At 41.8% G+C, this 72,089-nt stretch overlaps 3 protein-coding genes and 1 long non-coding RNA gene across 7 annotated transcripts in view; 3 read left to right on the plus strand and 1 right to left on the minus strand.

The window, feature by feature from the left end:
- The window catches only part of LOC138753521 (STEAP1 protein-like), a 14,286-nt gene extending 9,336 nt beyond the window's left edge, over positions 1 to 4,950 (plus strand). Inside the window, exons 4-5 of the mRNA XM_069916643.1 lie at positions 2,805 to 2,963; positions 4,373 to 4,950. Of these exons, the coding sequence (XP_069772744.1) occupies positions 2,805 to 2,963; positions 4,373 to 4,687 (474 nt within the window). The 3' untranslated portion in view covers positions 4,688 to 4,950. The remainder of the gene's footprint in view (positions 1 to 2,804; positions 2,964 to 4,372) is intronic.
- Positions 4,951 to 19,735: 14,785 nt separating this feature from the next.
- steap2 (STEAP family member 2, metalloreductase) lies at positions 19,736 to 45,172 on the plus strand. Of its 4 annotated transcripts, none has more exons than XM_069914274.1 (6): positions 19,736 to 19,923; positions 26,104 to 26,164; positions 36,839 to 37,332; positions 39,069 to 39,596; positions 41,427 to 41,465; positions 43,232 to 45,172. In XM_069914274.1, the coding sequence occupies exons 3-6, from the start codon at positions 36,841 to 36,843 to the stop codon at positions 43,514 to 43,516; spliced, it is 1,344 nt and encodes a 447-aa protein (XP_069770375.1). In that variant the 5' UTR covers positions 19,736 to 19,923; positions 26,104 to 26,164; positions 36,839 to 36,840; the 3' UTR covers positions 43,517 to 45,172. The 4 variants fall into 4 exon arrangements, with proteins under 4 accessions (XP_069770375.1, XP_069770372.1, XP_069770374.1 ...); XM_069914271.1 differs by having other exon boundaries at positions 19,737 to 19,923; positions 41,427 to 41,591; XM_069914272.1 differs by lacking the exon at positions 19,736 to 19,923 and adding an exon at positions 20,725 to 20,750 and having other exon boundaries at positions 41,427 to 41,591.
- Positions 20,089 to 26,700, minus strand: LOC138751682 (uncharacterized). Its single transcript, XR_011350121.1, has 2 exons — positions 26,424 to 26,700; positions 20,089 to 20,401 (listed from the first exon to the last, which is right to left on the minus strand). It is a non-coding gene; the product is annotated as an uncharacterized lncRNA (long non-coding RNA).
- Positions 45,173 to 68,194: 23,022 nt separating the features above from the next.
- The window catches only part of LOC138760621 (cilia- and flagella-associated protein 69-like), a 147,947-nt gene continuing 144,052 nt past the window's right edge, over positions 68,195 to 72,089 (plus strand). Inside the window, exons 1-2 of the mRNA XM_069931451.1 lie at positions 68,195 to 68,446; positions 71,918 to 71,980. Of these exons, the coding sequence (XP_069787552.1) occupies positions 68,378 to 68,446; positions 71,918 to 71,980 (132 nt within the window). The 5' untranslated portion in view covers positions 68,195 to 68,377. The remainder of the gene's footprint in view (positions 68,447 to 71,917; positions 71,981 to 72,089) is intronic.

Genomic DNA, 72,089 nt, shown 5'->3' on the forward strand with positions numbered 1-72,089 from the left:
CTAGGCATTATTTGCAGTCAAAATCTTCGCTAGGATTCTCCTAAATAGAATAATACCTAGTGTCGCCGAAAATGTTATCCCAGAAGATGAGTGGTAGGATTGAGGGAATTAACAGGAATGTGGGGAGAATAAAAGTGTTGGATTAGTGTAAAGCAAATATGTAGTGAAGAGAGCTGAAGGGCTTATTTCAGTGATATATGTCATAGATCTGTCTCTGTGGACTAATCTCTAGCACTTGGGCAGTGCATCAACAGTCACCACCACTATATTTCTTTCCTTCTGCAACGTCCATTCATATATGAAGAATGTATGGCTATCAATTTCTTGTTTAAGATTATTGCATTAAAATTCTGGCTTGCATTAAAATTTAGCTCTTGGATGGTGACATTTCTTTATGAACAGGAGTTTTCCTCTTGAACTGTTCTGCTACTGAGTGAGGGCATTTCCATCAATATCCCATCCAAGTAAACATGTTTAAAAAACTCCACCTTTTTAGGAGTTTGCCAATGTGTTAACTTGGATGAGAACATATATTGAAGTATGCAGTGTCCCCTAAGTATCAATGCTAAGGGAATACTGCATCCCACATTCTTATAATCTATGTAACCATTTAAAATCCTTTTCTTCTCTCATTTATAATTTATTATTTTTTTCCTATTAAGCTACTGATTCTTGATACATTTTTGAAAATTGACATATAAGATAAAGGAACAGAATTAAGCCATTTGGCCCATCAAGTCTGTTCCATCATAATAAATAGGGTGGCATGGTTAGTTTGGTGGTTAGTGGTAACGATGTTACAGCACCCATGATCTGGACCCGGGTTTGAATCCTGCGCTGTCTGTAAGGAGTTTGTATGTTCTTCCTGTGGGTTTTTCCCCGCATGCTGAGAAATATACTGGGGGTTCTAGGTTAATTTGACGACATGGGTTCGTGGGCCAAAAAGGCCTGTTACCATGCTGTACATCTAAATGTCTTAAATTTAGAATCATGGCTGCAGTAATGTTTCCTCTCAACACCATTCTACTGCCTTCACCCCATACCCACCCACAACATCCTTGACAAAATATGATCATGGATCACTGTCCTTCTGGAGGGGAAAAAATCTGGAGGAAACCAATGAGTGGAGCAACATCAATGAGGGTAAAAGAATCGTCAAATACTCAGATAGGATCCCTTCATCAAGACTTGAAGGGTTCTGAACCAAAATAATGACCATTCTTTTTCTCCCACAGATGCAGATTGTCCCTGCTGCACACTGTATTTTATGTCAGATTCCAGCATCGACACTCTAATATTCTGAAATCAATGAGATAGAGAGAAGAACCCCTTTTTCCAAAGGGAGCATAAAGTCCTCAATAGTCCACTGTAATGCAAGAAGGCTGCAAATAAGATGAATACTAAGAAACATAGCCCCAGCACATGGGCTTGCTACCACTTCATGTGCAATGTTTAATCCCACGGCATGCAGTTCATCCCATTTTCAAACATCATTGATCTTTATCAATCATCAATAATATATTCAAATTCCCCTCCTCACCATTAATTCATGCCTCATGCCCACACTTCATAGATTCTACACTGCTAGCTTTCCAATTAAGGCAGATGCATCAACTGAGATCACTCATGAGCACCTTCCCTCCCACTCAAGAGAGAATAGCACACAACTGGCACTAGAGAGTGACAAGTTGGCACATCTAGTCGACCTACTGCCTCACAGGTTCAATCCTGAACTCTGGTGCTATCAGAGTGTGCGATTGCACATTCTCCCTGCATCCTCTGGATGCGCTGGTTTCCTCACAACCCAAAGATAAACAGATTAGTACCTTCAATGACCACTGTGCATTGCTCTAGCGTGTAAGGTAAGTGTTAGATTCTGGGGGCTGTGGATGAGTATGTGGGCAGAACAAAAATGGTATTAACATATTGCTAATAGATGGCTGATGGTTGGCTTGCATTCAATGACTGTAAGGCCTGTTTCCATGCTGAATCTTCATCCCTATGCACTATAGCTCCAAGAGGCTAAATCAGCGAGAATGAATGTAATCCTGAAGGCTCCATGATCTGGAGAGCAGATTGCTGCCCTTTTATTGGTGTAGCTGCCACAAAATCCGCGAATAATGGTGGAGCTGAGACCGCCGATCATGGCAATACTGTCATCCCTCATTCCTCTTCCCTGACCTGAAAGCTGCTTAATGTGCAAGCAATGAGTCTTTCCTCACTACAGCCTTACTTTTGTGCCTTCTTTCCAGGATCCCTACATTGTCATGTTGCTGAGTAATAAAACAATGCACACCATCAACCAAGGAGGTGCTAGTCAGATGCTGGCACATCAACTACCAAAAGATAGATTAGAGAAGCATCTGTGGCTGCTGAGTAACTGGCTCCAAGTACCTACAGCTATGTAGGGAAATGTCTCATCCAACTGTCTAGATTCTAGAGGAAAAAAAATTCAGATATATTGTGCTCTAAAGAAGACTGACGAAGCTTACAAAGTATCCAGCTGTAGTCTTCTAGACTTAATGTCTTTGTTGTCATTTCAGATTTGAGCATTTGTCAATTTTTTTTCATTCCTTGATTGTTTACAAGTTTAGTTACCTCCAGTCATGCAATGTTAGTACCTGATTCTGTGGCGAAGAATTTAAGATGAGAGTCTTTAAAAAAAAACATGAATTTATTAACAGTACTCTTCGTAAGGTTTTGCAATGCAATGTTTTTGGAAGAACAGGGGGGAAAAAAGTCTGCTAACATTATATCTAGATGAGGCATTATTAGTATGTGATTTATAATTGTTTGCACAATAGGTGAAAGAAAACAAAGAAAATGCCTGGGTTGAAGATGATGTCTGGAGAATGGAAATTTATGTTTCCTTAGGAATTTTGGGTCTCGCAATTCTTGCTATATTGGCTGTGACTTCAGTTCCTTCCATCACTTTAAATTGGAGAGAATTCAAATGTATACAGGTACCTCTAACAAATATAAAATGTCTTTACATTTTTGTAAAGTACGTTAGTCATTCAGAGAACCCATATTTTGGATGATATATCACCCTATCAAATCTCTCATTACAAAGAGAGTTCTAGGGAAGTGGGAAAACTAATGTTCCTCAGAAGTCAGAAGGAGATTTTTGTTTGCAAACTTTGTGAATCTCTAGTGACTGATGGAGAAAAATTATAATGCAGAGGATAAAATTATATCCATGGGCAAACATCGTTTGATAATTGAACATAGAGATTTTATGCTGGTAACATAAAAACAAATCATTGTACAGTGGAATCCTGTTATAAAAAAATCATTGTGTGAAAAAGCGGGGTCGTGCTAAATCGGGGTTTCACTGTACAATATATACACACATCGATCGTGGCAGAAACCCAACCCACACTGTTCGCAGCAGGACTCAACCCCCATCGCCCAACCCCCTCCCCCATTCATAGCAACACTCACCACCAACCATCAATGTGATGAATTCCCCATCAAGATAAACATAACTGCACTCAATCATTTAGACACACTACTACTAAACATCCGCTGCACCACAGGGTAGCCGTATCTGGTACTGTATCTTTTAAAATGGGCTCACTTAATGTCGCATCTCAAAGAATGGAACGTGGTCATTAAGTGGTCCAATGAATCATCACATTATTTCCGAATTTGCGTTAAATCGGGGTTCCACTTTACATATTTGTTTATCTACCCATCAAATCAACTAATGGTCATAAATTTCCAGCAGATCAAATAAATGCACAGTTTTAGATCCAAATTTATTTGACAACTTATAGGTTTAATTATGCAGAATATATGTATGTGTGTGATGTGCTTATATACTATATGTGTGTATGTATAGATATATATATATATGTGTGTGTGTGTGTGTGTGTATATATATAAACACACACACACACACACACACACACACACACACACACACACACACATAATATATATACATGGAACCCTTGGGGGACAGTGTGTTCTGAATTTCGGAAAGCTAGATTTAAGCCCACCTGAATTGTGCTGCGTATCCACCCCCACCCCCTTCCAGTTGTGCTGCCATCTCTCCCGCCCCCCCCCCAGGTCTCTCCCCCTCTCACGCTCAACTCGCGCTGCTGGTTTCTCCCCTTCGCCGCCCACCCAACTTGCACTGCCATCTCTCTCCCCACTTGATGGATTTTGGAGCTTTCCGGATTTTAGATGTGTGTGTATATATAAATATATATATTTGGAGAAGGTGCTCATTTTATTCCTGATATAATTGTCCTTGTAAAATTATTTACTTGTGACTTAGTGTAGAATATGGATAAAACTCACTCTTGATTATAGCAAATTGTGTTTAAGCAAACATTAACATTTTTACACCATGTCTGTGTTACAGTCAAAGATGGGATATTGTGCATTATTCCTATGTACCCTTCATGCGCTGGTGTATGCTTGGAGAAAATGGGTGGAGCTCAAGTACTTCGTCTGGTATACACCACCAACATTTATAATTGCAGTTTTTTTGCCTGTTGTTGTTTTGCTATGCAAAACAATATTTCTGTTCCCATGTCTCGCAAAAAGATTGGGTAGTATCCGAAGAGGATGGGAGTGGAAGTCGAAATATAAAATGGATACCTTTCTTACTGATGATGCCATGAAAGATAAGCTGACAGTTAAAGGCTCAATCTGTGCAGTGGAAGAGAAACTATGATCCTAGTTGGAACTTGCGAATTGATGGAAAGTTATGTATGTGGAAACTACATTTGCTGCATCCTTTAGTCTGGATATCTTTCCTTTTATTAAATCTTTCTTGTTGAAATGTTTAAATATGCAAATAATATACAAATACATTATTTAGTATAATAAACATACTAATATACTGTGACAAAATATCACTCTAAAGTAAAGTAAGATCATATTCCATACAACTTGTGCAGTGTTCTTTTTTAAAAAATGTAGTATTCAGCATGCAAGCTGCTTACTGAAACCTTAAAATAAAAATAAAGCTTTTTAACTATTCAATATTGAAGTTTAACATGTTGTTAATGATTATATTTGATCATGAAATGGTTCATTTATTCTCAAAATAAATAAGTAAAATTAAATAGTTAACATAAATATCAGGACGCTGGGTGACTCTGGAATTGATATTTCAAATGTTTCCTTTGTTTTACTGCTCTTCTTAAAATTATTAATAAGTGTGAGGAATTTCACATAGTTCAACCAAATCCATCTATTATTTCACTATTTGATACAACAATTTAATAATTTTGCTGTTAGTTGCATTTACTTGTGATATCAGTTTGGATATGTTACATATGTTTGGATATGTTACATATGTTTGGATATATGTTACATATGTTTGGATATATTTTGTACAATATATGCTTTATAGGTTATCCATTGATAATATTAGCTCATTTTTTCCCTCTCCACCAATACTGCCCAATCTGCTCGGATTTTTACACAGTGCTGACCTGCATTTCACAGTTTTTACATTCCTACTTGTTTTTATTTTCCTCTAACCACCCTCATTAATCTATCAACCAAATAATTTCAGTAGCAGCTTATCATATGGGAACTCAGAGATCATCTTTTTGTACAGTATTCATTTCCCCATTACCCCCATTTCTCACGCCATTATAGTCCTGTATTTTAGTTTTATTTTGAAAGCAAAACACTTCATGTAATATTAAAACAAAGTATTTATTAAAGAGAGTGCCTTTCATAAACTGAAGATGTACTAGGGCACTTCACAGCCATCAGTGTAGTATTATATGAAGTGTGCAACAGATTTATATACTGGACATCAGCAAGATTAACCAGGTAATGTGATTTTTGGAGAAGACATGGGGAAGAGTTCCAATTGTCTTAAAAATAGTGAACAGGATCTTTATCTGTTGGCTGAAAGAGGGCAGTGTCTCAAAGGGCAGCATCCCCATAATTTCATATTTTTATATTTACCTCTGATGTAGAAGGAAGTAATTTAGCCATCAAGTCCATGGCAGTTCTCAAAACAATCTCATCAATCCCATTCCAGTTTATCTCCCTCTGACCTGCTGTCTCTCATACATCTGTCAACTCCACCCTCATTCTCTATGCCCTTCCTACATGAGGGATAATTTATAGTACCAGTAACCAGTTCGCCCACTAACCAGCACATCTGTAATGTGAATAGAAGCAAGCTCATTTTGGGGAAACCCTTGTGGGCATGGGGAGAACATATGAATCCATATAGACGGCATCATAAGGTGAGACAGTATAACGACATGCTGCATCACGCGATCTGTCCTGCTGTTCCCTCAGGTGTGCACTTAATTTTGTTCACAAATCTCTGGAGTGGTACTTGAACCCACTATTTCTGACCCAGAATCAAAAGTACCACTAAATGAAGCCATGTTAATTATGTTTATACCAGAGATACATGCTGTAAAAACTTTCTGCAATCGGAGTTAAATAATTTTTTTACACAGAAATTCAGTGATATTTTCATAAGGAAGACCTGCTATTAAGCCTGGTTTAGTAGTTGACACTGAAAAGAAAAAAGCTGGCATTTTTCCGGGTCACTGTCTTTTTAAACAGCAAGCATGAGCAAAAGGAATGGGACATGGAACTCAACAGAATCAGTGTCTAGAGTCACATATAACATAGAGTATTTGATGGCATTTTAGTTTCACTGTGTTTTCCTAAAAAATGGCCCAAAAATATTCCCCCAGTCTTGTATGGAAGGTTGAAATGAGGGTTATAATTAATAATTATTTCATTTGTTTCATTAAAATCATTATTAAAAGTATTTCGTTTATCAATATCTTTTTTATCTAAAGAAGATTTCCATTTTCTCTCCTCTTCAAGAAGTAATCGTATTAAAATACAAATAAAAATTGTTTTTGTTTTATCGAAGCTGTTAATGTGGGATGGTATTAAACAGTGCCGTCACTAGGCTTGTTGTCACCCAGTGCGGTAACTCATTGCATCACCACCAACCCACCCCATGGACTCCTCCCATACCAGACCATACAGAATCCTTAGAAATATTTTTTGTACTAGTTAAATCATAATTCCCATATATCGCTGAATATAATGGCAATAGTAGTGAGATAAACAACTAGCAAAATTAAAATTACACCTTTAAATTAAACCTTTAAACACTTTTAACTGAAGTATCATACTACTTCATTCTCAAAAAGTTATTGATATAGGTTCACAATTACTAATTACCATAATATTGTAAATAAAGCACCAGAAAATGTGACAAAAGCAACGACTATAAAAAAATACCAGCAGCAACACATACAGACAAAACCATGTGATTCGAAGAATCACTGTAGCACATGCAGACAAAACCATGTGATTCGAAGAATCACTGTAGCACATGCAGACAAAACCATGTGATTCGAAGAATCATTGTAGCACATGCAGAAAAAACCATGTGATTCGAAGAATCATTGTAGCACATGCAGACAAAACCATGTGATTCGAAGAATCATTGTAGCACATGCAGACAAAACCATGTGATTCGAAGAATCATTGTAGCACATGCAGAAAAAACCATGTGATTCGAAGAATCATTGTAGCACATGCAGACAAAACCATGTGATTCGAAGAATCATTGTAGCACATGCAGACAAAACCATGTGATTCGAAGGATCATTGTAGCATTTGCAGACAAAACCATGTGATTCGAAGAATCATTGTAGCACATGCAGAAAAAACCATGTGATTCGAAGGATCATTGTAGCACTTGCAGACAAAACCATGTGATTCGAAGAATCATTGTAGCACATGCAGACAAAACCATGTGATTCGAAGAATCATTGTAGCACATTCAGACAAAACCATGTGATTCGAAGAATCACTGTAGCACATGCAGAAAAAACCATGTGATTTGAAGGATCATTGTAGCACATGCAGACAAAACCATGTGATTCGAAGGATCATTGTAGCACATGCAGAAAAAACCATGTGATTCAAAGAATCATTGTAGCACATACAGACAAAACCATGTGATTCGAAGAATAATTGTAGCACATGCAGACAAAACCATGTTATTCGAAGGATCATTGTAGCACATGCAGACAAAACCGTGTGATTCGAAGGATCATTGTAGCACATGCAGACAAAACCATGTGATTCGAAGAATCATTGTAGCACATGCAGAAAAAACCATGTGATTCGAAGGATCATTGTAGCATTTGCAGACAAAACCATGTGATTCGAAGGATCATTGTAGCACATGCAGGCAAAACCATGTGATTCAAAGAATCATTGTAGCACATACAGACAAAACCATGTGATTCGAAGAATAATTGTTGCACATGCAGAAAAAACCATGTGATTCGAAGGATCATTGTAGCATTTGCAGACAAACCATGTGATTCGAAGGATCATTGTAGCACATGCAGAAAAAACCATGTGATTCGAAGGATCATTGTAGCACATGCAGACAAAACCATGTGATTCGAAGAATCATTGTAGCACATGCAGAAAAAACCATGTGATTCGAAGGATCATTTTAGCATTTGCAGACAAAACCATGTGATTCGAAGAATCATTGTAGCACATGCAGAAAAAACCATGTGATTCAAAGAATCATTGTAGCACATGCAGACAAAACCATGTGATTCGAAGAAACATTGTAGCACATGCAGACAAAACCATGTGATTCGAAGGATCATTGTAGCACATGCAGACAAAACCATGTGATTCAAAGAATCATTGTAGCACATGCAGACAAAACCATGTGATTCGAAGAAACATTGTAGCACATGCAGACAAAACCATGTGATTCGAAGAATCATTGTAGCACATGCAGACAAAACCGTGTGATTCGAAGAAACATTGTAGCACATGCAGACAAAACCATGTGATTCGAAGAATAATTGTAGCACATGCAGACAAAACCATGTGATTCGAAGAAACATTGTAGCACATGCAGACAAAACCATGTGATTCGAAGGATCATTGTAGCACATGCAGACAAAACCGTGTGATTCGAAGAAACATTGTAGCACATGCAGACAAAACCATGTGATTCGAAGAATAATTGTAGCACATGCAGACAAAACCATGTGATTCGAAGAAACATTGTAGCACATGCAGACAAAACCATGTGATTCGAAAGATCATTGTAGCACATGCAGACAAAACCGTGTGATTCGAAGCGTCATTGTAATTGGGTAAATATTGACAGCTCTGACAATTGAATGTTCAAAAAGTAAATTAGCATAGAGTTTTAGCCTTGTTGGTATATTGATATGTGTCAACTGGGTTTATGAAAAATGTTTCTGTTGTTATAACAAACTACAGGAATATTTTTATTAAAAAAATAATAAATTTCTGCTGAAAAACTGCCCAAAAGTTTTATAGACAGTCATTTTGGTGTCACGCTCTCTGATGGCGTTAGCCGGAGCGGTCTGCACCTCCCTAGTGATGCTAGTACTGTTAAAAACAGTGAATACGGATCAAGCAAGTAAAAATTGATTCAGTACTGAAACAGAGAAAGTTCTTCACAGAGAGTTGGCAAAACTTGAAATGTAGAGAGGTAGAGATGAAAATCCTTGGATTATTTTAAAATTACCTATGTAGGAGTATTGGTTTAATCAGAAAGAAAAAAAAAATGACTTTTTTGTCCATCCTATAAAGAAGAACTTCTTACTTTGTCTATGGCCCTTAATATAAATAGCACATGAACTCTGTCAATTATATGCTAGGAGCTCACAAAAACTGGCAAAATAAAATGTTATTATTTTTTTGGGGTAAATGATCCATTATCTGATTTATTAATGCCCTGTTTTAGGTATGATACAAAGTGGTATTACCGCTACCTTTCCCTCTCTGTGGAAAAGTTGTCTCTTGCATTATAATGTCTTACCTTTTGTCTTTCTAACTCCTTGACAAGCCTCCTTTGGACGATTTTGTGAACTTTTCACTGAACAAAAAGCCCTGCATTTTTCTGCATGATCCCACTTAGAGCATTAGGATTTTGCACCAGACGTCTCAGAGTCATAATTTATTCCACCATAAGCAGGGCAACATTTTTATGGGAATTTAATTGAACTCCCAAGTCAGAAATTAGAAAAAAAAAGGCTTTAAAGCATGTTCCTGCTCTACTTTTGTTCATGTGGCATTCTTATACTGTGACTAACAGAGCTAATGCACTATGTATGGTTTTCATACAGTAAATAAATGTGGATGGAGCTGGCACAATAACCCAGAGAGAATGCCATAAAGAGAGAGCCTTCCTTAAATCTGATTTATCTATCTGTAGAAAATTGAACAGTTCAACACAGGAACAGGCCTAATTTGTCTGTGCTGAACGCGATGCCAAATTAAATTAAATCTCTTCTGCCTGCACGCAATCAATATCCCTCCATATTCATGTGTTTATTGAGTGATCTCTCAAGTGCCATTTTGTGCCTGCTTTTATCACTACTACAGGGAGTTTTTAAACATGATTTTAAAAAAAACATGCCCCACACATCTCCTTTCAAAACTCCACCCACCATCTTAAATACATGTCCTCTAGTATTTGACTTTCTAAATTGGGAAGACAATTTTATAAACTTATTTGGGGTCTCTCCTCAGCCTCCAACTTGTCCACCTCTCCCCACAGCTCACACCATCTAATCCAGGCAACATCCTGATAAGTCTGTATCCTTTCCAAAGTCTCCACATCCTTTCTATAATGAGATGACCAAAAGTGAACATAATAGTCCAAATGCAGCCTAATCACTGTTTTATTTAGCTGCCATATGTTGTCCTTTCTCTTGTACTTAATGCCCTGAGCAATGAAGGCAAGGATGTCATACACCCACGTTTATCAACCTATCTATTTTTATAGCCACTTTCATGGAGTTATTGTCCTGGATTCCCCTTAACCCCCCTCCCTCCCAACCCCAGCCTCTCTGCACATCAATGCTACTATCTACTTTCCCCTTACATATAACCTCCACAAAGTGCAACACCTCACCCTTGCCATTTCTTAACCCATACAGTTCCTGCTTTTCATTCATTACAGCTCAGCTTTCAACACAGTACTGGGCAGCAAGCTTCAAATCCTGGGCCCCTACAACTGGATCCTGGACTTCCTCATTGGAAGACCACAGTCAGGATAAATTGGAAACAACGTCACAACCACATGCCTCAAGGATGTGTGCTTAGCCCACTGTTCTATTCACTCTACACTGATGAGTGTGTGGCTAGGCACAATTCAAATGCCATCTACAAATTTGCCAATGACACCATGGATGTTGACAGAATCAGCACTTTTGTGTATTCTCCAGCATCTGCAGACTTATTGTTTAACCTCCATATTAATTCACCCATCTATTTTGTCATCCAATTTGATTATATGTATCACAAACAACAGGGGTCACAGTGCAGAAGTCCTACAGAAATCCACTGATCATGGATTTCCAACTAACCCAATTCATTGATTATTTATAACTTAACCTGGGCATCCTTTTCATATTTATAGTGGCCCATCTCACATTATCAATGAACCCTTTGTGGCGGCTCACCTACGCAGCAAGTAAACCGGTTCATGGAGTTGCGGGCAGCAGATCTGACTGTGAGAGCTCCAGATAAGGGGCAAGCCCACAGGCTAGCGGCTGACATCATTTCCGCCCCATAGGTTGCAGGGGCTGCTGGGAGAGGGATCCTAAGCACGTGGTTTATGAATCAGTAAAGCAGTTGGTTCAACTCACTTTCGACTCTCTGTGGTTTTTTTCGATCACTGCATGGCTAGCGAGACCATATTGGTGACCCCGATGGTCCAAATGGCATTTGGAACCAACTTTGACCGAGCCAAGGATGCAGAATGCAGATTCACTGAAACTGCTGACTTACTGGACCTCAGCCGCAGGTCTGGTTTGAATAGGCCGAAGCCCAATTACACGTCAGGCAAGTAATCTTGGACACCACAAAGTAATTTTATGTGGCCAGTTCACTTGAACAGGAAACAGCAGGCCGCATCATTGCCTTCCTATACCAGCCACTGGTTGTGGACAAGTATGAAACAATCAAGGCCCACCTGATCCGTACTTTTGGCTCTCCTGCTGTGAGTGCACAGCACAGTTACTCCACATGGATGGACCATGCACCATTGGCCTTAATGAATGAAATGCTAGCCCTGGCAGGTGGCCATAAGCCATGTTTACTATTCGAACAAGACTTTCTTGAGCAGATGCCAGAAGATATCTGCCTCCTTATCGGTGACAACGATTTTAGTGACCCACACAAAATAGTGGCCTGCATAAATATGCTGTGGTACACAAAGCAGCATGGCAGGGCCTCCATAAACAAAGGCCTGGGCTTTTCCCCATACCACTAATGAAGCTGGTGATGCCCACAGCAGGGAGTGACCCCAGTTCAAACCATTGGTGCTTTTACCATCAAAGGTGGGTTTCAGGAGCCCATCATTGCTGCCCACCCTGTTCTTTTCCAGAAAATGCTGTGGCCAGCCATTGCTAATGGTTGCAGCAGTTGGCCACCGTGATAGCCTCCTTTATTTATGGGACCAACACTCTGAGCAAAAGTTCCTCATAGACATAGGGGCACAGATTAGCGTCTTTCCACCTCTCAAGCCACGACACCCAAGCTGGGAAGTCAGGACCAACAGTCACCACTACCAACAACAGCAGTATTCACACATACGGCACTTGAACCATCCCACTACAGTTTGGTTCCAGCCATTTCACCTGGTTGTTTACACTGGGAGCAGTGTTGCAGCCTTTATTGGGTGCAGATTTCCTCTCTGGGCACACTGCCTCTTAGTGGACCTCAAGGGACAGCACCTAGTGAATACCAAGACCTTCCAGGGCTTCTTGCTCGGCAAAGCCAAGTTACCAACTTCACACCTGGATGCTGTGACTTTGTCAGGCAACGAATTTGCCAGAGTACTAGTGGAGTTCCTGACTATTATTACACCACTGTTCTCCACTGACGCCCCTAAGCATGGTGTATAGCACCACATTCCCACTCAAGGACCACTGCTGTGTGTCTGGCCACATGAGGTCCCGCCTGACAAACTCCACCTAGACAAGGAGGAGTTCAAGAAAATGGAGCAGATGGGGATTGTTCGGCGCTCAGACAGCGTGTGGACCTCTCTGCTGTATGTGGTGCTCAAGTTAGCTGGAGGATGGAGGCCATGCGGCAACCTCAGAAGGCTCAATTATGCCACCATGGCTGACCACTACCCAATGCCCCACATTCTGGACTTTACAGCCAATTTGCATGGGGCATGCATCTTCTCCAAGGTCAATCTGGTCTGCGGAATCACCAGATTTCTGTCTACCTCAGCAATGTCCCTAAGATGGCCCTCATCACCTTGTTCGGCCTATTCAAGTTTATGCGGGAGCCTTTTGGACTCAAGAACCAAGCACAGATGTTCCATCGTCTCATGGACTCAGTGGGGCATGGTTTGGATTTCATCTTCATCGACTTAGAAGATATCCTGATTGCCATCCACTCACACCAAAAGCATTTGATGCACCAGCACCAACTCTGCCACCACCTGAGTGAACATGGCCTGTCCATTCATCCCGGAGTATACCACCACCATCAAACACATCTCTGGAAAAAACAACACCGTGGCCAATGCACTGTCTCACACCTCCATCCACTCAGTACACTTCCTGTCCCCAGGTTTGAACTATGTGGAACTCACCGAGGCACAGCAATTGGACGAATAAATGCAGACCTACCACACCGCTGCCTCGGGCCTGTAACTTGAGGACATCCCCATCGGCCCAAAAGGCAGCAAACTCTTCTGTGACGTATCCACCGGCCAACTTGGCCCATCGTTCCAGCCATTTGGACACGTTGCATTTTCAATGCACTACATGGTTTTGCCCATCTGTCGATTTGGCCAACCATCAAACTCTTGGCTAATAGATTTGCTTGGCATGGCTTATGCAAGCAGGTCGGGCACTGAACCAGGGCATGTATACACTGCCAGACTTCTAACGTCCAAAGGCTGACACGTCCACGGAGTCCTGCGCCAGAGCCCTCATTGTAAGCTGGGTTGCACATTTCAGCCTGCCTGCCATCGTCACCTCAGATGGGATTGGGGGGGGAGGGGGTCACAGTTCACATCCAGCCTGTGGTTGGTCCTGGCACAACTACTTGGGACCCAGCTGTTTCACACCATGGCTGCTTCTTGGCACCTGCATGACTCCCAAAGAAGGCTTGATAGAGTTGGTATACAGTGCCCCACTGACAGTTCCAGGCGAGTTTGTGCCAGCGGCCCAAGGCACTGAGGAGACACCCGCAGCAGTGCTCACAAGACTCCGAGAGATGTCCCAGTCTCATGCCAATGCCCAACACCTTCCTTTGTCCCCAAGGACCTCCGGAACTGCGACTAAGTCTTCATCTGCAGGGGCATGCACTGGACTCCATTCCAGTGGCTGTACAAGGGCCCGTAAAAGGTGGTGGGTCAAAACAGAACCACGTGCGTCCTCAACATGTGCAGCCATGAGGAGACCTTCAACATTTATTGCCTCAAGCTGGCGCACCTTGACCTGGAACACGCTGTGACTGTGCCACCCCCACAACAACGAAGTTGGCCACCAAATAGACTAAAGAGGTGTTGGGCATGGAATCCACACCTCCTAGCACTGGTTCCAAGGGTGGGGAGGGGGGAAGTCCATGTGGTGGCTTGTCCACACAACCGGCAAACTGGCTAACAGAGTCATGGGCAAGTCCGCAGCAAAAATGACTATGAGATCTCCAGATGTGGGGCAAGCTCACAAACTAGCAGCTGACATCATTTCCACCCCACAGGTATCAGGGGATGCTGGGAGAGGGATCATAAGCTTGTGGTTTTTGAATCAGTAAAGCAGTTGCTACAACTAACTTTCGACTCCGTGTTGTTTTTTAGCTCGCTGCATGGCTAGCGTGACTACACCCTGTTAATTAAGCTGTTTCTCCAATATCTAAACTTGGTTCTATGTTAGGCACAGGATTTCACACAAAAATAACAATGAAGCCACTGAAGAAGATTTGACAGCATATATTGGGATGTACCCAAATTAGCCCTTTGTAGCAACAGATGGATGCCATCTCACTGGCTCTTCACAAAGGTCTGGAACACCTGGACCTCAAAGATTCATTCATCAGGATGCTCTTTATCAACTACCATTCAACATTTAACACCATCACTCCCTCAAAACTGATCAGCAAACTCCAAGACCTGGGACTCAACTCCCCACTGTGTAATTGAATCATGGATTTCCTTACAATCAGTGAGGATTGGTAAGAACATATTCTCCACAATCTCCATAAGTAATGGAACACCACAGCCCATGCTATGCTTGCCTTATACCTATGAATGTGTGGCTCAGTGAGACATCAACAGCATCTACAAATTCACTGATGATGGTAGTGGATTGTATAAAAGAAGGGGATGAGCCAGCATTGAGGAGGAGATTGAAAACTTAGCCGAATAGTACACCAACAACATCCTCACACTCAATGACTCTAAAACCAAGGAGCTGATTGTTGACTTCAGGAAAGGAAAACTAGATGTGTATGATCCAGTGATCATTGGAGATCAGAGGTGGAGAGGGATCTTGGGAGTCACCATCTCAGAAGATCTTTCCTGGAGCCAACACACTAATGGCATCATGAAGAAAGCACATCAGTGCCTCTATTTCCTCAGGAGTTTGCAGAGGTTTGGTATGACATTTGAAATCCTGGCAAATTTCTACAGATGTGTGGTGGAAAGTGTGCTAATCAGCTGTCATGTATGGGACACCAATAGCTCTGATCGTAAAGCCCTGCAAAAGATATTGGGCACAGCCCAGGACATCACATGCAAACCCATTCCCACCATCGAGAACATCTACAAGGAGCAGCAGCAATCATCAACAAACATCAGTTGTAGGGAATAAAGGACAGACCTGTTGATATATGCACCACCCATCACACACTATGTTCTCGCTTCTACCATCAGGAAAGAGGTATAGGTCCCACAAGACTCATACCACCAGGTTCAGGAACAGCTACCACCCCTGCACTATCAGACTCCTCAACAACAAACTCAACAAAATCAATTTAAGGACTCTTCCTTTTGCACTTTATTGTTTTTTTTCCCTCTGTATTGCAGTCAGTTGTTAACATTTGTTGATTTGTTTACATATGTACATTGTGTACAGTTTTTTTTGCACCACCACTAAGTGATCATTGTGCCTGGCCCACAGGATAAAGAATCTCAGGGTTGCATGTGATGTCATGTATGTACTCTGAGAATAAATCTGAAATCTGAATTCGTAACGGCAATGATGCTGTTGGAGATGTGCCTCCTAGGGCTGCAGAATTGCAGTCTCAGAGCCTCAGAATAAAGGTATTAGTCATTAACATGCATACTTGCCTATCATATGAATCTAAGAAAAAGGATCTGGAGTGCGCCATCCACCTTTCATTAAGATCATGGATGATCTACTTCAGTGACATTTTCTAGCTCTGTCCCCATTTCCTTTGTTTCTCAATGTCCAGAAATGCATTATTTTCTATTTTGAATGAAACAAGTACTGAACTTTCACAGGGGTACAGAATTATAAAGCTTCAGCTCTCAATGAGTCAACAGCATCTCAAACTTAAATTCCCCACCCTCATTCTCAAATTGTGCCCTTGGCTCTAAATTCCTCAGCCAGAACACTCTCCCTGCACCCAGCTTGTCAAGCCACTCAATAATCTTGTAAATTTTGATGAAATGTTCTCAAATGCTGGAAAATTAATTACCAGGCATTCATCTCCATTCATATGGTAAGCTATCATCCCTGGAAGCAATCTAGTGAAGACTTGCTGAAATCCCTTAATAGTGTTGCATGTTTTCTGAGGGAAAGAGACTAAAATCGAACACAAGACTCCAGGTGGACATCACAATGGTGCAGGTAGTAGAGCTCTTATCTCACAGCACCAGAGACCCAAGTTCATTTCTGACCCTGGGTGCTGTCTCCATGGAAGTTCCATGATTGTTCTGGATTCTTCCATTGTGCTGGTTCCCTCCCACGTTCTAAAGGCATGCTGTGGTTGATAGATTAATAGGCGTCTGTGAATGGTACCTAATACGTAGATGATATGTACAATCTGGAAATGAATAAAAATGCATTTCATATGGTTGTTGGTAGAGATGAACTCGCTGTGCAGATGGGACATGTTTCCATGCTGTATGTTATGATTTTATGAGCTCTGCTGTTTCGTCTTTTATTATAGATGACACCATTTGTCTGTGCTAATGATAAATGGTAATAGTAAATGGCAATTCAGCTAAAAGCTGGAGTGCGTAGATTTATTTTCTATAAATATATATTAGTGATAAAAGTGAAAATGCATTTTACAGAATATTCTTGTAGATGCTTTATCAGATGCTCCGCCGTTTCATTTTACAGTACATTTACAATAATCTGATTTTCCCTTTACACATTCACCTCCAGCATATAGCCCATAGGATTTTTATATAGTTTCCATTCATTTAGCGTGGAATGATGGTTAGGCCTTAATCTGTGGCACTTTCCAGTAGAGTCTTTGGAGCAATTGCACCGATAGGTTTAACATTGTTTTTCTCATAATGAACCTACCTCTCAATGCACATCATCACCATTCATTAAAGAATTGAGGGTGCGGGTGTGCGCTTCCCATTGCACCACTCTTTGTTATTGGCATTTGCAACTAACATAAGGGAGCTGGATTTTGTAATGTCTTTAAACTTCCAGATAGTTGTCTTTTGAAAGAGATTGTTACATGCGACTTAAACAGGAACTTCTTCCCATAGGCAGTGAAAATGCTGAATGGTCAAAGGAACTGCTCACACTAACCATCCTAAACCCCTTTTGCACTGGCACCCTGTCCCAGGGATTATCTGGGAATTTACTGGGACAGGGTCCAATGGAAAAGGAACACCTTCTGAACACTGGCATCAAATGATATCATTTCACACGGGTGATTAACTGCCTCTACCTCTATTCATATCCCGGGTGTTTACTGACACTGGTGGGCTGATAAAACCAGTGGAAAAGGGACAGCAGAAAGTCACCCATTTCCATGTGAAGGTAGAACACTCCGATCCCTGGGATGAGTGGGTTCAGTGGAAAAGCAATAAGTGTCCCAGTTAAGGGTGGCCCAGTGGAAACAGCACAAAGGGCTTCTTATCCCAGGACACTGCACAGCCAATTAACTGGGATGCCAGTGAAAAAGAGCCTCTAGGCTCTCATATTCATGAAACAATATTATTTGTTGACTTGTATATATGAATACCTGTCCTGCCTATGTATTGTTTGTCTGTACGTGTTTTATGTCTGGTTGTGTATCTGCCTGTTTTGTACTCAGGAGCCGAAAATGCTGTTTCATCGGGGCGTACTTGTGCAATCAGATGACAACAAGCGTGACTTGAACCGCATGGCTTTCAATATATCAACAGGTCTGTCCTTTATTCCCTACAACTGATGTTTGTTGATTAAACATTAAAAATAAGGTCTAATTTTATGAATAAAATTTAGGACAATGAGTCATTATCTCTGGAACACACCATTCAGTGCTCAAAGTAAAACACAAAAATCTGCAGACACTGTGGTTGAAGTAAAAACATAAAGCTGGAGAATCTCAACAGGTCAAACGGTGTTCTTTATAGAGCAAAGGGCTAGAGCCCTGCATCAGATCAAGGTGTGGGAAAATGTTCAGGGCTCGAATCTGTCCCACATTCACCTAGATCATGACTGATTATTAATTTAAATCTGTCAACGGCTCAACCCTCAAAGTATTTTGGAAACATTTCAGTGCATAACTTCAATCAGATTGAGGCTGAAGTCACTGTGGTGATCTGCAATGACACCACTAGGTCACGGGGGTCATCCCGGTGACCTTGTAGATAAAGCAGTCTAGAGCTCCAGTCTAGCCTTCCAGGTTCGTCTTGCAGAGAGACAAGACCTAGTAGTGTACATATTAGTTTATTAAAGCTGACTTATACTCGCACTGCTGGTGTGGTTATTGTTTGGATATAAAACAATTCGAACCCGGATCTGGTGACATGCTTTGGTCCCTTGTATTTTCAACTGCAAGTCGAGTTCCACTGGCTGTGCGTTGCTTCTTTGATATGTCCTGTTTTATGAGTGCATCAGCGAATTCATGACTGATCAAGAACTGAACTGAAAGGCGTTACATGAGATCACAACAGTTTGGTGCGGGGACATCTGTTTTACAGTAAAGGCTGCGAGAAAAACAAACCTCCATGCAACGAATTGCAATCTTGTGATATTTAAAATGAAATGTTTTAATTAAACGATATTGAATACTGCTGAAAACATCACACCTCCTTTTCAAAGTAGCTGGTTCATTCTTTAATTCGCATAAGTACTGTATCAACTCAGCAAGTCCCGCAGCGTCCAAAGGAGACAAATGTATATAACCAACGTTTATATCTTTGCCTGCGGACCGACTGAGCTTCTCCAGCCCCTTTGTGGAACAGCTACAATCACAGCGTCTTTCTTGTTTCGTTTAATTTTAATTCCTGAACGTGGAAGCGTTTAAAGAAATTGACACGGCGGGATTCATTCTGCAGACAAGACGGGGGAGCGGCAACTGAACCTATTTCTCGCGAATAGATTTTAGGGTTTAGAACCTGATGGTTGATTTATTTCAAACTCGCGTCCAAGACCAGGTTGCAGTATTTACATTGGTGCTTCGTAATCGTGTTTGGAGTCTAACGTTCACGACACCTGTGTTTCAAGTGGGGAGTTCACCCCTCGGATTGGGAGTGGGATGGAGCGGGCTTTGGGTTGAGGAATGAGAGGGGGAAGGGAAGTAACCATTTCTGCAGGGGCTTCCTCGCGATTGTGCTGTGAAGCCTATGGCTCATGGTTGGGGTAGTGAAAGCTTGTTGAAGAGAGGGCAGGGATACGGGGAAATATTGCGGTCTGCTGCGAGGACCGCCATGTAGACGGGCATCAAGCGGTAAGATTTGTTCAGTGTTAACGCGATTGCTACTGTTTGTTGCCTCTCGAGTCGACGTCGGCTCTAAGGGTAAATGCTGGTGAAGTTTTGCTCGTGTGGGGAGGGGGTGACTGGATTTAGAATCAATTTGACGTTAAGTTGGCAAAAACTGGGTTCCAACCAACGTTTTTAAGCAACGTTTTTATTGAACAGACAGAAGGTGGCTCTTAATCCAGCGAAGATAGTAGAGAATTGTTCACAATTTGGGTTGGGGGGTGGGGGTGGGGGGGAGACACTGCCAAGGCCAGTATTTATTGCCTTTCAGAAGGCCATGGTGAAAATGTCTGAAGATGAGCCCACGGGTGTTGCAGGATGTGGACCAAGCAACAATGAAGAAGGGGCCACCCATTTCCAAGTCGGGATGTGCGTGAGTTGAGGGGGAGGCTGGTGTTCCGATGGACCTGCTGGCACAGACATCATGTATTTGGGAGATGCTCTCCTAAAAAGAAAGAGAAATGAAGAATTGGTGGCCTCGTTAACCCGTTGTCAGAAAATACCGAGGGTCAATGGGCACTTGTAAAATAGCAATAGAATTGGTTAGAAATATAATCAATTAAAAGAAAAATTCCTTTCACAAATTGGAATTTTCTGTGCTGTAATTACCACAATTGTGTTTTTGAAGGCTTTTGATAGAGTGCCACACAGTAATTATTTGTCAGAAGTAGATCATATGGCATTTTGGGGGTTAATGTACTGGATTGAGGGTGGTGAACCGGTAGAAAACTGATCAAAAGCAGATTGTTTTCAGGTTGAGAGGCAATTATCAGTGGAGTGTCACAGCGTGCACGGTGAGCAAACTGTTCATATTTTACATGAGTGATTTCTATTTGGGATTTATTAATAATGTATTGAAGTGTGCTGGTGGTAATGTGGACTTTGAGGGGGTATAGACTTCAGGGACTATATACAAATGAATGGGCCAGGATTGGTAGAAGGATATAATCTGAGGTCATCCATTACTGACAGAAATACAGAATGATGGAGATTTTGTAATGGTGGGAAATTGAAAGCTGTTCATGTGTAAATGAGGCTGAAGGTTCCTTTGGAGGTTCTGCAAGCAATTTAAACTTGTCTTCATTGCTAGAGGATTTAAGTATAAGAGTAGAGAAGTCTCGGTCCAATTAAATTAAGTCCTGGTGAGTCAACATTTGGAAGAGTGTGCAGAGGTTTCCTTTACTAAGGAATGATATTTCAATTGTAGTGAAGCTTCAACATGTTGCTTACTGAGATGCCAGAGACTGATATTGAATAAAATGGGCCATACTCTGCAGGATTTAAAAGATTGAGAATTCAATTTTATTAGAAAAATATAAATTAAGACATATAGCGCAGTAACAGGTATTTTGACCCATGAGTCTGTGCTGCCCAGTTTACACCCAATTAACCTACACCTTCGATACCTTTTGAACAATTAATATAATTAATGTATACAACATTTCTCATGAAGTTGACAAAGTAGATTGGTTGTTTGTGTTCCCCTGGCTGGAATGTGTAGAATCAATAGACGTAGTCTGTAAATAAGGGCAGGCCACTCAGGACTGCAATCATCTGGAAGGTGGTGGATCTTTGGAATTCTCTAACCAAAAGGACAGAGGGGACAGATGTATCTCTAAACATATTAAAGGCTGAGATTAATAGATTTTTAAGTATTGATTAGAATCTGTGGATATGGGTTTAATGCTGGAAAGTCCTGCTGTAGAAGATCCATGACAAACTTAACAAATATAAAACAAGCATATCAAGCTGAATGGTGTCCTCCTTTTCAGTTTTTTTTACCAGAGCGGCCTCAGCCTGTAGCGACTGCATTTTGTAGGAGGTACAACCTTCATTTATGGTGGTAGAGAGAATTAATGTTTGGTTCAGCTGCAAAATAGGACATAGTAACCAACTTGAATAGCATTTCATCCCTTTCCTGAAGTCAACAATCAGCTCCTCTAAGTGCAAGGTTGTTGTTGTTGTTGCACCATTCAGCCGAGTTTTCAATCTCCATCCTGTATTCTGACTCATCCCCTTCCATTATACAACCCACTACTGTGGTGTCATTTGTAGTGACTATTTTCCTTATTTTCACTTGGAGGATATCAGAATGTTGTTGTCTCTGACTTGTTCAAACAAATCCATACTAAAGTTGAGTTGAGTTTTCCAGTTTATCAATGTTAATGTTGTTATCAGTTACTATATATTGTTACAAGCCATTAAATATCATTAGGTTGTGCTAAAACTTTGTTAGACAGTCAATAAAAATTGTTGGAACATTCTAATTCCTTACTATTTTATAGAACCAAACTACATGCGTAATATCTCTAACAAGCCATAAGACCTTAGCTTGAAGATGTTGCTAAGAGACACTCAAAGAATATGTAAACAACAGCATGAAAACCACAAACAGAATTACTTGCAATTTTAACCCTTACAGTGTTATTGTCATACCGAGACACATAGTCATAGTTGTAAAGTGAGTAGAGCAGGAGGCTAAGAACACAGCCCTGTGGTGCTCTGGTACTGATAGAGATTGTGGAGGAGTAGTTCTTACAAATTTTCAATGATTGTGGTCTAGAGGTGAGGAAATCCATGATCCAATTACACAGCGAGAAGTTGAGTCCCAGGTCTTGGAGTTTGCTGATCAGTTTTGAGAGGATGATGGTGTTAAATGATGAACTGTAGTTGATAAAGAACATCCTGATGAATGCATCTTTGCTGTCCAGATGTTCCAGGGCTTTAATGTAGAGCTAGTGAGATGGGTTAATGTATCCATGTCATTGCAGACAGAAACTGATCTGCTTCACCAGCCTTTCAACTTTGCTACTGATCGATAGTCATTAAGGCAGATTACTACACTTTTGGGCACAGGTAGATTGACGCCTTCTTGAAACGGGTGGGTACCATGCTCTGCTGGAGTGAGATATTGAAGATATCCATGAATATCTTGGGAAGTTCCTCAGCACAGATTTTTAATACTCAGCCATGTACTCCATCCGGGCCGGATGCTTTCCTCGGATTCATTCTCCTGAAGGCGGCATTCATATCATCCTCCAATAAGGACAGGGTGAGATCATCAGGGGACGTGGGGGTTCACTACAGGAGACCCAGCCTCTCCCCTCTAGTGAAGCACCATTTTCATGTGACTAATCTGGCTAAGTATCTGGACAACAGTGGAGGACTCAGTGAATGTAACACCACTAAATATCATGAGTAAATGTTTATAAGCCCTTATTGCATGATATTTTGTCACGCAATTGCTACTTACCACTTTTCAGTCCATGTCTGACTATTGTGTAAGTATTGCTGCACAGGGGCATAGATTGTTTCCTTTTGCAGTAGCTTTTAAAATCAGTTAAGATCATTAGGTCCATTTCTGCATTGAGTCTCTTTATGACTCTGATTCTAATCTTTGATGAATGGAATCTTATTGAAAAAGAAAGTGGAGTTTTTTTTTCAGTTGACAGAAGTACCTTTATTACTTGACTGTTTTGCAATACAAGAAATTTAAATGCTTTTGAGAATCAAAACTAGAATTGATGAGGCAGAACACAATCAAGATGAAGTGGTGCCAGAACAACCACCTTTTTCTCGATGTCACCAAGACAAACGAGCTGATTGTTAATTTTTGGGAGGGCAGCTTATTGATGGGATGGAGGTGGGGAGGGTTAGGACCAAGTTCTTGTGAGTCCATATTTAAGAAGACCTCTCTTGGAACCAGCATATAGAGGCAACAAGGAAACAGCCACTTCAATCTCTTTACTTTTGAAGGAGTTTGAGGAGATTTGGCATGTTGTCTAATCCTCTATATAATGTTTACAGCTGCACTGCTGAAAGTATCTTTTCTTTGGCTTGGCTTCGCGGACGAAGATTTATGGAGGGGGTAAAAAAGTCCACGTCAGCTGCAGGCTCGTTTGTGGCTGACCAGTCCGATGCGGGACAGGCAGACACGATTGCAGCGGTTGCAAGGGAAAATTGGTTGGTTGGGGTTGGGTGTTGGGTTTTTCCTCCTTTGCCTTTTGTCAGTGAGGTGGGCTCTGCGGTCTTCTACAAAGGAGGCTGCTGCCCGCCAAACTGTGAGGCGCCAAGATGCACGGTTTGAGGCGTTATCAGCCCACTGGCGGTGGTCAATGTGGCAGGCACCAAGAGATTTCTTTAGGCAGTCCTTGTACCTTTTCTTTGGTGCACCTCTGTCTCGGTGGCCAGTGGAGAGCTCGCCATATAACACGATCTTGGGAAGGCGATGGTCCTCCATTCTGGGGACGTGACCCATCCAGCGCAGCTGGATCTTCAGCAGCGTGGACTCGATGCTGTCGACCTCTGCCATCTCGAGTACCTCGACGTTAGGGGTGTGAGCGCTCCAATGGATGTTGAGGATGGAGCGGAGACAACGCTGGTGGAAGCGTTCTAGGAGCCGTAGGTGGTGCCGGTAGAGGACCCATGATTCGGAGCCGAACAGGAGTGTGGGTATGACAACGGCTCTGTATACGCTTATCTTTGTGAGGTTTTTCAGTTGGTTGTTTTTCCAGACTCTTTTGTGTAGTCTTCCAAAGGCGCTATTTGCCTTGGCGAGTCTGTTGTCTATCTCATTGTCGATCCTTGCATCTGATGAAATGGTGCAGCCGAGATAGGTAAACTGGTTGACCGTTTTGAGTTTTGTGTGCCCGATGGAGATGTGGGGGGGCTGGTAGTCATGGTGGGGAGCTGGCTGATGGAGGACCTCAGTTTTCTTCAGGCTGACTTCCAGGCCAAACATTTTGGCAGTTTCCGCAAAGCAGGACGTCAAGCGCTGAAGAGCTGGCTCTGAATGGGCAACTACAGCTGCACTGCTGAAAGTATACTGACTGGTTGTATCACAGCCTGGTTTAGGAATTCAAGTGCTCAGGCATACAGAAGGTAACAAACATAGTCATGTCCATCCCATCCATTGAAATATATTTGTGTCAGGTTCTGACTCAAGACAGCAGCCAAATCACCCTGGACACAAGCTCTTCTCATTGCTACCTATGGGGAGAAGGTAAAGAAGCCTGAAGAACCAGCACCTCTGAGTTCAAGAGTTTCTTTCCAACAGTCATCAAGTTTGTTGAATCTCCCCTTGTTGCAGTAATCATGGAATGTTCCGACACCTCAAAAGGATTGTCTGTATTATCGCAAAATTACTTTTATGCGCAAGGATAATTGAACATTATTTATCTTTTGTATTAATCGTCTCTTAATTCAATGATCTATGTTCTTGTGAGGTTTTTTTTAAAGGTACCTGTTTGGCTACAGCAGTTAAGAATTTTGATACATACGTGCATTGCAAATGAAAAACTCATTATCATTACACTGGACAACAATTTTGGGGATTATGGTAGACAACTTCAAGCTGAACACAAAGATAATTTCAGATTTGCTGTATCATGTTGGAGTTAAATTAAGTTTAGCTGCTTAATCACATAATGATGCTGACACATTGCATTAGTTCAACTGACCTAAAAAATGTTTTCCCGCTAATTTTTGTTTGTACTCAGCATCTACTGCCTCTCGTGTCAATGTCCAACAATGGTTGTCCTGATACTGCTTTTCCATGATCACAATCTCCTGGTGAAAGCTTTCACCATGTTTGTCACTGACTGCACTAAGATCAACAGGGAAGACGTCCTGGTGCCAACGTGGAAAATTAATTTTCAATGTTACTCTTCATGGTTGCGTATGCAAAAAAAAAAGTTATATTTAAAAAAGGTACGTGATAGGAAAATTTTAATTTTCAGCAGCCAAAATACATAAAATACACCCAAAAGTGTTCAGGAAGAAAAATCTTCATTGTCCAGTGTAATCAAAATGAATTGAGGCACTGTGGGATACTGCAAGTGGACTACCATTATGTTTGTAAATCCAAATAAAATCTGTTGTTTAATAATATGTTTCAAATGAGAATAACTTCTATCCATGTTCTAGATTTGCATGGTTTTGAAGAATAGTATGTATGCCAAAGTGGTAAGAAGAGAAGGGAAAGAGAGAGGAAAAAAATGCAATGGAAATTACTGGTAAATGACTCATTCTGTGGCAGTGTTACATGATTCTGGGCAGACAAATCCCTTCCAACAAAAAAAAGGTCATTCAGGACATGGAAATCATATTTAATCCCAACATTAATAATGGCCATTTTTCCTCTGCTAGATCACTGGTCCAATAGGAATTCCACATATTATCTGGAGAGATCAAAAAGAAGTATAGCAAGGTCAGTTCCTATCCTTCTTTAAGCAATGCTCTATTTATAATCTTGTGATTTAGATATTAATCTTTCTCAAAACAACAATGTACTTTTTAATCGTGTTTTTATCTTTTGCTGTAACTTTTAGCAGCATTCAGAATTTTTGAAACAAGTATTTTTTGTATGTGCTTGCAATTTTTCTGAAGCATTTGTAAAATCAAGATTCAGTTCCAGTTGAAGGGTACAATTTGTTATTTTTAAACAAAATTGTTTTACAATAACATACCTAATCTCCTTAGACTCCTCGCAAGGTATAGCCGCTGTTAAGCCTTCTTTGTGATTACATCAACGTGGAGGCTCCACGACAGATCCTAGGAGATGTTTCCACCCAGAAATTTGAAGTTCTTGACCCTCTCCACTACTGAGCCCTCAATGATGACTGGGTCGTGTTCCCCTGACTCCCTCTTGAAGCCAACCATCATTTCCTTGGTTTTGCTGACGTTGAGCACAAAGTTGTTGTCATTATACCATTCAATGAGCCGATCTATCTCCCTCCTGTACACTTCCTCATTGCCATTTGTGCTTCTGCTGACAACTGTGGTGTCATCGGCAAACTTGTAGATGGCATTGGAATTGTGCCAGGCTACACAGTCATGGGTGTATAATGAGCAGAGCAGTGAGATAAGCACACATCTTGGGGTGCGCCTGTGTTGATAATCAGTGAGGAGGAGATGTTGTTTCCAATTTGTACTGTCTGTATCTTCTAATGAGAAAGTCAAGAATCCAGTTACAGAGTGGGGTACAGAGGCCTAGAGTTTGTAGCTTCTTTGACCAGCACTGAGGGAATAATGGTATTGAAGGCCAAGCTGTAGTCTATGAAGAGCAGCCTTATGTACGAATTGCTGTTTTCGAGATGATCAACAATATTGCATCTGCTGTGGTGTAATTGTGACAATGAAGAATTGTACTGGGTCCATATATTTGCTTAGGCACACATTAATTCTGGGCATGACCAGCCTCTCAAAGCATTTCATCTCAGTAGAAGTTAGTGCTACTGGGGGTAATCATTGAGGTAGGTCACGCTGCTCTTCTTGGGTACAGGGATGATTGATGCCCTTTTGAAGAAGCAGGTGGAAACCTATGACTGCTGCAATGAAAGGTTGAAAATCTCCGTGAACACTCCAGCTAGTTGGTTGGCGCAGGTTTTCAGTACCCTGCCAGGTACGTTGTCAGGGCCTGCTGTCTTGAAAGGGTTCACCCTATTGAATAACTTTCTGACGTTGCCTTCAGAGATAGATGTCATAGAGTTCCCAGGCTTTTCAGGAATTCTAATAGGCACTTTGTTTCTTCTCAAAATGGGAATAGGTGTTCAGCTCATCAGGTAGTTAAGCATCACAGCCATCTATAGGGTTCACCCTTGCTTTGTAGGCTGTAATGGCCTGCACTCCCTGCCACAGCTGGTATATCTCTGTCTCTAGCTTCCTCCACTTTGCTTCAGAGGTAGCCTTCTGTAGGTTGTGCCTGGACCTGGACTTCTTGTAAAGATCAAGATCCCTGGCCTTAAAAGCCCTTGTTATCACTCTCAGCAGGTTGTGAATTCTCTGATTCATCCAGAGTTTCTGGTTGTGGAACACCTGGTGTGTGCGTGTGGGCACACACTCATCCACAAACGTCTTGATGAAGTCGGAGACACCTGTTGCATATTCATTCAAGTCTATGGATAAGTTCTTGAATATATTCCAGTCCACTGATTCAAAGCAGTCCTGCAGATGCTCCTCTGCCTCCCTCATCTATACTTTTGCCATCTTCATCACTGGTGCTGTGGTCCTCAGTCTCTGCTTATACTTCGGGAGTAGAAGTACAGCCAGGTGATCAGACTTGCTGAAGTGTGGTTGTGGTATGGCTCGGTATGCATTTTTCATGGTTGTGTAGTGGAGAATGGGCCATTTGGTCAAGTGTGTTGGTTCCCCTGGTCTCACACGTTGATGGTGGTTTATCAGAGACTTCTTCAGGTTGGCCTGATTGAAGTCCCCCACAATGATCGGGAAGATATCAGGATGTGCTGTCTCATGGCTGTTAATCACAGCGCTCAGTCCCTCCAGTACCAGCCTGATGTTAGCCTGTGGCGGAATGTATACTGTGACCAGGATGATGGTGGTGAACCTCCTCGGCAGGTTGAATGAGTGACACTTGATCGCCAGATGTTCCAGGTCAGGGGAGCAGGACTGGGACATGAACATCACATCTGTGCACCATGATGGATTGATGATGACACAAATGCCGCCTCCCCTGGTTTTTCCAAATGCCAATGTTCAGTCAGCACGATGGAAGGTATAGCCCTTGCGCTACAGCACCTTGTCTGGAATGTCTGCGTTTAGCCATGTTTCTGTAAAGCACATCATGCAGCATTCCCTGATGATTCTCTGATGTTGAAGTCTGGCTTGGGGTTCATCAAGTTTGTTCTCCAGGGACTGAACATTGGCCGGGGGATAGTTGGGATTTGAAGCCTCTGGTCCCGGTATCTCAGTCCCCCTCTGAGTCCATGTGGTCACGTGTTCTTTACCTGACCTGTGGGACCGCTGCTGGTAGTTCCCATGGTGTTTAAGTTGTCTGTGCACTGTCCCTTCAAATCCTCAGCGATGTTTAGATGTGCTGAGCGTTTGCTGTCTGCGACTCCCGAAAAGTTCAAATGGCCCATTCTCCAGCTGTTTAAAACTCCCACAGTGTTATTGTTGGAAGTTGTACTTGCTTGAGCTGTTTAAAGGTCCCTCCCAATGGAGACTGCCGATTCCAAGGTCTGCCAGCAATCTTAGAATATTGATGTTCAGGTAAGTTTGGTTTTATCTCATTTTTTTTGTTCAATTTTTAAGAAGGTCCGAACGGGAATATTTGATTATTCCCATCAGAGCTGCATGCAAAGAGTCGCTACTGTAAGGCACCATCTTAGACCACTCTTACGAGGCAGGGATAAGTAGAAACTTTAAGAGAGTCACCCCAACAGCGAGCGGCATCCTCCAGCTCTTCAACCTGGGCGATGCCATTTTATTCAACAGCTACTATGAGCAAAACATGACCAAGGCGCTCTGCTGGCTGAATATTTGCTGCTATCTTTACCAAAGGTTTATTTGGTATTTCAGAGAACATTTAATTTTACAATTTTAAACTCTATTTATTTTTTTAAAAAAATTATTCTTATTTGTTTTAATTTTTTAAAGGTATTTATTTTCCTTTCTTTGCCACTTGCTTGAATTCCAGGTAACCAAGGTTTTACTGTATCTACAGGTTTACAGTAATAAATTAAATGTCTTAAAATGCTGCATTTTGTCTTGGGTTTATGGAAACATTGTGATGGATATGTTTTCCATTGGACCCAGCATGAAGCAGCTCGAACTGTATTTCAATTATGAACCAGGACAGTGTCTAGTTTAATTTTAGAACCTGTTTCAGTGAATGTATTTGTTAATAGTACGCGAAACGGGTAATAAATGTTGATCCTCATTTTGAAATTATACAGCAGTGGGTGAATTATAAGATATGCACCATTATTAGTCTGGAGTATAAAGGGGCAGGCAGAGAAATGCAAGAACTGAAGATTCTGAGATCATGAGTAAACTATTAGAAACTGGAGGATTAGAGGGTCAGCCAGCATATAAATCCACTGACTTCCACAGTTACTTCGACTACACCTTTCACATCCTGTCTCCTGTCTGGATTTTGTTCCTTTCTCTCAATTCCTCTGTCTTCACGGCATCTGCTCCCATGGTGAGGTCTTCCATTCTGTAACTTATGAGATGTCCCCTTTATCTGCATCTCGTCTATTTCCGGCACATCTGTCCTGCCCCCTTCAAGGACAGGGTTCCCTTGGACTCACCTACCACCCCACCAGCCTCCACATCCAACATATTGTCTGCATTTCTGCCACAATATATGAGATTTCACTACCAGGCACTTTTTTTCTACCCTTTATGGAATGAGAGATGCTGATTCCGGCCATTTAACCACATGGCACCCAATTACACGCAAATGAACTTACAACCCCATAGATTTTGGAGGGAAACTGGAGCACCCGGAGGAAACCCACACAGACACAGGGAGAACATACAAACTCCTTACAAACAGCAGAGGATTCGAACCTGGGTTACTGGTACTGAAATAGCATTGCGCCAACCACTATGCTAACTGTGTCACTCTTCCACTCCCCGCTTTGGTTTCTGCAGGGATTGCTCCCTCTGGGATTCTCTCAACCACTAGCCAAACAGTTGATCCCTTGTGTGGCTGCGGGAAGTGCTACACTTGCATTTACACCTCCTCCCTCACCACTAATCAGAGCCTCTAAATAGTCTTTTCAGGTGAAGCAAAACTTAATGTGAATCTGTAGGGGTCATTTACTGTACTTGGTGACCCCATTGTGGTCTCCTTTACATTAGGGAGACAATACAGACTGGTAGATTATTTCTTTGAGCACCTTTGCTCTATTCACTGAAACAGCAAGAAACTCCGAGTGGCCAACCATTTTAATTCCACACACCATTGCCACTCTGACACGTTTGTCCATGGCCTTGTGTACTTATAAACATTGCAACCCACAAATCTGATGAAGAATAACTTTTATTCATGATTTCAGATTTATTGCCACAGTGCATACATCACATAAAACCCTGAGATACTTTTTCCTGAGGCAGATGAGTCAGAATTACCACTTATTGGCGATGCAAACAAAAACTGTACCCAACATACATAAGTAACCAGAAAAAGAAATGTAAACAAACTGTGCAAAACAGAGAATTTTTAAATATCAATAAAGTGCAAAAGTAAGCCCTTACTTGAGTCCCTGGTAGAGGAGTCTGATGGTGGAGGGGTAGCAGCTGTTCCTGAACCTGGGGGTGTGAGTCTTGTGGCACTGACACCTTCTTCCTGATGGCAGCAGTGAGAAAAGAGCATGTGTTGGGTGGTGTGGATCTTTGATGATTGTTGCTGCACTCTGAGGGCAGCACCTTCTCTGTAGGTGTTGTCGATGCTAGGAAGGGCGTTGCCTGTGATGTCCTGGGTTGGGTCCACTAACTTTTGGTGGATTTTCACTCAGGGGTCCAGGTGTCTCCATTACAGAATGTGATGCAGCCAGTCAGCACACTTTCCACCACACCACTGTAGAAATTTGCCAAGATTTCTAAAGACAGACCAAACCTGCGCAAACTCCTGAGGAAGAAGTCAAGTTTATTGCCATCTGATTGTACAAGTATAACCTTACGAAACAGTGTTTTCTGGTCCTTGGTGCAAAACATGCAGATACACGTACAAACACCATTTCAACAATGTAAATAAATATTGTTTTGTACAAATGAGAGTCTTGGATGGTTAGTGTGAGCAGATTGTTCAGCATTCTCACTGTCAGTGGGAAGAAGCTGTTCCTCTGCCTGGTGGTGCTAGCATTCTGATATTCTTTTTTTTTCCTGATGCGAGCAGCTGAAAGATGTGTGCAGGGTGGAAGGGGTCCACAATGATTTTGCATGCCCTCTTCAGACAACAATACAAGTAGATCTCGTCAATGGAGAAAGAAAGACTCCAATGATCCTCTCTATCACTCTTATGGTCCTGTGGATTGACCTCCAATCCATTTCTCTGCAGCATCCATACCACACTGTGATGCAACTGGCCAGGATGCTCTTGATAGAGCTCTTGCTTCTATCTTCTCAGGAAGTACAGTCGCTGTTACACCTTCCTGACAAGTGAGGTGAGGTAATCCACGATAGGTCACTAGTTAAGTGATCTCCAAGGAGCTTCACACTCTCCACTTTATCTACTACAGAGTTGTTGATGTGTAATGGTGGGTGGTTGTTCCTGGTCCTTCTGAAGTCCACAATCATCTCCTTCATCTTGTCCATGTTGAGACTCAGGTTTCCATTTTTGTTCCATTTCATGAGATTTTACATCTTTTCTCTATAGTGCGACTCATTGTTGCTGTTGAGGCTAACTTCTGTTGCGTCATCTGCAAACTTAATATTGGATCTGGATCTAGCAATGCAGTCGTAGGTCAGTAGTGTGAACAGGAGCGGGCCAAACACACAGCCCTGAGGTGTGCCAAAGCACAGCGTGATGATGTTCAACATTCTACTATTGACCCGGAAAGACTGTGGTCCTTCCGTTGGAAAGTCCAGGATCCAGTTACAGGGATGGGTGTTGAATCCCAGCGAGGACAGCTCCAACAGTGTCTTCAAGTAGAGGCGCTGACATGCTTTCTTCACGATGCCATCATTGTGTTGGATACAGGAAAGATCCTCTGTGATAGTGACTCACAAGAACTCATATTTGCTCACCCTCTCCACCTCTGATTCCCCAATGATCAGCAGATCGTATACAGTTCCTCTGTTTTTCCCTTCCTGAAGTTAATAATCAGCTCCTTAGCTTTGGTGTCATTGAGTGCAAGGTTGTTGTTGGTGCACATTTCAGCCAAGTTTTCAATCTTCATCCATCATCTTTTTTAACAACCCGCGACTGTGGTAGCGTTGGCAAATTTGTAGATGGTGTTGCTGTCATACCGAAGCACACAGTTGTAGGGGTAAAGTGAGTAGAGCAAGGAGCCTGTGGGCTCTGGTATTGATGGAGATTGTGGAGGAAATGCTAATCTTCACTGATTGTGGTCTGGAGATGAGGAAATACAGGATTTATTTACACAGTGGGGTATTGAGTCCCAAGTCTTGGAGTTTGATGAGGTTTTGAGGGGATCATGGTGTTAAATGCTGACCTGCAGTTGATAGAGCATCCTGATGAATGCATCTTTGCTGTCCAAGTGTTCCAGTGCTTTGTGTAGAGTCAGTGAGATAGAATTCACCATATACCTGTTGCTACGATTGGAACAGATTCACGTCACCACTCAGACAGTAGCTGGTATGCTTCAAACCAGCCTTTCAAAACACTTCATCACTGTTGATGTAAGTGCTACGGGTTGATAGTCATTAAGGCAGGTTACTACGCACTTTTTGGGCACCAATATGATTGATGCCTGTTTGAAACAGGAGCGTTTCAGCCCTGCTGGAGTGAGATGTTGAAGATATCCGTGAATACATTGGTAAGTTGGTCAGCACAGAGTTTTAATACTCATCCAGGTACTCCATCCAGACTGGATGCTTTCATCGAATTCACTCTCCTGAAGGCAGCCTGCACATCATCCTTGGATACAGACAGGAAAGGATCATCAAGGGTCATAGGGGTGCAGGGAGGTTCTCTCCCCTGTTATTCTGGTCAAATTGGGTGTAGAAGGCATTGAGTTGCTCTGGGAGTGAAGCTTTGTTGTTTGCTACTGCACTGGATTTTGTTTTGTAGAAGCTTATGTCATTTAGACTTTGCAACAGCAGTTGGCTTTCCTTAGTTGTTTCCATTTTTATCACCAGTTTGCCTGGGGAATGGCTTTTCATAGATCATACCTGCTCCTTCTGTATTGATCTGGATCTCTGGGCTTAAATGAGTGAAACATGAAAGACTGCAAATGCTGTGATTGTAGTAAAAGTACACCAAAATGCTGGAGAAATTCAGCTGGTCTTTTCAGCATTGTTAAAAAGCAAAGATGTACTGCCAGTGTTTCAGGCCTGATCCGTTCTTCAAGGAATAAGCTGAATGAGCCAGAAGCAGGAAATTTAGAAGGTCTGAATCCAGACCAACAAAAGGTGTTAATTATATAAGATAAGGGAGCAAGAATTTATCACATTTGTGCGAAAAGAGATGGGGCAGGGAGAGACAGGGTGGTGGAAGGCAACAGGGGAAGAAGTAAGGGTGGGGTTTAATGAAAGCCAGAGAAGTTGAAATTAATGCCATCAGTTGGAAGGTGCCCAGTTGGAAGATGAGATGTTGGTTTTCCAATTTGCGGGTGGTCTCAGTCTGGTGGTGCATGAGACCATGGACAGACATATCAGCAAGGGAATGGGAAGGGGAATTGAAATAGGTGGCCATTGTGAGATCTACTCTATTGCAGCGGACAGAGCCGAGGTAATCAACAAAGTGATATCCCAATGTGCATCCAGTCTCCCTGATTTAAAGGAAAGCACAATGGGAGCACCGGATGCAGATTCACAAGTGAAATGTTGCTTCACTTGGAACAGGGCTGTTTGAAGCCTCGAATGGTAGTGAGGGAGGCAGTGCGGGCGCAAGTGGAGCATCTCCTGTGGTCACAGTGGCAGGTGCCAAGGTGATGATGGGTGGGGAGGGAGGAGTGGACAAGGGAGTCGTGGATGGAGTGGTCCGTACAGAAGGTTTAGAGGGGAGGAAGGGGAATATGTGTCTAGTGGTGGGATCACATAGTAGATGGCGGGGGTGGATGTATTGGATCCAGAGGCTGGTGGGGTGGTAGGTGAGGACAAGAGGAATCCTGTCCTTGTTGTTCTTGGGGGTGGAGGGGGCCAAGGCAGATGTATGGGTAATGGAGGATGTGCAGGTGAGCGCTGAGTTGGTGGTAGAGTGAAAGCCACATTGTTTGAAGAAGAACATCTCTGATGATGTTGTGTCGAAGTCCTCATCCTGGGTACAGATGAGATGGAGGAATTGAGAAAATGAATTGAATCATTACAGTGAACAGGGTGGGAAGAGGTAACTGTGGGAGTTGTTGTGGGAGTTGCTGTGGGAGTTGTAAACTATGGCAATGGTGGTATGCTTTGGAACTTGAGCAGTTCCTTTACGCCTCCATACTTTGTTCTTGCCATCATTCTGATACAGGTTAATATTGGTTTTGTCTGTCCATGACGCCTTTTTCCAGAATTCTGTAGGCTCTTTTAAATACTTCTTGGCAAACTGTATCCTGACCTTTCTTTCTGTGGCTAACTAGTGATTTGCATCTTGCAGTGTAGCCTCTGTATTTCTTTTCATGAAGTCTTCTGCAGACAAGGTCATTAACACATCCACACCTGCATTCTGAAGAGTGTTTTTGATCTGTCTGTGCAATGGAGGAGTCCCTTAGAATAGCAGTCCCTTTGCGATAACTGAGTTAATCAGTACGCTCTTTTTTTCTTTATGATGTTCCAAACTGTTGATTTTGGTAATCCAAATGTTTGGGTGATGTCTCTTACTGTTTGATTTTTATTTTTCAGCCTCATAATGGCTTCTTTGACACAACTCTGGTCCTCATGTTGAAAAATAGCAACTAAAGATTCCAAAAGTAATCAGAAGCTTAGAAGCAAGTCCAGCTCTCTTGTACCTGCACGAATGAAGCAATTAAACATACATACTCACCAACAACTGTGAAGCCAAATGTCCCAAACGTTATGGTGGTCTAAAATGAGGGGACTATATATAAATGTGTTGTAATTTCTTTATGGTCAAAGCAAAATATTTACCAAGAACTTGAATAAAATCTGAAATGTGGACTTTAATTACATGCGAATTGTTTGATCACAAATTTAAAACTGTGGAGCACAGGGGCAAGTAAAGGTCCCAAACATGGAAGGCACTGTATATAGAATTGGAGATATGGTAATGGACACAGTGAAATCTGAGGTTAATGGAAAAGTAAAGATTTTTTTAAACAGAAATTGAATCAAAAATTATTTTTAAAAAATATTATTTTAATTGTCAACATCTTAAGAAAGTAGTAGTTTTCACACATGTGTCATATGCCTAATTCAGAAGATATGCTTTAGATCACCTGCAACCTAGGAGTATTTACAATTATGAGTTGGATACATGGATAAAGGAATTGTAATATTTCACTCTTCAGCCCAACACAAATATGCCACTCGTCATGCCTATCTTCACAATTCCCATGCCTTCTTTAATTCAATATCTTGCTTGTTCAAGTACTCATCAAGTTGCCTTGTAAATGTTCTGACTGTATTTGCCCCCTCCACCTCTTCTGGCAGTTCATTTCAGATGCAACGTTTTTGGGTGGAAAATTGAATCAACAGATCTCCTTTAAACTTCCTCAGTCTCACTCTAAATCAATGCCCCCTGGTTTTAGACACACCCACCATGGGAAACTGACTCTGGCTACCAACCCTATCTATGTCTCTCATCATTTATATACCTCTGTGTCACCTCAAATCCTCCTTTGCTTTAGGGAAAACAAACCCAGTCTATCCCATTCTCTCCCTATAACTCAACACCTCCAATCCAGGCAACATCCTTGTAAATATTTTCTTAATCACAACTTTCCAAGAGTGTTGCCTGACCACTGTTGTGTACAACTGTAACATGACATTCCAATTCTTGCACTCAGTGCATTAGCCAATGAAGGAAGGCAAGCATGTCATGGGGCTTCTTCACCATCCTTTTGGCTTGTGTTGCTATTCTCAGGGAACCATGCATTTGCACCCCAAGATCTCTAGGTTTGGTAACATTTCTTAAGGCTATGCCATTCACTGTATGACCTGCCCTGATTTAACCTGAAGTGCATTATCTCACACTTGGCTGTGTTAAATTCTATCTGTTGTTTTCTCGCCTACTTTCCCTATTGATCTAATTCCTGTAGTAATCTTGGACTATTCATTAATATCACCAATTTTGCTGCCATCTGCAAACTTGCTAATCAAGCCACTTACATTCTTATCCAAATCATTACTATACATAATAAATAGAGGGCTTGGTCTGGATTTGGGCTTAACTGCAGATCAAGACATTTCTCTCCATATTTCTGCCATATCTATCACTTTAGCCACTTTATTTAAATGAGGAAAACTGTTCTAAAAGTTTATGTACTAAGATAACTTTTCTTTCTTTCAGCAATGGACTCGATCTCCATTGTGAGGAATATCAAAGAAACTAGTGAAGCCTTTTTACCAAATGACACAAATAGCTTCAAGGAATCATCTAAGTCTATCATAGGGATTTTAGGCAGTGGAGACTTTGCCAAATCATTGGTAATCAGATTTATACGGTCTGGATACTCTGTTGTCATAGGAAGCAGAAATCCCAAACGTGCTATTGGGTACTTCCCACCTCTTGCTGAAATCATGCAACAGGAGGATGCTGTTATGAAAACAAATCTTATATTTGTCGCTATACATCGAGAGCACTATGATTCCTTGTGGGACCTCAAACACTTAATGACAGGCAAAATCCTCGTGGATGTGAGTAACAATGTGCGAATAAACCAATATCCAGAAGCCAATGCTGAGTATCTTGCTTCACTATTCCCAGATTCCACAGTAGTTAAAGGCTTTAATGTAATATCTTCCTGGGCACTCCAGCTTGGTCCAAGAAATGCTGACCAACAGGTAAGAATGTTTGTAAATTAAGTGGAATTCTAATTGTTAATCTGCATTTCAGCTAATTACTAAATGGAACAGAAGCTTGTATTTAGCACAGTACAGAGCAATGCCCCAGAGAATGTTTTGATCAGAGAAATGGGGTACAGGTGTCTAGTTCATTGAAAGTATTTACACAGATACTTTCACATATACAAGCTTGCCTTCATTGGTCAGGGCATTTAGTACAAGAGTTGAGACATTATATTACAGCTGTATAAAAAAAATTGGTGAGACTGCACTGTGTTGCCTAGCCAGAGGGGGAAAAAAGTAATTAAGCTAGAAATGGTTCAGAAAAGTGGATAACTGAGACTTGCCGAGAGGGGTGATTGCATTAGAGATTTGTAAAATTATGAGGGGCCTGGATAAGTGAATAGTCTTTTTCCCAGGGTAGGTGAATCTAAAACCAGAGGGCATAGAGTTAAGGTGAAAGCAAAAGATGGAAAGGAGAACTGAGGGGTAAAGATTTTTCACAAAGCAATGGTGGGGATATGTTATGAGTTGCCTGAAGTTGTAGAAGTGGATATAATTACACTATTTATAAGATATTTAGATAGATACATAGAGGGAAGGTTTAGAAAAATGTGGAGTAAATGTTTGCAAACGGCATGAATTTTAGTAAGTAACCTGATCAGCATGGACAAGATGGGTCAAAGGACTGATTCCATGCTGTATAATTATATGGCTGTAGAGCTCATCGAAAGAATCAAAGACTTGTTGATCCAAACCAAGGCTTTTATTAGCAAAAGACAGGAGCTCTTCACAGGTGGCCGACCAGTCCGGAATGATCCGACCTGGCTAGGGACACAACCCTTTAAGGCCCAGACAGTAGGCGTGGCTAAGCTCTCAGCCAATCACTGTAAGCACAGTCTAGATACTGTAACTATATACACTATATACATTGGTGATAGATCTGTACTATCACAATGGGTAATTCTCCATTCTTCAGTTTTAGTTCTTTATGATCATACGAATTTTCAAAGCATGGTAATATTTCAACAATAAAGTGCATGCCACCATTTTGTTTGGGCATCTACCTACATTTTGTTCATACCTTGATGAAGGGCTCAAGCCTGAAATGTTATGTATCTTTATCTTCGCTGTATAAAGTACACTCTTTGACCAGCTGTGTTTCTCTACCATTGTGTTTTTATATCACAGTACAGTCCTTTGCCCCACAGTGTTCTACCGATCTAATAACCTACTCTAATAATTGCCTAGAATTTCCCTACTGCATAACCTTTCATTTTTCTTGGTTCTATGTGCTAATATTCTTTTAAGAAATACTACTGTACCCTCTTCCATCTCTGTTGTTAGCACCACATTCTGTACAGTGAAAAACTTACTCCCAAGCACCTTAGCCATTTCAGCCTTGCAAAAAAATCCTTCGGTCATCTACACAATCAATGCCTCTCATCAACTTGTACACCTCTATCCGGTCACCACCAACAGCACCCCCAGCCCCCACCCCATCCCCTCAATCCTCTGTCGTTTAAGGAGAAAAGGCCATTTGCCTGCCTTGTTAAAAGTTTTGTCTGAAGGAATAGCAAAATGTTTTGATCACTTGTGATACTAAGACTTAATTCATTGCATGCAGTGTAAAGGTAGCTTATTTCAGAGATATTATAAATGTCCACATTTTTTAATGTGATTCGTTCAATGGAAAGTGGAGCAGATTTGCTCACACTTGTTTTGATGTCTTTCAGATATACATTTGCAGCAATGTGGTGGAAGCTCGACATCAGGTTATTGAACTGGCTCGGGAGCTGGGTTTTGTTCCTGTTGACATGGGAACATTGTCTTCGGCAAAGGAGATAGAAAATATACCTCTACATCTCTTTACCCACTGGAGAGGACCAGTGCTTCTGTCGATTGGCCTAGCCATTTTCTTCTATATATACTCTTTCATCCGTGATATTGTGCACCCCTATATGAAAAACAAACAAAGTGACTTCTATAAAATTCCAATTGAAATAGTGAACAAGACTTTGCCTGTTGTTGCTATTACCCTTCTCTCGCTCGTGTACTTGGCTGGATTGCTAGCAGCTGGTTTCCAGTTGAATTCTGGAACTAAGTATCGCCGGTTTCCTGTCTGGTTGGAACACTGGCTGCAGTGTCGGAAACAGCTTGGACTCTTGAGTTTCTTTTTTGCTTCTCTTCATGCAGTCTACAGCCTTTGCCTTCCAATGCGACGTTCAGAACGATATTTCTACCTCAACATGGCTTATCAGCAGGTAATAAAAACAAATACATTTGAACCTTACTTCATTAGAAAATTATTCTGAGATTGTTAACATGCTACCATTTGCATGGCCACTGATTGACCACTCTAAGATATAGGATGAGACATTTATATAATTTCACACCCCACTGCCACACTGACATGGGTAGGGTGGGAGGAGTGGTGTTGGTTTGGGGGATTTGTTTTCAGATAGCAAATCATAGATCATAGAATCATCAAGCATGAAAAAAGGCAATTTGGCCCAACTCGTCCATGCTGACCAATAAGTACTTAGTCCATAAACCTCTGCACCTAAATTCAAAAGTTTATCCAGACATTTCTTAAATGCTATTTACAACACAGCTTAAACCATGTAGTTTCCACAATCTGGATGGAAAAGGTCCCCTCAAATTCCATCTAAACCTCAGTCCTTGCCCAAAATCAATATCCTCTAGTTTTATTTTCCTCTGACGTGGGGAATAGTTTCCTGCAGTCTATCTTGTCTGTATCCCTCATAATTTTCATTCATTTCAGTGCCTTACCATTCGGTGTGAGCGATCATGTCTCTCCATCCATCATGATCTCTAACCGTTCAAATTGTAGTTGTTGCCTCCCCTTTAGGGAAGGCTCCATCTTTGAAATGAGACCATAGTCAATGTTGAGTTCATAATAATACAAGGGAAAAATACTGAAGTGGTTTCCCGTTGCCTTCTTCAGTTGCATACTGAACTTCAGTGTCCATACTGAACTGGTAACCCTGGCCATTGATCAGCAGATTCATCTGCCCAGTGTTTAGTTTTACAACCATAAATTCCAATTTGTATAACCTGCTTGTAAAAACCATCCACCATCTGCAATCCATGGTTTCACATGGCCTTGATCAGGAGGCTAAACTGGTACTACACCCTGCCCAAGGGTGACCTGTAGGCTATCGAATGGAAGGAGCACCTTTTGCTGAGTAATGGTAATTTTATATCCCTCAATTATGTCCCTCTTAATCTCCTCTGCTCCAGCGAGAACAGACATAGTTTCTCAATCTCTCCTCATCACCAAATCGCTGCATCCTAGGCAACATCCCAAGTGACTCCTCTTCACCCTCTCCAGAATTATCACATCCTTCTTGGAGCATAATGACCAGAACTGCAGTAAGTTCTTCAGCTGAGGTCTGATCACTGTTTTCTAAATTGGAGCATAACCTTCCTACTTCTGTATTCAGTCCCCCAACTAATGAAGGCCTGCCTAACCACATTTTATACCTGTCTAACTCATGGTGTTCAAGTCACTCTAATTATACTTCCTGTAAACTATAAATTCTCCAAGGAGCTAATCAAGAATTCTACAATATGTGCACAGGGTTAACATTTTAATTTTGCTTTTGTATGATCGTCAAGTTGGAGCATTTTCTTTTGTCAGGAGAGAGGAATTATAGTTTTTCCTTTCAGGGTGCCAGTGACAGTTAACCATCGAACTATTTCATAGCTGGAGGCAAAATAAAGTTTGTTGCACTCCAGTTCCAATAACCTGCTTCAACTCATCCTTAACACATTTGTTGTTTCCCACAGCACTCTTTGTCCTTGAATAAATTTGCAATTAGTTCTAAATGTTCTTGTTTTGAATACATGCAAGGTAATAAGCTCCAACTATGTCATCCATTTTTCATGGATGAAGGGAACAGAAAGAGATGAAACTCACTTTTACCTTTCACTGCCTCTCAACCGATTTGTTGCATTCATAATTTCTTCAGTTAAACATTGGAGTGCTTGATTTAATTGTTTTTTTTTGTCATTCTGAGCATCTTGTCAATGGCAGCAAATCTTATTTGTAACTTTGATTTTCTTTATAGGTACATGTCAATATTGAAAACTCCTGGAATGAAGAGGAGGTATGGAGAATGGAAATGTACATATCTTTTGGAATAATGAGTCTGGGTTTATTGTCACTGCTCGCAGTTACATCAATACCTTCAGTCGGTAATTCAATGAACTGGAGGGAGTTCAGCTTTATTCACGTAGGTTTCTCCTTCATTTCATTTATTAATATTGTGCAACATTTGGTACTCTGAGATGCGTTAGGTTATTTTTAGATTGATGTATTTAATTGGAACTAGGTTAAAATGCAAACATGTCCTCGGAGGTTCTAAAAAACTTCTATTAGATGCAATCAAGAATTCATTCTTATCACAGTCTAAAGCCAATAACAAAATTAGACATAACCACCACATGAGAGGAATAAAAAAAAATTGAAACATTATATGAGTCTCCCTTCACCAAATTACCTGTCACATAGAAACAACTGATCTGCTGATTTCCTCCAACATTTCTCTTTTTAGAAATAATTGTCCATAATATATGGTTGGATCATTATCAAGTAGTTCTTATGAAGTTAAGGTGCCAACTTCACATTGGAAGTACTACTATCTTTGTAACTGATACCATGACAATGACATACCTTGCACTCAGGAGAAAGGAAGGGAAGGAGTGGGGGGGGGAGGGGGTGGGATTGAGAGGATAAATGGTTAGAATCTTTTTCTGAGGGAAAAGGTTGGGGGGGGGGGGGTAGTTTAAAGGATATGTGCTGGTGTTGTAGTCGGTGCCTGGAACGGGTTGCCAAAAGTGATAGTGGAAGCAAATTAAATAGTATTTTTAAGACTGATGAATATGCAGAGAATAGAGGGATATGTAACATCATCAAGCAGTAGAGATTTAGTTTAAATTGGGCATCATGTTTTGTGCAGACATTCTGGGCAGAAGGGGCCGGTTCCTATCCTGTACTGTTCTGGCTTCGATCATTTTGGCTAATTCTTTATAGGAAAAAGATAGAAACAAGCAAATGTCTTTCTGTCTGATTGCAGTTTCCATAAATGAAGGGTCTGAGTAACTGTACACTCAGTCACGTCTCTTTTTCTCTTTGTGGCCCCATCCATGATTAAAAAGGGCTAAAATGTCATAAATATGCAACAGTTTTAGCAACTACTGTGACTCTAACAGACTAGAGAACAATTGTGAGCTGAATAGATAATAGGACTTCAAAGATGGGCAAGGGATCAAAACTTGTGAAAAGCATGGTGATCGCCTCCCTCTCATTTTGGTCTTCAGGCCACACTATTGACCATCTCCTCGTAACCATCTGGAATGGTGAAAGCTTGGATGTCTATCTTGTCAGCATGAATATGTTTTAAATAACTAAATGTCCCTTTCTCAGCCTTCATTAAATTGATGATTTCCCAAACATTGGATTCTCTACCAGTGAGAAAATAACTGACATTCAAGTACTAAAGAGGCACAATGTGATATAAATAGCATGAATGGAACTTGTATTACTATTGTATCTAGAACTAATTAAATACCACATTTACTTTGGAGTCTCAATTCAAAGTGTAGCATAAAACTCAGGATCCAATCAATGCAGCATTTTGGAAAAAATTACTTCTTGAAGTCTAATGCACTGGAATTTTTAGTAATGTTTCCTCTTTGTTGGACTCAAGTCATATATGGGAGTGGAACTATTTCTGGTAATTGTTATTAAAATATTCAAAATTTCAATCATCACAGCAAGTAGTTGTTACAATTGGGGAAAAACTATGGGTGATTTTTATCATATTAAGGAATGGAATGATGTAACTAAGTATATTTTTCTTTACTCTTCTAGTCTACACTTGGTTTTATGGCTCTCCTGATCAGCACTTTTCATGTCCTGATTTATGGATGGAAACGAGGCTTTGAGGAGCAGTATTACAGGTTTTACACACCACCAAATTTTGTATTAGCTCTAATTTTACCTTTTATAGTTATCCTTGGGAAAGTTATATTGCTGCTTCCATGCATTAAGAGGAGACTGAGAAATATACGCAAGGGTTGGGAAAAGAGTCAATTCATAGACGACACTTCAACTATAAATCTTCAAGCATCTGCAGAAAGTGTTACTGTTATGTGAGATTTTTCCAGAAATTGATTTCCCTTTAAACCATTGAAAGTTATGAACAAACTGCAGTTTTAACTTTCATTTAATTAGGTTGTAAATTATGGACAAAGCATTTTAGAAGTTCCAATTCCTTGTATTGCTTTGTTGTTTAATGATAAGAGTGGCTATTGTATGTAATGGTGAACTGTTGTAGGTAAAATGAACTAAACAGTTTTGGTTATAAATTCTATCTATTCTATATCTGCCATACTTTAAAATTAACTGACACTACAAGCAATGATTTTAACATGGAAACTCTTTCATCAATTTGATGTCCAGGTTCTGTAAGAAGAACCTATTAAATGTTCATGCCTGCCATCAGACAATGAATGATGCATTTTCTGTATCTAATATTGCCAGGACTACTGCTATGGAATCTTGACACCAGACATCTAAGATTTTCCAATATGTATGTAGAATAACACACATTTAATAATATTTAAAATAGCTGAAAAAAATGGACTCTGCTCTCTGAAGGCTTATGGTTGTACAGCACTGCAGATAAAGGGGATATTTAGCTTTCGGCTCAATCTGTGTTGGCATTTGCTTTTTCAAAATTCTGAAAAATTGGGAAACAATTTCACTAAATATTAAAATGCTTACATTCAAAATTACAGTACAACTCCAATTATCCAAAATCAGATTCTCTGAAATCCTCATTTACCCAAAATTTTTTTTGGTGCCAAACTGATCAGGGATTTCGGGCTCTCAGCGGCAGCAGCAGGAGCAGACCTTGGGCTCCTGGCGGTGGTGACAGCAGCGGACCTCAGGCTCCTGGAAGCAGCAGCAGTGGCCCTCAGGTACCCCGCAGCAGCAGTCCTTGGGCTCTTGGCACCTGTTTTGGAGGGGCACATATTGGGCTCCTGGCATGAGTGGGGCCTCGGTGGAGAGGTATTGGTGAGCGGCGGTAGCCAGCATTTTTTGATGAGAATTAAATATTATTTTAATGTTTAAAAAGTGTTACTTTGTTGCTTGTTTTTTTTAAACACTGTTACAAGTAATTTGCTGTTGCTACTGGGCTGTTTTTTAAAAAAAAGATGACCGGTTCTCCGAAAAAAAAAAAACATTTATCTAAAATGGGCCCGGTCCCAGATAATTGAGGTTGTACTGTACTATAATGATCAGTTAAGACATTTTTGCAATGAAATATTAATGCAATCAAAATAATGAAATACATTGCTTATTCTTTCATATTTTTTGGAAATTAAATTTGTTGCTTTCAGTGGAATAAGAGTAAAATATCACTAAAAATTATAAATTTACATTTGGTGCAAAAAACTTGCCTAAGTTTTCCAATAAGTTAAAACAATGCTGGAGAAACTCAGCAGGTCAAACAATGTTCTTTATATAGCTAAGATAAAGATACACAACCAATGTTTCAGGCTTGAGCCCTTCATCAATGTATGACCAAAATATAGGAAGGCACCTAAACAAAATGGTAAATGGTACTAGTAAATGATAGTTATTGTTTATCAAGGTTTTATCACTGCATTATTGAAGCAAGCTAATCCCAAACTTTAATACAGCTAAATTTTGCATGTTCTTCACTTGTGTAGTTGTTTTTATTCAAGTATAACAGTCTGCGGTTTCGTACTATTTTTCATTGTGTATAAGTCTTGTAATTTCTTTTTGAGTAGAATAATAATAGATACCACAATAAAGATTACTTTGTTTCAAACATTTTTTGTTTGTTAATGTACTTTACTATGTTCTAAAGAATCTGCATTGTATTCTTTTTCACTAGGTAATGAGATAGGTAGAGTAAATGATGTAATAGTCAGAGACCATCTGGGAAATAGCGATCATAGTATGATTGAATTTCTCATTCAGATGGAAGGGGAAATAGTTAGATCTAAAACTAATATATTATGCTTAAACAGGGGTGACTACCATAGGATGAGGGAGGAATTGGGCAGAGTGAACTGGGAGCACAGGCTAATTGATGAAACGGTTGAGGAACAGTGGAAGATTTTCAAAGAAATATTTTGTAATGCTCAACAAAAATATATTCCGGTCAGGAAAAAGGGCAGCAAGGGAGGGAAAAATCAACCGTGGTTAACAAAGGAAATAAAGGAGAGTATAAAATTGAAAGCGCAGGTGTACAAAGCTGCAAAGAGCAGTGGGAAACTGGAAGATTGGGAAAACTTTAAGAGAAAACAAGGGGTTACAAAGCGGGTAATAAGAAATGGGAAAAAGGATTATGAAAGTAAATTGGCACAAAACATTAAAAACAGAAAGCAAAAAATTTTATAAATATATAAAACGGAAGAGGGTGGCCAGAGTTAACATAGGACCCTTGGAGGATGAGAAAGGAAAACTGGTAGCAAAAAATGAGGAAATGGGCGAGGCATTCAACAAATATTTTGTGTCAGTCTTCACAGTGGAAGACACGTCCAGCGTGCCCAAGTGCGGAGTTAAGGATGCGAATGTTGGGGAAGGCCTTGATAAAATAGTTGTTACAAAGGAAGTAGTGATGGAGAAACTAATGGGACTAAAGCCAGACAAATCACCTGATCCTGATGATATGCATCCAAGGGTTCTGAAGGAAATGGCAGAAGTTATAGTTGATGCATTGGTGGTCATATACCAAAATTCCTTGGATGCTGGGCAGGTCCTGGCAGACTGGAAGACAGCAAATGTCACTCCACTTTTTAAGAAGGGATGTAGGCAGAAGACGGGAAATTATCGGCCAATTAGCTTGATGTCTGTAGTTGGAAAAATGCTTGAAGCCGTCATTAAAGATGAAATAGTGAAACTTTTGGAACGTAAGGGTTCAATCAGGCAGACGCAGCATGGTTTTAGAAAGGGAAGATCTTGTTTGACAAACTTGTTAGGATTCTTTGAGGATATAATGGGTGCGGTGGATAGAGGGGAACAGGTTGATGTTGTATATTTGGATTTCCAGAAAGTGTTTGATAAGGTGCTGCACAAGAGACTTATCAGTAAGTAACAGGAAAGTGGAGTCCGGGCAAGTATATTGGCCTGGATTGAAAATTGGTTGTCTGACAGGAGGCAGAGAGTCGGGATAAATGGGAGTTTTTCAGGTTGGCAGAGAGTGGTAAGTGGGGTGCTGCAGGGGTCAATGTTAGGCCGACAGCTGTTCATCATTTACATTGATGACTTGGAGGAGGGGACAAACTGTGGTGTAGCCAAGTTTGCGGATGACACCAAATTGAGTGGAAGAGCAAATTGTAATGAGGATGTGGAGAGTCTGCGGAGGGATATAGTTAAGCTGGATGAGTGGGTAAAGGTCTGGCAAATGGAGTACAATGTTAGTAAGTGTGAGGTTATCCACTTTGGCAAGAAAAATAAAAGAGCTGAATATTATTTAAAGGGTGAAAAACTTCAGCATGCTGTTGTGCAGAGGGTCTTGGGAGTACTTGTGCATGAATCACAAAATGTTAGGTTGCAGGTGCAGCAGGTTATTAAGAAGGCAAATGGAATGTTGGCCTTCATCGCTAGAGGAATTGAATTCAGGAGTAGGGAGGTAATGTTGCAACTGTATAAGGTACTGGTGAGACCGCACCTGGATTACTGTGTCCAGTTCTGGTCTCCATATTTGAGGAAAGACATACTGGCTTTGGAGATGGTCCAGAGGAGGTTTACTAGGTTGATCCCTGGGATGAAGGGGTTGACTTATGATGAAAGATTAAATCATCTAGGATTGTATTCGCTCGAGTTCAGAAGAATGAGAGGAGATCTTATAGAAACATATAGGATTATGAAGGGTATGGATAGGATAGATGTAGGAAGGTTTTTTGAGCTGGCTGGGGAAACTAAAATGAGAGGACACAGTCTCAAGATTCGGGGAAGTAGATTTAGGACAGAGATGAGGAAAAATAGTTTTTCCCTGAGAGTAGTGAATGTTTGGAATTCTCTAACCAGGGAAGTGGTTGAGGCTGCCTCATTAAACATATTTAAAATTCAGTTAGATAAATTTTTACATGATAGAGGAATTAGGGGATATGGGGAGAAGGCAGGTAGGTGGAGTTAGGTCATAAATTAGATCAGCCATGATCGTATTGAACGGCGGAGCAGGCTCAATGGGCCATTTTTGGCCTAATCCTGTTCCTACTTCCTATGTTCCTAGGTACCTAAATGACAAATTTCACATAATCGCTGTGCAGTAAAATGTCAATAATTTGGTATCCAATCATTTGAAAATCTTGGTGGTTCAGTGTCTGGCTCACTTGATAGTCTGGAATTTTCACCAGAGGTCCAAAATACAAGCGGGGTGAGCAGATGGAACTGGTATCCAGAATGAAGCAGGGGTCAGGGTTGGAACTGTGGGCTGGGTACGTGGCCAGAACTGGTATTGGGGTCCACAACATCAGGGGTCAGGAATGAAGGTGGATTTGGATTCCAAACTGGGATCTAGGGTACTTATATATTTAAATTCAATGGGTTCACTAGAAGGGTTTTGTTAAATATCACTGTGCAATTTGTAAAAAAAGAAATTAAATAAAAAAAAATTATGTACTAGATCAGCAGCAATAGAAATTCAGCAAGACAATGGTATCTTCAAAACATTTTTTTAATAATTATTCATAACACTTCTTACTTAACTCTAAACTTAACTCCACTCGAAAATAATTTCTTCAGAATTTAAAGTGGTCAGTTTTTTTGAAACAGATTCTTTAATTGTTGCTCAAAAGCAATTATGGGGTGGGTGTGAGGCATCAGACTTCTCAAAACTCACAAGATTCTTGTAGAATAGTTTTCAGAGAATTCTTTCTTCATACGAATGATTTCCCCCCTCTTGCATGGAGGTTTCAGTACTTGTTTTTTTTTCCATGATGATTTCACAAATTCAGGCAAGGATTAAATGAAGTGCCAGGTAGAAACGGACACAGCAGGACTGTCCACTCTCTCTTAGAGACAATCAGAAGTGGTCATTCTTTTTTGAAAGCCACTTATTCTGTGTTCTCCTTTGACCAGGAGTAACACGTAACATTACCTTTCTGTTTACTGTATCTTCAATCCTGTTATATTTACAGGATTTCCAAGCAACTTCTCTGCCCTCAAAATGCCTCTGTTTTCAGTAATATCTTCTCTCAAAATGGCTTTAACAATGTGGCATGAAATCATTGCTGTCTTTTTGAAGTTTATCTCTTCCAAAAGCCAATGTCTCCAATTTGTCTGCTGACCAACCAGCAAATGGCTTCCTTGTATATACTGCTGCCATCTAAGTTTCCATTCTAACAATATAGGTAAACAAGTAGAGTCTTTTGTTTAATTAGATGGCCTCCTTGAGCAAGCCTATTGTCCAAGATATTCCAATGAACAAACACTTCTAGTTTTATTGGAGTTGCTTACCAGACTTTGTGACTCTGAAAATGGTTTCTGCGTATAACAGCCTGTGTCTGTGAGTGTCCCTCTGTCCACACATAAAATAACTAAAAATATATATATTATAACTAAGGATTAATAATAACATAATTCTGTCACAGTATTGCCTAAAAAATCTGCTGGATCAGCATTATAAAAATTCCAGGGCTACAGTACAGGTACTATAATTTTACTGTTGTTCCTGTAATGAAATTCACCAAGACAATGGTATCTTTAAAACTATATTTATTAATAACTATTAATAATATAAAATCTTACTTAATTCTAAACTTAACCCCCCCCCCCAACTGTGCACAATATATGTATGTGTGTGGATCACCCAAACCATTACAGCTTCTGAAAAGTCAGATTCAAAGTTCAGTCTTAGAAATTTTGTATTGAAATTTAGAACTTTTAAAACTGTTATTGAAAAGTAATTGTGTAGTTGAGACACCAAGTCATCAGATCTCAAAACACATGGATTCTTGTCAAGTTGCTTTCAGAGAAGTGTTTCTTCATATGAATGATTTTTCAAAATTCCCCTCTCTTGCATAGAGGTTACGGAACTTGTGATTTCTACGATGTTTTCACAAACCCAGATAAGGGTTAAATGAAATAATTATGATACAACAGCAAGAATGATCCTGCTTTCCAGATATGGGTTAATCACAAGTGACCATTACAATAGCCACAACAGCCCTGCTCTCTCTCTCTCTCTCTCTCTCTTAACAAAGAAATCAAAATGACCATCCTCTCTGAACCCACTCCAATTCTGGTTCATAATATAAAATGCTCTTTCAAGTGTCTCTAATCACATGACTGCTTTGATCACTACTGGCCCTACAGTTTCATTTTCACAAAAAAAAATGAGTCAACAAGCAGATGGTCTTTTTGTTTGAACAGGTGCCTCTCTCAGCATACTCCATTGTCTCAGAATTTCAATTGAACACTAACTCTTGTTTTATGACTGCTCCTGATCCAGACAAACATTCTCCAGAATGTGTTTTATCTGCATATGTGTCCCTGCCCATTCCACAAAGTAATTTTACAAAATGTGTGTGTGTTATATACAAGTCTGTAACAGTTCCTAATGCATATTTTGTCTTGTAATTGCTGTATCCTTAAAATCATTGCAGAAACTTGGCAGTACAGCACAGCTAGTAATCCCTCCCCAACTCCATGGAACATAAAACTAAATTGTTTTCTTCCTTTCCTAGTTCTGGAGATGGGACTTTTGATGTGAAATGTAAACCCTTTCTAAAGAAGCTGCCTTGCCTTTTGAGTCTTTTCAGATTTTGCAGCAACCCTGTACCTTACAAAATAAGAAATAGTATTACTGTGAAGAAGTCAAAATATGAGCAATGTTAAATTGTGAATAATGTTTCTAACATTTTCAGTTTTTATTTCAAATTTAAAAGTTATTCAAAAGCTAATTAATTTGTAAAAAGTTATGTAATGCAAAATTTGTCATAAATAATGGTGATAACCATGGCACAAACCATTAAAAATAAACCAGAAAATCCTAGAAATGTACCTGTCAATATTTCAGCACAGCTCCTAAATTGCATTTATGCAAAATAACATTGTTCCGCTATCAACCATCCTGAAAGAGCAAAACAAATGCAATCCTGTTAGCCTACTTTCAGTCATCAGCAAAGTGACTGAAATGGTTGTCAACAGCATACAACTATCTCTCACTTTCATACCCAATTACACCCTTATCCAAAATGGACAAAAAAATTGAATTCCAGAAGCAAAGTGAAATTCTGACCTACAACATAAAGTATCTTTTGACACAATTGACATCAAGGTTCCCAAATTAAAATGAGTGACTTCCACATTAGTCAGGGACATAATTAACACAAAAAAAAATGATCACAATTTTTAGAGCCAAAACATCTCAGTCCAAGATCACTGGGGAAAGTGATCCTTCATGTAAGTTGAATGATGCAACTATAGCTTTTCATCATTAACCTTCCTTGCATTAGAAGATGCTGATCTTGATTAGAAAACGTAAATGGTTTCTAACAACTCAGATAATAATCCTATCCATGCCTTCAGGAATTGAATCATTATAGGTAAGAAACATTGATGTCACAAAAGTGCCAGGCAGCATTCATCTCTAAAAAGATGGTCATCTAATGATGATCACAAAATAATCAGCTCTTAAGAAAGTAGAGCAGTCCTGAATTCATGCAACAACAAAAAAGAGAATAGAGACATAGGCTAAGGAATACTTGCACTGACTGATTTTAACAAGTGTAATGGATCCAGAGAACCCCAAGACCCAGCAGCAATAGAAATTCACCATGACAAATGGTTACTTAAACAAAAGTTGCTTTTAATTATCTTCAACATAAAAACAGGATCAAATTTTAACTTAACCCCCTTCTAATTCTAAGTGTATATAATGTGTATATGTTCAGGAAAGTTCTTTGATTCACAGTCCAATCTCATTTCTCACTCCTCCAAGTTCACCGGTATCAGGCAATTCTTATAGTGTGCACAGAATTTAAATATTTATGAATTTTCACCAAGCTCTGATGCTTAAAGGTAAATGGTTACCACTTAGGAAGGTTCTCGTTGTTCCAGAGAGAAATTTGTTGCTCAATGGACACACACAAACTGATTTCCCATGATCAGCGCTTCAGTGACTTGTCGAAGAAACTTGTCTCATCATGGGTTTTCTAACTGATAACCTCTTCTTCAGGTCCCATAGAGTTCCTCTTGTTTCCCTTATTACAGGTGAAACACTCTAGCCAGCCATTTCCTCTAGTTAGGACCACAAGAGTGTTTCAACAGGCTGAACTCAGAACTCACAATGGGGTTTTAACAAGCCAGCTTACCAGCTTGTCATGTTGCAGCCTCCAATAGACAATAGACAATAGGAGCTGAAGTAGGCCATTTGGCCCATCGGGCCAGCACCGCCATTTTAGATCATGGCTGATCATTACCATCAGTACCCCTTTCCAGCCTTATCCCCATAACCCTTAACTCCGTTACCCACAAGAGTCCTATCTAACTCTCTTTTGAACATAGTCAGCGAATCCGCCTCTACCACCCTCTGTGGCAGAGCATTCCACAGATTCACACTTCTCTGGGTAAAAAAATGCTTTCTCATCTCCGTCCTAAAGGGCCTACCCTGTATTCTTAAACTATGCCCTCTAGTCCTCGTCTCCCCCATCATTGGGAACAAGTAATCAGACTTCACCTTGTCTATCCCCCTGATGATTTTGTATACCTCAATCATGTCCCCCCTCATTCTTCTAAACTCCAATGGATACAAGTCCAGTTTTTCTAGCCTTGCTGCATATGACAACCCTGCCATCCCTGGAACTAACCTTGTAAATCTGCGCTGCACACCCTCTATAGCTAGTATGTCCTTCCTCAAGTTTGGAGACCAGAACTGGACGCAATACTCCAGGTGGGGTCTCACCAGGGCCCTGTATAACTGCAGAAGGGCGTCTCTGTTCCTATAATCCAATCCCCTCTTTATGAAAGCCAACATTCCATTTGCCTTCTTCACAGCTTTCTCAACCTGCATGCTAGCCTTCAGTGACCGGTGAACAAGTACACCCAGATCCATTTGCACTTCCTCACTCCCTAGCTTGTCTCCATTTAAATAATACTCAGCTTTCCTATTACTTCCCCCAAAATGAATAACCTCACATTTGTTCACATTGAAATTCATCTTCCATTTAGCCGCCCACTCCTCCAGCCTGTCCAAGTCCCTCTGCATTTTCCTTACATCCTCCTCACACCCCACACCGCCACCCAGTTTAGTGTCATCTGCAAATTTGCTCATGTTATTTATAATCCCCTCATCCAAATCATTAACATAAATTACAAACAAATGAGGACCCAACACCGATCCCTGAGGCACTCCACTCGTCACATCCTGCCATTCTGAAAAAGACCCATTTACTCCAACCCTTTGTTTCCTATCTCTTAACCAATTTCCTATCCATGTCAGCACCTTACCTCCAATACCATGCTCCCTGATCTTGCCCACTAGACTCCCGTGCGGTACCTTATCAAAGGCCTTCTGGAAGCCAATGCAGAACTCAAACTAAATTCTCTCTCTCTCTCCCTCTTTCAAAACAGTCCCATTGTCTTTTGCAAAGCCACTGGTGCCTGCATGACTGGTTTCAGCCAAGCTCTTGCATTTTAAATGATATGTGAAGTGTTACCCTGTTCGTGGTGACCTACACTAAATGCCTCCATAATCTATTGCTTTTAAAAACATATATATATATATATAAAATATAATATAAACCGTCACACTTTCCCCACAAATGAATTTTAACTCTCGAGTTAAAATTCAGTTATAACTAAACTGACTTTATAGTCATTACATTGATAATACACAATATATATAACATGTTATAACAAAATATCCCAATCTTGTGAGTTTATATTTCTTTATATGACAAATTTTAACATCTTGACAATAATCTGCCATTACATTCTTTGTACCTTTGATATGGTTAATTTGCAGGTTATATTCTTGTAATATTAAACTCCTGTTTAACAATCTTTTTTTATTCTTCATTTTATTCAAAAACACCAGAGGGTTGTGGTCAGTAAATATCACAACTGGTTCATGAGAGGTACCGAGATATACATTGAAATTCTGCAGAGCAAGTATTATAGACAACAGTTACTTCTCAATAGTGGAAGAGTTTCTTTGATGAACATGGAAATTTTTTTGAAAAGTAGGCAACTGGATAGTCAATTTCATCAAAAGCTTCATCTGCTGCCCTCTCACTGGTATCCACTGCTAAAGAAAATGGTCTGTCAAAATCAGGAGGTTTTAAAACAGAGTAATGGCATAGCATCTCCTTTAAATTTTGTAAACCTGACAAACTTTCGTCCACACAAATGTCTCCCTTTTCTTCAAAAGGTTGGTTAAAGGAAGAGCAACTTCCTATAATATCCTGCCATTCCTAAAAATCTCTTAACTTCTTTCTTACCATTGCGTACAGGAAATTCAGAAATTGCATTCACCTTAGCTTGAATAGGTGCAACTTTGCCTTGACCAACTACGTAACCTAAGTCTGTCACAGTATTATGTCCAAATTCACTTTTAGCTAAATTGGATAATCTTGCAAACAATTTGTCCAATTCCCTCAGATGTTCTTCCCATGTGTCACTTTTTGTGACAAGTCATCAATATAAGCATCTGTGTGTGTCAAATATTGGATTACCGAATTAATCATCCTTTGGAATGTTGCAGGGGCATTTTTCATGCCAAAAGGTAACACTATATTCATGTCACAAATGCAGAAATAAACCTTCCTCTCTCAGTTAGAGGCACACACCAGTAACCCTTCAACAAATCCACTTTAGTAAGAAATTCAGCTTTCCCAATTTTATCAATACAATCATCAATTCTAGGAATAGGAGAAGCCTCCACAATCTATCTCTCTTAAAAACATATTTATATATAATATAAAATATAATATAACCCATCACACAAGAAATAATCTAATCACACTCTTGATGTTTAGTGGCATTACAAGTTTATTGGGGTAGTAAACAGAAAGTTCCTACTAACCAGAACTTTAATTTGGCCAGCTTCATAAGAATACAAGAGTAAATTCTGTAATAAATGACTCATCATTCATCAAAATTAGTTCCCCATCTATAAGACACAAGTCAGTAGCATGATGGAATATTCTCCATTTGCCTTGGAATTTGTAGGCATGCATCTTAATCCCATCAAAACATTCCCCTTGATGAGCACACATTCTTCACCATGTTTGTTTCCACAAATGCCAGTGTGATGTAGCTGCAATGTTATAAACACACCATTTGCTTTTAAATGTTTTTCCTGTTAAACAAAGACAGTGGGGAAAAGGGACACCACCATTCCTGAAGTTTCCCTGTAAATCACATGAAATCTGCATTAATAAGCTACTGCCACCATCATGCAGGCAATTAATTATGGATTATAATTCCTGGCACTGCAAGTAGTACTAACATCCTGTGGAAGAAGAACAAAATTTGCAGTTCAGAAGAGAAAATAAAGGTTTATTAACATTTTTACTCTGAAGTAACAAAGAACAAATTTGTGCACGTATTATAGTTAATTTACGCACTGTTTTGTATACATTTCCCATTAGATTACTAAGAACAACTAAACTTGAATCACAAATTAAACAGATGAGTCCAAAATCAATGATTACCTGTGTTAAAACGGACTATTAAATCTGCTTCCCAGATGAATTGCTTTTCTGTGCTTTTATTGTCTTGGTTGTGCTGTCTTGTTAAATTTTCTTCCATCTAATACATTGAAATATGAAATATTTGCTGTGTATAATGAATCAGTTTTGACTATCTTGAAAATTTAGAATGTGTTATGAATTCTACAAAAATTAGAGGCACTCAATGTATGGATTCCAATATTACCATAGCTTGTCACTGTTTTGGGGAGGGGAAGAATAAAAATTGGAGGTTATGACTAATTAATTTGATCTAAGGTTTGAAATAGACATTGTAATTTATTGCTTCAGGTGACTGGGAGAAAAATAATCAAGATCATAATTACTTTTTTTCAAGGAGATTCTTTGATTATTTTAATGTTTTTCATGTTGAACAAAAAAATGCCAGGCTAAAGATTTTGGATATTCATGTGCTCTGACTTTGGCACAAACACTAAAAATAGTGTCTTCTAGAGAAATAACCCATCCTGATTAAAAATAGGACATGTCAATATATACAACAGAGCAATCACATTTGTGAAAAAAGTTTGTTTTGGATGTATATCTTTTTTCAGTGCGTTTCTGAGTCAGATTGTTCGGCATGGACTTATGAGCCTCTTTTCCTCCTGTATAATTCTGATCACTCAAAATGGAGAAGGAGCATTCAGAAAGTTTAGAACATTATGTTCATATGTTGGGAGCAAACAGTAGCCCAATGTAAGAGTGGAAGGAGTGTATCTCACTAACTGCCTGTCTGTTCATCCCATCAAGCTGCATCGGCTCCATCTGTGAGACTGCCTGCAGGAGCCTCATTAGGCTTGATTGTCATCTTGAACTCACAGAACTGGAGTGGAAGCATTCTCAATCCTGAGGAACCAAACAGGAAAAAAGTTCCCGATAAATTAATAGAAGTTCAAATAACAAGATAACAAAAATACAAAGCAGATAAAACATTGAGATATTGGTTATGGTGCAAGTCAACTCCTGTCTCAGGAAGGACCTGGACTCACTTCAGTTATCATCAGCGGATGGCATTTCGCTGGCCCTCCACTCTGTGTGAAATCATTAGGAACACAAGAACACCCACATCAGGCTGTTTATTAATTCACAGCTTGGCATTTCACATCATCATACAAGCAAAAGTTACAATCAAATTCAATAATATGGTTTTCTGTTCATCCCCTTGTAACTGGACCCTCAAATTCTTCATTGGTACACCCGAATTAATGCAAATTGCTTGTTAACCAGCAACAACGGGCACTCAAAGCATAGTTCCCTGCACTAATCCCTCAACACCATGCCTAAATGGCCAAGTTTGACTCCAAAGCAATCTTTACGTACATTTGCTAATGACCCTGCAGTTATTGGCCTAATACTGGGAAATTATGTTTTAGAATATAGGATGAAGATAGAGAATCTGGTTCAGTGGTACCAGAGTAACAATCTTGCTCTCAGCCACAGCAAGGAACCTATTGTGGACTTTAGAAAGGAACGACCAAGGCACAATTACAGGTCAGTGGTGGAGAAGGTTAGTCCCTCAAGTTCCTGGGACTCTATATTATTTGACAACCACTCCTGGAACCTGCACATCTTGGCCACAGCTAAGAAGGCACACCAACATTTTCTAAGAAGTCTGAGGAGATTTTGCATTTTGTTGAATACTCTATCAGACATCCACATGTGAACTGGTGTGGTCTGGTAACTTGAGTGCCCAGGAACACAGAAGGCTGCGGAAAGTAGAAAACCTACCCATCAAAGGCCCTGACCTCTCAACCACTGATGACATCTATATGAGACACTGCCTCAAGAATACAGCCACCATGCTTTTACAACACCAGCCACCCAGGTTCAAATCCAGCACTTATTTGTAAGGAGCATGTTTGTTCTCCGTGTCCACGTGGGTTTCCTTTGAGTACTGCAGTTTATTCCCACGTTCCAAAGATGTTTGGGGTTAGTAAGTTAATTGGTCACATGGATGTATTTGGGCGGCACAGTTTTGTGGGTCAGAAGAGCCTGTTACTGTGCTGTCTCTCTAAATTTATAAAAATGAACATCATAAAGGATCTCTACCTCTTCGCTCACAATCTCTTTTCATTGTTACCATCAGGCCTGAAGTCCAGTACCTCCAGGTTCAAAAACAGTTTTGATCCAGCAGCTATTAGGTTCTTGAACCTCTTCTACTACCTTATGCACCCTTCTGTGTTTCTGGGCATTCGAACTACTAAATCAAGTTGTGATGCAACCAATCAAGATATTTTCCACAGTATACCTGTGGAAGGTTGCGAAAGAATTCAACGTCATGTTATACTTTCTCAGAATTCCTACAAAGTAGTTTGGTGTGCCTTCTTCAGTTACCTCGACATTCAAGCTCTAGGAAAGTCTTTGCATATATGCCATGTTCTCCACCACCATCCCATCAGTGCTCCCTCAGCCCTCCCATCCTAAAATGAACGATAAGCTCCTTAGTTTTCATGACGTTGAGTGCAAGATTGTTGTTCTGGCGCCACTCAACCAGATTCTAGATCTCTACCCTGTGTTTGAACCCATCATTTCCACTTACCTGGCTAACAACTTAGTGTTTGCATCGGAGCTCAACTGCTTCTATTTCCTGAGTGTACAGAGAATAGAAGCAGGTGAGTAAGCATGGAGTTGATGTACTCTATAACCAACCTCTCAAGGCACTTCATCATGGTAGATGCAAGTGCCACCAGCTATTGAGGGAGGTCATCTGGCTCTTCTTGGGTGCTGGTAGTAGATAGTAGGGGCAGATGAAGCGAGAGGTTGAAAATGTCTGCAAAACTCTAGTCAGTGGTTTTGCACAGTTTTTAAGGACACAACCAGGTACACTGGGCTGGATGCTGAAGGTTCTGTTTACGTCAGCCTCAGAAACTGAGAGCACAGTGTCACCAGAGTATACTCACCTGTCCACAATGATGGGACAGAGGTGGAAAGGGTCAGTCCCTTCAAGTACCTGTACATACATAAATCAGAGGATCTTTCCTGGAACCAACACATCAAGGCAACCATGAAGAAAAGACACCAACACTTATACTTTCAAAGAAGATTGAGGAGATTTGGCATGTTATTGAATACTCTATCAAACTTTTACAGGTTTACTATGGAAAGTATATTGATTAATTGCATCATAGTCTGGTTCAGAAAAAAATCCCCATTATCTGGCACTCAATCAAGTGGAAACTCCAATAACTGGTAAAAAAAAATTTGAGGAAATAAATCATAAAATAAATAGTTTTAAATATGTTTAAATAAAAGTTTAAAATTGTAAAAGTAAATGCTCTCCGAAACAACACACAATCCCTTGAGAGCAAACATTCAGCCAGCAGAGCACCTGGTCATGCTCCATCTGCAGCAGCTGTTCGAATAAAGTTTCAATAAAGTTGTGTTTGAATAAAATGGCAGCGCCCAAGATGAAGAGCCAACCGATGTCCCTGCCGCTGGGGGATTTTCCCAAAGTCTCCCTATCCCTGCCTGATAAGCATCTTTACCTCTATTAGTAAGACTTTATCTGAAAACTTGGAAGGGGGGCGGGTGGTGCGGGCTTAATTATGATTAGCTAAGTGGCTCATGCAACAATGTGACAGCACCAGTGACCCAGCTTCACATTTAAAGTGAGGTGCACCGAGACCTGACCAAGTCAGTTGTATGGAGGTGAGTGGGTAGTCAGAGTGAGGAAAGTGCACCAAGGGCCTGACCAGGACAGTTTTGAGGAGGTGATTCTGGTTATGCTGAGGATCTGATCGGGACACCAGGTTGAAGAGCCGGTCAATGCTGCTCACCACTGAGGTGATTCTCCCACAGTATCTCCTATCCCTGTCAAGTCTTTATCTTTAGAATCAGAATTTATTATCATAAATAAGTCATGAAATTAGGTGTTTTGTGGCAGAATCATAGTGCAAACATTCATAACCATCTTACATTACCATTAATAAAAATATTAAAATAATAGTTCACGAAAAGTAAGGCAGTGTCTTTGGTTCATTGATTATTCAGGAATCTGATGGCAGGGGGGAAGAAGCTGTCCTTGTACCACTGAGTGCTCGTCTTTAGGCTCTTGTTCTTTTTTCGCTGATGGTAGCAGAGTGAAGAGGGCTTGGCCTGGGTAGTGAGGGTCTTTGAGGATAGAGGCTGTTTTTTAAAGACACTGGTTCATGTTGATTTCCTTGATGGAGTGAAGTCTGCTGTCTGTGATTTCACAAGCTGAGTTAACAACCCTCTGGAATTTATTCTTCTTCTGAGAAAGCAAGAAACCTAAAGTTGGTAAATTTGACATTGAATCTAGTAGGCTGCAATGGCAGAATTCAGATTCAGACATTCAGATTTATTGTCAGATTCCTTTTCCTGCGAGCAAGGCAGAACTACCACTTATTGTTAATGCAAAATAAAACTGTCCACAACGCACACATGTAAACAAAGATAGAACTATAAAAAAACTGAACGTAAACAAACTGCAATACAGAGGGAGTAAAAAAAATCAATAAAGTGCAAAAGTAAGAATCTTTAAAGCCCCTGATTGAGTTTGTGGTTGAGGTGTCTGATGGTGGAGGGGTAGCAGCTGTTCCTGAACCTGGTGATGCAAGTCTTTCCTGATGGCAGCAATGAAAACAGAGTATGTGTGGTTGGTGTGGATTCTTGATGATTGCTGCTACTCTCCAACGGCAGTGTTCCCTTTTAGATGTTCTCAAGGTTGAAGTCATCTTTTTTTTGCATCCAAATAACCATATAACCGTTTACAGCACAGAAACAGGCCAGTGTGGCCCTACTATTCTGTGCCGATCATCATCTCCCACCTAGTCCAGACGGGTTGAGTTCAGTGAACAAAAACTGATTTATTGCAGGCTGCCTGGCTGGTCTTATACTCCCAGCCCGGACCTGGCTGAGAACAGCACTGGGGGCCCCTGACGTCACCAGAGCGTCACTTGGGTCCCCAAGCGCGGGCTTCTGAGCCTGGGGCCGAGGTCGGGAGGAAACCCCCGACGGTGCCATTTTGGCTGGCTGCCCCACTGCGTGCGTGACAAGCGGGGCCGGTTCACCTGCCTAATGGCGTACCACCACACAGACCCCCCCAGAACCCACGCCAATGTCCTTTTTTGCCAGGCGGCCTTGCTTCTTGGGTTAGGCCACAACTACTGGTTCGGTGGGGTGGAGATGGGCTGGCTTTAACCTGTCCACCATACACAGTTCCCTCTTACCACCGACGTCCAGTGTAAAAGTTGATCCTGAAAGCTGGACGACTTTGTACAGCCCTTCGTATGATCATTGTAGAGGTGCTGAGGACGGGCCCCGCCTGATAAAAATGTACTCTGCAGAATACAGCTCGCTGGGGACGTAAGAGGCCCTTATGCCATGTTTAGGCGGCGGTGGGGGTGTGAAGGAGTCCAATTGGGCCCAGAGGCGGGGAAGGAGACCGTGCGATGACTGCTGGGGGTTGTGAGGTGCGTTGATGAACTCACCGCGTAGGGCTAGCGGTGCACCGTAGACCAGCTCGGCCGATGACGCCTGTAGATCTTCTTTGGGTGTCGAGTTGATGCCCAGGAGCACCCAAGGCAGCTCGTCCACCCAGTCGGGGTCGGTGAGGCGGGCGAAATGCCGATTTAAGGTGGTGGTGCAATCGCGCGACTAGCCCTTTGGCTTGTGGGTGATAGGCTGTGGTGTGATGTAGCTTGATCCCCAGCCTGTTGGCGAGCTGTGCCCAAAGTGTAGAGGTGAACCAGGCTCACTGGTGTGGAGGTTCGGGATGCCGAACCGGGCAACCCAATCATTCAAAAGCGCTCGGGAGCAGGAGTCCGTGGAGGCATCTGGCATCAAGGTTGCCTTGGGCCAACAAGTGGTGCAGTCTACCACTGTGAAAAGGTAACTAAACGGGTAAGGGTCCGACGATGTCCACATGTATGTGGCTAAACCGTTCCCGGAAGTGTTTGAAATCTTGTACATGCGCTCTGGTGTGCCTGTGTACCTTGGAAAGCTGGCAATGGGTGCAGGTTCTGGCCCAGTCCGCAATCTGCTTCCAAAGCCCATGCCAGACGAAATGTTCTGCCACCATATGGACCGTGGACCTGATAGAAGGGTGGGAAATGTCATGGATATGGTAGAAGACTTGCCTGTTCCACTGCTGGGGAACCACTGGTTGCGGGGTGCCCATGGAGACATCGCACAGGATGGTGCCCTCATTGTGAGGAGTCGGGAGGTCTTGGAACTGAGGGGCCGTGGTGGCAGTCCTGAAGGCCTGCGTCTCCTCGTCAGACTTCTGGTCCTGGTCGAACTAGTCAAAGTCGAGGCCGAGTGTCAGCACACAAATGGCTGGTCGTGAGAGTGTATCGACGACCACATTGTCTTTCCCGCCTTGTGCCGAATGTCGGTGGTGAACTCCGACACAAAGGAGAGGTGATGCTGTTGGCGGGCCGACAAGGGATCTCTTGCCATTGCGAACACCTGAGTGAGGGGTAGGTGGTTGGTAAAAATGGTGAAAGGCCTCCCCTTCAAGAAATAGAGGAAATGACGCACCGCCAGGTACATGCCCAGCAACTCACGATCAAAAGCGCTATACTTGCGCTCTTGGGGGCAAAGAAGTTGGCTAAAGAATGCCAGTGGTTTCCACTGTCCATTCACCTGCTGCTCCAGGACGGCGCCGACCACTGTAGCAGAGGCATCGACAGAGAGCACCATATGCAGGTCGGTGCGCGGGTGGACGAGCAGGATAGCCTTCGCGAGGGCATCTTTTGTGGCTTCGAATGCCCTACTGGCCACTGAAGTCCAGGCAATTGTCTTGTCTTTGGCCGCGATGAGGGTGGAGTGGCTGCATGATGCACGCAGCACCTGGAGTGAAGCGGTTATAGAAATTAACCATACCTACAAACTCCTGTAGCCCCTTGAGGTTGTCCGGATGTGGGAACTCCCTGATTGCAACGACTTTCATAGTGGCAGATGTGGCTCCTTCGGCCGTAAGAGTAGGGCCCTGAAACTGCATGGACTATTTCCCGAACTGGATTGATTGTTAGGCCAAAGTCGGCCAGTCAGGAGAAGAGGGTGCGCAGGTGAGACTTGTGTTGTGCCCGGTCTCTGCTGGCGACAATGATGTCATCCAGGTAAAAGAATACAAACTTCAAATCCCTGCCCACTGTGTCCATAATGCGCTGGAAGGTCTGAGCGGCGTTCTTGATCCCGAACGGCATGTGAGGGAACTCAAACAAGCCATAGGGGGTGATGATGGCCGTTTTGGGTATGTTCTCGGGGTGCACCGGGATTTGGTGAATCCCGTGCACCAGATCGACATGCAGGTTGGCCATAAAGTCCTGGATGTGAGGGATCAAGTAATGGTCAGGTACTGTCACGTCATTAAGCCGTCGATAATCTCCACAGGGACGCCAGCTGCCAGAGGTTTCAGGACTAGGTGGAGTGGTGAGGCCCAAGGACTGTCGGAGCATCAAATGATCCCCCGTTCCTGCAGATGCAAGAACTCTTCCTTCACCATGTGGAGCTTATCCAGCAGTAGCCGGCGTGCCTTGGCGTGGACAGGCAGGCCTTGGGTGGGGATGTAATGGAACACCTCGTGGCGTGTGGAGGCGGCGGAGAACTGCAGCTTGAGGAGGGACACGCTGAAACTTGTCCTTGGGCGTACTGACCATGGCCATCTGCAGCTGCTCTGTGCGGGAGGCATTGAAGCGAACGGATTGGAAGGTACGGGCAACTACCAATCGCCTACCTCAAATGTCGACCATGAGTCCGTGGGCGAGGAGGAAGTTGACACCCAGGATGGCAGTTGGAAGGGACGAAATGGTGAACCTCCAAGAGAACTTCCGCTGGCCGATCTGGAAGTGGACAGTCTTGTCTCCATATGTTCGGATCTCCGTCGAATTGGCTGCACGGAGGGGGAAGTCCTCGAGGCCGGTTCTGGGACTCGATGGCTGTGGCCGGGAAGACGCTGATCTGGGCCCTGGTGTCGACGAGGAATGGTCGGCCACTGACTGAATCCCACAGGTAAATCCTGGGTAAACTTGTACCTCTCACTTTGTTCATGTTAGATTGGTCACAGTGTTCAAGCTGCCGAAAGAAAATAGACACCCACACCGAGAGCAGTTCAGTTTATACAAATATTTATTACAAATTCAAAAGCTGATTTCAAACTGCAATATGCAAGCCCTTCCCAATTATACTTATCAACGCCTGGACTGGTAGTAGGTTGTCGGGGCGCCGGTAGCAGCTTCTCCACCTCCCCCGACCGGGACGTTAGCTGGACTCTAGAAGTTCTTCTTCTTGCTGAGAGATGTTTCCACCCCTCAGAGAGTCTCCACTTCAGCAGTGGGACCATGGCTTATATTACCCAAAAAATTGTTTACTCACAGCTTATCTCCTTGAATAAATGATTTAATTATCTTCAGGGTCTCCTGGCAGTCTGCGACCAACAAAAGGCAACTGCATCTCTGGGCCTCATGATGTAAATTAGATTATGTCTACTAATTCATATGCATTCTGGGCCTCATGGTGGAATTTCGATTATGTCTTCTGATGCAACTGCATCCCTTCTTGCATAAGCTGGTCTAAATCCTCCATTACATTCCACCCCTTGGTCGCAGTCTGTCACTTATGAGACCTTACAAGCATTTGAGTACAGAAGGAGCGAAAAAGAGAAACTAAAACTATAATAAGCACAAAAATAAGCAATAATGCAAGCAACCAACGGAGAATATTGTGGCCCAATCCCCCAAATGTACCAGTTAACCATGAAAAAGGATTTCAATCAAGGCTCAAACTATCCTTGTGGGCCACAATACCCAGACGCTGAAGCTTACAAACAGATTTTGAAACATGCTGAATATCAGATATATTAGTGGATACATCGGGCCGTGTCCCCCATGGGCAACTCCCTCGGAATGTCCTCGACATTACACATCCAATTGCTGGCATCAAAGCAGCTGTTAAGCCAGATTAGCAGGAGTGCAAGACAAAGGATCTGGAACAGATATGCCACTCTCACTCTCACACACACACACACACAAAATCATCCTGTCCCTCAATAGCCACCCATCGAGTGTTACCCTGGCCAGGTGTCACTATTTCCCCTTTTACAGGAGGGCCACTACCTGGTGGTACCACCCATACTTTTTGTCCAGCATTCTCTGGCTCGGGAGTGGGAGGCAATGACAGTTTTTCCTCTGGAATAGGCTGTAGTTCAGAAGCGTGAAGAAGTCGGTGGAAGGGTGTACCTCCCTTTAAAGGGCGATGATTCAAAGTGTCGACTGCCTGCTGCAGTACATGGCACCACTCCTTTAGGGTCCCCAGTGGTGTTAACAAATGAATTTGTTCCTTCAGTAAGCCGTTCATTCGTTCAACTAACCCGGCAGTCTGTGTGCGGGTAATAAGGAATTTGGTGGACCCATAAAATACTGTTGTCAGCTGCCCAATCATAGATTGCCTTCCCGTAGAAGTGCAAGCCATTATCAGACTGAATTTCCTCTGGTACATATAACGAGAAATTAAATGGTTTAGTCCTTGGATAGTGCTAGCTTGGTCAGCCGTCTTGGCGGGAAAAGCAAAAACCAGCCCTGAAAAGGTGTCAACTATTTCCAAGACATAACATTTACCCATAGAGTTTGGCATAGGGCCTATGTAATCAATTTGCCAGATCGCAGCTGAGCGAGCTCCCCATCTTATTCGGCCATGCGGACCAGGAGGAATGGTGCAGGACTTCACAAGCTGGCATGCTGGGCATGTCCACACGACCATGCGGACATTGTCCTGATGGATGGGTAAGGCATGTGTACGGACCCACATAGCTGACCCCTTCTCCCCCAAATGGCCACTCTGTTCATGTGCCCATCGAGCTAGGGGGACAGTATAGGGGGGGCTGATAGTGGCAAGCTGATCTGCTACTGCATTATGTTGTGCCATGTTTGTCGTCGCATTGGTATGGGCGTCAACGTGATATACGGTTATCTCACGATGATGGGAAGCATCCCACAACAGCTGCCACAACTGTTTGCCCCATATTGCGCGGTCATATACCACCCAGTCATTCTTTTGCCAATTAGGCATCCATACCACTAGTCCATTAGCCACAGCCCAGGAATCAGTAAACAGCTGAAGAGGGTGATCATGGGATTCTAGTGGTAAAGTGACCACCTTCACCTCACCATACTGACTGGAGCCACCATCCCCCTCCTCCAATAAGTGAGTTCCTGACCTGGGATGGTAAGCCACCGCCTTCTATTTCTGCTTTCCTTGCACCCATCGGCTGCTACCATCAGTAAACTAGGCATCCTCTTGTTCTGCTTTCTGTACCATCTCTTCCATGGTCCCTTGGATCATCACATCATCAATATAATGGTGAATCGAGAGAGAAGGCGATACTGGCACCGTCTCCAAATCATGGGCAATTAGGCTGTGGCAAATAATGGGAGAATGTACATAGCCCTGAGGGAGGTGGGTGAAGGTATACTGACGCCCCTTCCAGGTAAAGGCAAACTGATCCTGTGAGACCTCGCCTATAAGAATACTAAAGAAGGCGTTAGCGAGATCAATGACAGCATACCATGTTCCCGAGTTCCCAGTAGCAATGTTTTCAATAAAGATGACAATGTCCGGAACTGCCGAAGCAAGTGGTGGGGCATGTTTGTTCAAGAAATGATAATCAACTGTCATTCTCCAGGAGCCATCCGGCTTCTGGACTGGCCAAACAGGCCTATTAAAGGGTGACGTTGTGGGGCTCACTACCCCTTCCTCTTGCAAAGCATCAATGGTGGCAGTAATCTCTTCTTGCCCTCCAGGGAGGCAATATTGTGAAATGCACACTGGTTTCGGGGGAGGAGGCACCATCACAGGATCCCACTTAGCCCGACCCACCACTAGTCTTTTTGTAATAGTCCAAATTCCAAATGCAAATCCCCCTTGGCTAGTATTAAGGGCCGTACCGGCCAACACATTAATACCCAGGATACACTCGTCAGTAGCAGCCACCAGGGCATGTAACCATATAGGGGAAGGGCCATCACTCACCGTGGCGCAGACTTTTATTTCCTTCGCCATGGTGATTGCTCCTCCTATCCCCTCTATTCGAAATACCTTCCTCTGGAGTGCCCCAATTGTTCTGCAAATGTAAATCCCAATCTCCTAGTGATGGGTATACTCGTAGCAGGGCATCCTCTCGAGTGGCAAGTAAGTAATCCACCTCTCTTCCTCTACCCTGCAGCTCAGCAGTGACCCGGTTATCAGTAGTCAATGTTCCTAATCCCAACAATTCCTCAAGGTTAAATATACATTACCTCCTCCTTGCTTCCAAACACGCAGGGGCCAGGCCGCCAGAGTTTCTCCCGCCTTTTGCCTAAATCGATCTCCAATGGCAGCCTGCTCTTTTATAGAGAAGTCACATATCATTGACTGCTTTTGACCTCTGCTCCCACTTTGCCCACAGGATCCTTTGCCCAGTGGATGGGACGAGGCCTAGGGCTTCCCGTAGAGGGGTTGGGCCATTGAGCATAAGCAGGGATTCGGGTACCTTTCCCTGGGTCCTCTAGTGAGATCAGGGGATCATCTACCTCTTCAATCTCGTCAGTTACATTCCGCTCCTCTCCCTCTCCGTCTGTTTGGAAAATCCACTGCTTTACAGGGTGGACCTGAACAGCGGGTGGAGAGGGCACATGCTGAGGAGTATCTGCATTCACCACAGGCCTAAAGTGGATGACTTGCTTCTGGCTATGCTCTTTGAGTCCCCTGCAAGGGCTGGGTGTTCCACCGCAGTGCTAGAGGAAGGTTTGGCGTGGTCATGCCCGTGACTTGTAACCTCCTGGACTGCTGAGCCCTCTGGGAATCGTTCGAGCCATAGCTCCTAAGCCTTTTGAACTACCTTCCTAGGGTCAATGAAGCTCTCCTGGGACAGTAACAGCCGGATGTCTTCAGGCAGATGGTCGAGGAAGATGCGCTCGAAGAATGGGCAGTTGGTGTGTTCGCCCATGAGCGCGAGCATCTCGTCCAACAACTCGATTGGAGTTCTGCCCCCAAGGCGTCGAGGTGCAGCATCCGAGCGGCACGCTGGTGCCTGAAGGGGCCGAGGGAGCCGGTGAGCACCCGCTTGATGGTCCCATACTTACCTTCCGCGGGTGGGTGCTGAGCGAGGTGCACCACTCGTTTGGCTGTGGCCTGGTCCAGGGCGGCGACCACATGGTAAAATTTGGTCGAATCCGATGAAATCTGGCGGAGGTGAAACTGAGCCTCTGCGTGGCTGAACCAGGTCTCTGGCTCCTGAACCCAGAAGTCAGGAAGCTTGATGGCTATAGCATTGATCGAAGGATCGTTCATGTTGGGCTCAAAAATGATTGAACCTGTCGGGGTCACCAATTGTAGCGGCGGCTACACTGCTCACTGAAGGATCACACGACTAGACAGGTGGAGTTCAGTGAGCAAAGACGGATTTATTGCAGGCTGCCTGGCTGGTCTTATACTCCCAGCCCGGACCTGGATGAAAACCATGCTGGGGGGCCCTCCCGACGTCACCTGGGCGTCACGTGGGTCCCCAAGCTCGGGCTTTGAGCCCGGTGCCGAGCACGGCGCCATTTTGGCTGGCTGCCCCGCCGCCTGCGTGACAAGCGGGGTCGATTCGCCTTCCTAATGGCGTACCGCCACAAGTTACCCTTTATGAATACTACTAGCCTGCTGAGTTTCTGTTGGGTATTGCACTCGACTCCAGCATCTGCAGAGGTTCTTGTTTAAGCTGTTGGGAAGAAACGGTTCTTGAACCTCGGCCTAACACTGGTCCCAATCCCAAGACTAAACTCTGAATTCACGATTGAAATATCTCGAACTCTCAATGTACCTCGAGTTTGGATAAAGGGTTGGCTGACCATAATGGTGCCCGATCCTCTGATTGCTTCCAGCTTTTCTTAGATTCCTGGAATTTCCAGCATTCAAAATCCTTACATATCTCACCTCAAACTCTCCTTCGCCCTTTAACACTTTCCTTGCAAAGTTCATCTTTCAAAAGGCAATTTTTTAGACGATTACACCCCTATAAGAAGCCCTGGTACACAAAAGTTGCAGCTGGTCGAACGCCAACGTCGCTACGGCGCCACGTGGTGGGAGGATTGCGATTTCTGATCCTCCTTGGCCGCCGTCCTATGATTCACCGAACATGGCCTCCTCTCCGTGGCAGCGAGATACGATACCATGACAACCATCGCCTGGCAACGAAACAGCGGAGGATGGGTTCGCCATAGGGTTAGCAACGGAGCCCAGTGGCTCCCGCTCAGCTGCCTCACCGCCACCGACGCGAACGCGGCTGTGAAGTGGGATCGCAATGAACGTCAGTAGAAGCATCCCCGTAGTGAAGCCCATCATCAGGGACAGCGGCCCGGGCCTGAAACAGGTCAGTCAGAAAACACCAGCCCATCCTTCTCATCTCTCCACCTGGCTTCGGGAGTTTCGAGTTTTGTAACTTTCACTCCTCTTGCAAGGGCGATATCTCCCTTCTGAAGATGATTTGGTTAATGAGGCCAACATGGTTACTGCAGACTGGGCCACGGAGAGGGCAGGAGCACGGGTCTTTTGTAGGTGACCGCCAGTGGGCTGATAACGCCTCAAACCGTGCATCTTGGCGCCTCACAGTTTGGCGGGCAGCAGCCTCCTTTGAAGAAGACCGCAGAGCCCACCTCACTGACAAAAGACAAAGGAGGAAAAACCCAACACCCAACCCCAACCAACCAATTTTCCCTTGCAGCCGCTGTAACCGTGTCTGCCTGTCCCGCATCGGACTTGTCAGCCACAATCGAGCCTGCAGCTGACGTGGACTTTTACCCCCCTCCATAAATCTTCATCCGCGAAGCCAAGCCAAAGAATAGAAGAGAGAAGCTCACACAGGGCTTTTGTTTCTGGTGCCCCTAGATCCACGTTTCTCGACCTTTTTACCCTTGTGGAACCCTTGAAATAGTTTTCATGTCTCAGGGAACCCCTGCATAAAAATTATTATATACCATTATTAATATCTATCTCTTGTATTTTTATCATCGTTCACATGGTAAACATTACATTTTTTTCGGATAACTTGTTTCAGGAAAAAATTGCCCCTTTTGTTTTGTCAAATTTATTGTCAATGCAAAAAAAAATCATCCTGGTCGTTTATGAGACCTCACACCGAGGTTTTCATTTTACATAAGAGGTTGAAGCCTTCATTATAATAACCATGGATTTTCCAACAATAGTAAAATTCCGAATATAAAATTAAACAAAAATTATTCAAAAATGCATTAGCCTATTTATCACTGTTTCTCGCGGAACCCTAGAACCCTGGTTGAGAAACACTGACCTACGTTATCAATACCATCCCAAATTCTCCACTTTCAACTACCGTGGGTCAATGGTTCCCTGAAATTACTGGGGATGTCGCCTTTCTTCAAGGAGCATTTCAGTACATCCTTGAATCCTTTCCTCTATTCATCTGGCAATCTCATCACATTACAGAGCTTAGAATAGTGTGCCTGTTTTGGAAGTCTTGTATCAGGTGTAAGCAAATAATATGGCTTGCACAATGTAGTTGACTAAATATTTATAGGGCCTCAATATTGGTTTTGGGAAGATAAGACAATGTACATTTTGGAGTGTTGTCACCCTAAGTTGAACAGCTTTTTATTAATTCCATTGATTAGCTCCATACCCTGCTTGCTTTGATTTATTGTAACACTTTATCTGCACTTTATTAATGCTGTACTTAAATATGGGTTAACTTTGCTGGATAGCACTCAAGAGAAAGCTTTTCAATATATTTTGGTTTTTTTAAAAAAAAGTAGATTACTTCAAGTTCTTTGGAATAAATATTTCCAATGACCTGACCTGGGACAAGTTAATTAATTCAATAGTCAAGAAAGCATACCAACACCTCTACTTGCTCAAAAGACTGCAGGTTGAGCATGTCCCCCATGTCCATTAACAACTTCTGCAGGTGCACCATTGAAAGCATACTTGCTGGATGCATCAGAGCATGGTATGGGAGCTGCTATTTGCAAGATCCTAAGAAGCTACGGAAGTTAGTGAATCCAGCTCAGAACATAATGCCAATTTCCCTCCCCTCCATGGACTGCCTCTACATCTGCCACTGCCTAGGAAAGGCAGCCAACAAATTGGCTGACCCATCATAATCTGGACACACTTTCTTCTCCCTCCTCCCATTTGGGAAAAGGTTTAAAAGTGTAAAAGTAGGCTTAAGGACAATTTATTCTCCACAGCAATCAGCTCTTAAATGAACCCCATTACTGTGCTATCATACTGCCCTTGTTTGGTGCTCATTGATCTTCCTTTTCATTGTAGTACTATATTTTGTATTCTTTATATTACTGTAACCTGCCAGAGATAACCTGTTAGCTTATTCAAAGAAGACCCATCTCAATGTGCTATGTATTTTGTGACAAATAGACATAAATTTAAGAGACTGCAAATGATTAAACTTGAAACAAAAAAAAACAACTGCTGGAGAACCTCTGCAGATCAAGCATCATCTGTGAAGGCAAAAGGATGGTTGACATTCAGGTCAAGGCCTACATCAGGTCTGAGGGTATAGAAGGAAGATAGCTAAAATAAATAAATAAATAAGTAGATATATATGTGTGTGTGTGTATTTATATATATATATATATATATATATATAATTTATTTATATATATGTAAAAGTCATGAGATAGGTGCTGGTAAGTGATAGGTGCAATCAAGTGAGATGGGGCTGGAGAGGAGTCAGGCAGGTAAGGGGCAGACAGGATTTAGAGACCAAATCTTGTTGGTAATAGGTGAAAGTAGATCTGGAAAAATAATGGACAGATGAAGCTGGGTGGGAGACCCAGTGGGGAATGTCGATACTGAGGCTGGAAGGTGATAACTCGGTTGAGATAAGGAAGGGATGATGGGCAGATGAAAGGGAATTGGAAGAGTAGGCCAAGGGAGAAGAAACCCAGGTGCATAGGTTTGTGGATGATGGGCAGATGGTAACATGTTGGAAATATTGGTGAATTTACAAAACCTGGAAAATTGATCAGGAGAAAGATCTGAGGTAGACTGGTTGAGGGAAAAGAATGAGTTACCTGAATAATCCCCTTTCTACTCTCAACCCTGATGCAGGATTTTGACCCTAAATGTCAACCATCGCCTTTCCTTCACAGATGCTGCTGAGTTCCTCCATCAATTTGTTTTTGGCTCCTCATTCTTCTTCTTAGAGAAGCCAAAAGTTTCTTCATAGTTGAAGATTGCAGGACAGCCCATAAACAGTGGATACATGCTACTCCTATAGGCTGGGAGTTTATTGGATATTTACACTGTGCCCAAGAAGATGAATGTTAAAGTTCTCAAAGACCAATCTTAAGCCACTTCTTACTTGCCTGAATGGAATTATACCCTTCACTGTAATTCTGAGAATTCTTCCTCTAATTGTGTGTATAAAAATGTAGAATACAGATGAAGAGCCAAATTCACCTCTGAATATCATTGTTTACAGTATACTAACTATTTAATGTAAAACCAGGTAATAGCTCACCAGTTGCTGTATATATGGGGTGGAAAAAGCCACATTTTCCCAAGTCAAAGTTACCAAGCATATACTCATTTACTGTTATTTTGGAAACTGTACCATTTTGGGCATGGTCACATGTATTATTAATTGATGGTGCCTGTTACAACATGAGCTTTGTGGAGCTGTGCTTGGCTCTCAAATGTAGTTGGTGTCTGTGTCTGGAGCCATTTATTTGTAGCTATAATGTGACAAATTAATCATCAAAATTTTTAAATGCCATTAATGCTGTGAGTAAAGTTAAACTTTAAGTCAATTCAATACACCTTTTTTCACTTTCCTATTTGTAAGGATATATGCCCAAGGCGTGTGGACATAAATCGTGTTGCTGATCTTATAGAAGATAAATACTCAGTGAGTATTTATAATAAAAATGCAATTGTATATTAATGATATTGTCATCTGCATCATATCCTACTGTGTTACTAAGAGTACAAATGGACTTCTGATAATCAAGCAGGTT

This window comes from Narcine bancroftii, chromosome 1, assembly GCF_036971445.1.
Source record: "Narcine bancroftii isolate sNarBan1 chromosome 1, sNarBan1.hap1, whole genome shotgun sequence".
Classification (NCBI taxonomy): Eukaryota; Metazoa; Chordata; class Chondrichthyes; order Torpediniformes; family Narcinidae; genus Narcine; species Narcine bancroftii.

What these genes read in the sequence shown, in the direction of transcription:
- steap2 (XM_069914271.1), top strand. Translation starts at nt 36,841, where the DNA reads ATGGACTCGATCTCCATTGTGAGGAATATCAAAGAAACTAGTGAAGCC. An exon ending in CAAGAAATGCTGACCAACAG is followed by an intron (nt 37,333 to 39,068) that starts GTAAGAATGTTT and finishes GATGTCTTTCAG; the next exon opens with ATATACATTTGCAGCAATGT. An exon ending in GGGAGTTCAGCTTTATTCAC is followed by an intron (nt 41,592 to 43,231) that starts GTAGGTTTCTCC and finishes TTACTCTTCTAG; the next exon opens with TCTACACTTGGTTTTATGGC.